General features: G+C 37.2%; 6 protein-coding genes and 2 pseudogenes across 7 annotated transcripts; 5 read left to right on the plus strand and 3 right to left on the minus strand.

The window, feature by feature from the left end:
• The first annotated feature begins 3606 nt into the window (after positions 1 to 3606).
• LOC148293211 (uncharacterized) lies at positions 3607 to 6589 on the plus strand. Its single transcript, XM_088244623.1, has 3 exons — positions 3607 to 3624; positions 5125 to 5946; positions 6047 to 6589. The coding sequence occupies exons 1-3, from the start codon at positions 3607 to 3609 to the stop codon at positions 6587 to 6589; spliced, it is 1383 nt and encodes a 460-aa protein (XP_088100749.1).
• A 10245-nt stretch (positions 6590 to 16834) lies between these two features.
• LOC110756171 (uncharacterized) lies at positions 16835 to 18865 on the plus strand. The gene is made up of 5 exons (XM_021957563.2): positions 16835 to 16971; positions 17747 to 17844; positions 17931 to 18344; positions 18431 to 18489; positions 18573 to 18865. The coding sequence occupies exons 2-5, from the start codon at positions 17787 to 17789 to the stop codon at positions 18732 to 18734; spliced, it is 693 nt and encodes a 230-aa protein (XP_021813255.1). The 5' UTR covers positions 16835 to 16971; positions 17747 to 17786; the 3' UTR covers positions 18735 to 18865.
• Positions 18866 to 19064: 199 nt separating this feature from the next.
• On the plus strand, positions 19065 to 20268 carry LOC110756173 (uncharacterized). The gene is made up of 3 exons (XM_021957569.2): positions 19065 to 19719; positions 19800 to 19855; positions 19948 to 20268. The coding sequence occupies exons 1-3, from the start codon at positions 19371 to 19373 to the stop codon at positions 20113 to 20115; spliced, it is 573 nt and encodes a 190-aa protein (XP_021813261.2). The 5' UTR covers positions 19065 to 19370; the 3' UTR covers positions 20116 to 20268.
• Positions 20269 to 22843: 2575 nt separating this feature from the next.
• LOC110747320 (Integrase-type DNA-binding superfamily protein) lies at positions 22844 to 26878 on the minus strand. Its single transcript, XM_088244783.1, has 9 exons — positions 26530 to 26878; positions 26270 to 26352; positions 26098 to 26106; positions 25896 to 25984; positions 25501 to 25574; positions 25373 to 25423; positions 24615 to 24676; positions 23801 to 24432; positions 22844 to 23183 (listed from the first exon to the last, which is right to left on the minus strand). The coding sequence occupies exons 1-9, from the start codon at positions 26751 to 26753 to the stop codon at positions 23130 to 23132; spliced, it is 1278 nt and encodes a 425-aa protein (XP_088100909.1). The 5' UTR covers positions 26754 to 26878; the 3' UTR covers positions 22844 to 23129.
• A 1382-nt stretch (positions 26879 to 28260) lies between these two features.
• EMB2654 (Tetratricopeptide repeat (TPR)-like superfamily protein) lies at positions 28261 to 34201 on the minus strand. 2 transcript variants are annotated; one of them, XM_021957558.2, is made up of 10 exons: positions 33800 to 34199; positions 33533 to 33705; positions 33237 to 33342; positions 31733 to 32842; positions 31538 to 31643; positions 31241 to 31445; positions 30174 to 30306; positions 29837 to 29941; positions 29121 to 29241; positions 28261 to 28630 (listed from the first exon to the last, which is right to left on the minus strand). In XM_021957558.2, the coding sequence occupies exons 1-10, from the start codon at positions 34148 to 34150 to the stop codon at positions 28479 to 28481; spliced, it is 2562 nt and encodes an 853-aa protein (XP_021813250.1). In that variant the 5' UTR covers positions 34151 to 34199; the 3' UTR covers positions 28261 to 28478. The 2 variants fall into 2 exon arrangements, 1 of the variants encoding a protein (XP_021813250.1); XR_002526625.2 differs by lacking the exons at positions 28261 to 28630; positions 29121 to 29241 and having other exon boundaries at positions 31258 to 31445; positions 33800 to 34201.
• A 6376-nt stretch (positions 34202 to 40577) lies between these two features.
• On the plus strand, positions 40578 to 46117 carry LOC110756164 (argininosuccinate synthase, chloroplastic-like). The gene is made up of 12 exons (XM_021957555.2): positions 40578 to 40619; positions 41244 to 41341; positions 41440 to 41558; positions 41813 to 41871; positions 42021 to 42108; positions 43269 to 43410; positions 44149 to 44197; positions 44318 to 44500; positions 44779 to 44853; positions 44962 to 45147; positions 45289 to 45377; positions 45472 to 46117. Exons 1-12 carry the CDS (start codon positions 40578 to 40580, stop codon positions 46016 to 46018), a joined length of 1677 nt encoding a protein of 558 aa, XP_021813247.2. The 3' UTR covers positions 46019 to 46117.
• Positions 46118 to 47514: 1397 nt separating this feature from the next.
• On the minus strand, positions 47515 to 48201 carry LOC148293212 (uncharacterized; annotated as a pseudogene).
• Positions 48202 to 52328: 4127 nt separating this feature from the next.
• LOC148293213 (tryptophan N-monooxygenase CYP79A68 pseudogene) lies at positions 52329 to 52893 on the plus strand (annotated as a pseudogene).
• Positions 52894 to 57057: the final 4164 nt, after the last annotated feature.

Genomic DNA, 57057 nt, shown 5'->3' on the forward strand with positions numbered 1-57057 from the left:
CTACATAATCAACTTAAATCACTCAAACCCACCATGTCATGCATTTTATTCCAATTTTTTGTGATAAAATAATAGATAATTGACTAAATGAACATCCTCTAAAGTTTCAATAAAAATTCCAATGAAGTTTCTTTCTATTTCCCATTAATAATAAAGAGGAAGAATTCAAAGTCGAAACATCTTTCAACATTTGAAAAGAAAAATACAAATTACTTTGTCTGAAGTTTCGATGTCAAACTAAATGCTTGCATAAACTAGAGCTACAAGTTTTCACTAAGTGCCCATTTGGCATTGCTTATTTGGGGTGATAAGTGATTTAAAAAAAAAATTGGGAAGCCTAACTTGTTTGGTAAACTATGAGAAAATCACTTATTGTTAAAAATTGATGTGAGAGAAAGTTATAAGGGAAAACACTAATAAGGTGCTTTCATTTTCAGATTATGAGGGAACATATTGAATTTAACTTAAAACATTAATTTAGAGCATTTGGATACAAATATTTAATTTTCAATATACTACTTTATTTATTTTATAATTAAAATAATTTTTAGGGTGTGATGGAAATATATTTAATACCACCACAAAAAAAAGTGAAAATGAAAGTGCTTTCCCTTTTATCAAACACTTTAACAAAAATGTTATTTCAACATAATGCTATTTTTAGTCATTATACATAGCTTACAGTACTTTCACAAAAAAAATTACGTAACACTTATAAACTAATTATTGTACTAACAACACTTTTAACAAAAAATTTACCAAACACCAAATTGTTTTATCTCACATCAAATCTGACAGCAATTATTTTCACAACAGCGCAATATCAAACTGGCCCTATAAGTAAAGGTGCAATACGAGGCATTTCTCTTTTACCAAAAAGCACGTCTCCCTCCCATTTGTACCAAAAAGAAATTGTCTGAATTTATCGTGAGAATTTATGGATGAGCTGAATGAAGAGATTTCGGTGACAAATCTTAAACCAATGGATAATATACCCCTAAATCAATAGCTAATATATAATTAGCATCGCCTTTTTAAGATGAACCACTGACCACTGACCACCGCCAAAGTAATAATTAATCTCCCAGCAAAAATAAAATAAAAGTAATGACCTAGGAAATTATGATGACGTTGGTTTTTTGTAGAGAGCAGATAACGTTGCAGACAAAACGTTAGGTGTTTTCACAAAAATAAAAAAAACGCTAGGTCTAGCAGACTGGGTCGATGTACACGTGTGCTGGAATGGAACTTGTATCCCATGAAAAAAAAAAACAGGTGGGGAAGCTTCCTGGTGGGGCCCAGAGTGTCCAACCTCGCCCCCAATTGTTCTTGGATTGCTGCGAGCCGTAGGATGCAAGTAGGACCCAGAATTGCAGGATGTGGCTCGTGGTGGTGCCCAATTTGTGGGTCCATTTGTGACTGGGAGATGCTTTTGTGACTGAGAGATGCTTTTGGATTTGGAAGCAAACAAAGCACATTGGAATTATTCCAAGAGCCATGGCATATGCTCATTTACAAAATGCATGTACAAATAAACATTGGCTGATCCAGAAATTTTTTAGCGGAAGTGCAATATTGACTAAGTATTAAAAATGGTTTTTCGGAATAATTATTTTCTCAAGATAATTTTTGGCGGCTTTTGTTCCTTACACATCAAATAAGAAAACTTGATTTTATGGGATTTTAGTATGAAGTATATATTGACTTAATGAGCCATCATTTTTAGCCTAAATCGTATTTTGCACTAAAACTGAATTTTCATATTCTGATTTGGTGGGAATTTGATTTTCTAGTATTTTTATTTGAATCCAAATGGGGAGTACTTCCTTATTTACATTGTAAACTTAAGTAAATGGAGTAATATAAAAATAAATAAAAATAAAAGGACAAAGACATTTACTTAAATGTTGAAAATGAAAATAAAGTAATCTATACACCAGTTGAGCATAGGGGCAATTTCAAGCATTTACAATGGTTTTTCCGGCTAGGATAGGTCCGCCTCTGCAAACAAATGTGTTTATGATTATTTGTTTATTTCTAAAATATTACTATTATTTTCTTTTTAATTTTCCTTCTCCACTTGTAAGTAATCATAGTGTGGAACTGAAGTGTCGTCACATGGAATAACTCGTCTACGTGTTACAATGTAAGTAGATATCTATTGATATTATATCCTAAAGTGAAAATATTTTAAATGCATCGATCATATTTTAATATCATACAATAATTTCACATTTTTGAGAAACATCAAATCAACATTTTAATGACCCTCATTAACTTAGCTAATGGAAAATTATCTTTCAAAGAAAAATGATTACGATAATAACAGATACCAAACAAAAAGATGTCAAAACCTGCCATTCAACCAGATGGATTTTAAAGGTGAATAATAGCAGCAGATGATCCCTTACGCTTTCTCCATCCAGGACTGGAAAATAACAATCAATTGGACTTTCTTTTGCTTTTATAGTTCGTCCAATCTGGTTGTTGTAGCATTGATTTATCTTTAGTTCATAAAAATAATATATTATAATTTTATAGCTCAAATGGTTGAAAATTGTCTGCACTCACAAAACAAGTAAGTGGCTAAAAAATGAGTGTTAAAATAACTTCTCATAAGAAAGGGGATTGTAGCTCAGGTGATTAAGAGCAATTATCTTTAGTTGCCATCATATTTTGAGCTTGAATTCCCACCTCCCTCCTCTCCATTGGCGGACTCAAGAATTTTTTAACAAAGGTGCAATTTTAAAAGGCTAAAAGCTTTATTAAAAATAAAATAAAATAAAAACATATTATGAATCAGTTTGAATTACATTCGAACTTACATTGGAAGCTTGATCGATACAATATTTTCTTTTTTTGCACAAGACTTAATCGATGAATCAGTTTTTATAATAGAAATTTAGTTATATACCCAATCTTAGACTTAGTTTGATAAAGAAACCCTATACCATTTAAAAACTATAAACACAAAAAAAAAAAAAACCAAAAATCGACAGCTGTTAATTTTTTCAATTTAATAGCTGTTTTTTAGTTTATTTGTGTTTGTTAAATACCTATATTGCCCTTGAACTATGGATTTGAGAGAGAAAAATCAAATTTGCCCAGATCTGTCAAAAAACAAAAAAACCAAATTTGCCAAAAAACCAAATCAGATTTATTTTCTCCTTTGCTTTCTCTGGTGTTGGAGCAAGAGGAGCTTCCATTGAAGCTCAATCTCATGTCCAACTATATTCTTCATCTTTAATCTATAATTTTCAATATTTTACCTTCAATTTCTTGTTCTAAAATTGTGCTTCTATTGATATATATTTTTTTCGGGATTGTTCAAGACCTCGAATGAACCTATATCATATGCTCTCAGCTCTACTCCTCATCTTCGAGCTCTACTCCTCTTTCGCCACGTCGTCGTCGTCGTCGTTGTCTCGTCATCATCATTGTCGTCGTCGTCGTCGTCGTTTGGTTTGGACTTGAGATTTTTGATCTTTTGCTTCAATTATGTGTTTTTCTTCGGATTTTAGTTGATTTTCGAAATGTATTTTAAGCTTTGATGATCAATTTATCTTTTGTTACTATTTCAGTTATGGATCTCATTTTTGTTTAACAATGTACTTCTATGACAGAGTATTAATAATGTACTTCTATGACATAATAGTATTAAAAATCTGGGTTCGGCTTGTTTTGAGTTGGTCTGGTTTGTTCTTTCTTCATCTTTTCTTTGGTTGACATGTATTAGAAATAGCAACATGACAAGCATTAATCAACATGACAGTAAACTAGCAGTGTTATTACCCTATACTGGAACATCACAACCATTAATCAACATGACAGTAAACTAGCAATGTTATTACCCTAGACTGGAACATTACATGGGTAGACATGCATTAGAAATAGGCTGTCATAGGAAACTAGCAATGTTATTACCCTATACTGGAACATTACAGGGGTAGACATGCATTAGAAATAGGATGTCATAAGAAACGGGCAGTGTTATTACCCTATACTGGAACATTACATCCATTAATCAACATGACAGTAAACTAGCAGTGTTATTACCATAGATTGGAACATTACAACCATTAATAATGTGTGGAACATTATAGTCATTAATCAACATGACACGTAAATGAAGCTATGGTTTTCAAGACGTTTTGTTTGTATTGAATTGTTTGGGTTTGTTTATAAAATTGGGATGTGCTTGTTTTGGGTGCTATTTTAGTTTTTTGTGTTGGGCTTCTTTTTTAAGTTGATCAATGGCAGTCATGTAATTTATAAGAACTTAAGCACCAATTTCTTATGTAGTAAATGAGTTTTGGGTGTGTTTCTAAAGTGCATTCCATGTGCGGGTGTTTAATAATTTCAACCCCTATTTTGGGTATATTAGTGAAGCTCCCTTTTTATAAAAGACTGGAGTTCTCTAAAAAAATCAAGAAAATAAACAGATTTGGTTGTGGAGTCGTAATTTTTTTATTTATGAATTTGATGATCTTATATACTTGGATTGGTGGGGACTGGAAGAATCTCTCAAAAAAGGACTTTTTATATATATATATATAAAAAAGCAAAATCTCTTTAATACTAGAGGAGTTTCCTCTAGCTGGGTCTCTAGTTTTTCTCATGTATTCACTTTCACTTTCAGCAAAGAGGTTTCAAGCAATCCTTGGCAGCTCAGCTCGCTTCTCACCCTAGTTACACAGTCCTCTTTTTTAGGAAGAATAAGATAAATCTAACCTTCATTTTCAAGTTTCAGTCTTTCCAGTGGACAAGTGAGTTTCCCTCTTACTTAAGTAAGCTCCCATTGACTGTAATTTATTATTCTTAGGCGAAGGGGAAGAACAAGCATCGAAACTGTAATAGGAAATAGGAACTTTTGTTTTTCCCCGGTCCAAAACGACGTCGTTTTGGCCAAGGATTTTAATATATATATATATATATATATATATGGGGAATGCTAGCAACCTTCTCTCTAACCTTCTCCTTTGGACCTTCTCCCTTTGTTACTTGACACATGTCACTCTCCTTACACATAAAACAATGCTATTAATTACCAAAAAACCAATAATTATATTTCCATGTTTGCCCTTGGTTGAAGCTAAATGGTCTTCTATTTGCTTTATCTTTTAGAAGGGGCCTACCTTTTCAACTCTCAACCACAAAAGCTACAGCATCTTCTTCAGCTTCTCTCGCTCCAAGTCTTGGTCAAAGGTATGGGTTTTTTCATTTCAATGTATTATTGTGCTGAAAATTTATATCTTTTGGAAGTATTTTCTTAGAGAAGAAGCAGCAACCCATGCAGATTTTAAGACATTACACAAAGAGCCTACTTTAAAATCTCCATCACCTTTTGAGAAGCAAATGTCAGTTATTTACACACATGAAATTTTTAGGAAGTTTCAACTACAAGTTTTAAGAGTATCGGCATGTTATCCTATAAAAGAAAAGGAGGAAAGTATGAAAAATACTTTTAAAGTTCAAGATTTTGAAAAGAAGCATGATTTTGTGGTTGTCTTTGATGGAAGAAAATGTGAAGTCTATTGTGTATGTCGGTTGTTTGAATATAGTGGGTTTCTTTGTAGGCATGCAATGGTTGTGCTGCAATCTTCTGGTGTTTTTAGAATTCCAAGTCATTACATATTAAAACGATGGACAAAAGATGCAAGGAATGGATACACCAGTAGACATATGTCAAAACAAGTTGACCCCAAAAAACAGCATTTCAATGACTTGTTTCGAAAAGCCAATAAATTGATTGAAGAGGGGTCATTATCTCAAGAGAGTTATGATATTGTAAATCATGCATTGGAGGAAGCCTTGAAACAATGTGCAAGCATAAATCATTCTCTTAATGGCACATCATATGATTTCAACAGCGTTGATAAAGAGAATGTTAATAATAATGTGTTGTGTGATATCAATGTGCTTGATCCAAGAGTCTCAAATACAAATGCAAATTATATGATGAGAGAGAGTGAAGGGAGACACCGGGGTGGGGAGGAGCGTGAGACACACCCCTAGTTTCTTCAGGATTTAGGCTAAAATCTTCCAGGTACAGATCGACGATTTATCATATGGGGGCGCTATATTGATCAGAGAGAGCTTCAAAGACAGAGTCTCCAACTTATCTGTCGAATTGGGATGTGCACGGTGGATAGTAAAACAGCTACGCGATTTTGGGGGTTCGAAGGAACAGCGATCCTTCCGAATGTTCAGAGGTGATTCCTACCAGCTGTGGATGGAGAAGGACAGCAATAAGAATGGGCGTTTTCTGCGGCTATCCAAATGCTTGCATGGGGGTCTCTCAATGGTTATAATCCCACAAGGTCCAGGTGGGCTGGGGTGGAGAAAGTTGGAGGAAAGTCTAGCGGTAATTCTATTCGGAGAAAAGAAAATCGATGATCAGATTCAGAGGGGGGAGGAACAGACTAAGCAGCATGTCAGGGTTACTTCCACAGACAAGACTTACAAGGAGGCAGTACAAGAGACAGAGGTTTTTAGAGTGGAAAAAGAAAAGGCCGGAGCTCGTGTAGATCTTTTTAGATCGACTATACCGTGCATGGAGGTGACGAACAAATGTGGAAGTGGGTGGTAGTCTGTGAGAGAGAAGTAGTGCATCAAACATGGAAGGACATTGAAAATGCTTTGAGCAAATGGCTCCTGTCCAAAGTAGATTTAATTCCTTTCCAAAATAACAGAGCTTTCTTTGCATGTAAAAACAAAGAGGAGGCAACAAGGGTTGGGAAAATAAGTAGACTGAAGATGGAGGGGCAATCAGAGGTGTTACTACGGGGCTGGGAGCAAAGTCTGAGAAACAACACAACAAAGGTGGTAAGCTATGGGGGCTGGATTGCAGTAAAAGGGCTTCCGATACATTGGTGGTCCAAAAAATACTTTGAACGAATTGGTGAGGTGTGTGGGGGCCTGTTGAAGGTAAGCTGGAACACAGAGAGGCTCAAATATCTTTTTGAAGCCAAATTGAAAGTCAGGAGAAATTCGTCCGGATTCCTGCCGGAAATAATCAAGTTATCAGAAGGAAATGAGGTTTACTACGTTCAGATCAGATCAATTTTGCCTGCAATAAGACCAACCCAGTCAGATCGTAGATTCCAAGAGGATTATAATCCGGCAGACTTTACTCCGACGATGACTGGGGCCGTAACAAGTTGCCCGGAGGAACAGCAGACAAAGGAAGATGGGCCAGGGCTAATGGGCGCCAGGTTAGGTGGCAGACAGGTTGGAAAAAGGAACGTTCGTGGGAATGTTGATTCCCATATCATGCGGATACCGTCGGGTCTGTGTGACAGAGGCATGGGTGTCTTCACACTTGACGAGCAGCCGCGTGCAATTTTAAATGAGATTGTGAACGTGGGAGTTAAGGAAGTAGGACCGAGCAAAGGCGATAAAATGAGCTCAAGTGGTTCTGTACTTGGGCCCAGAGAAAATTTCACTAAAACCCAAAGACGGGGAAGGCCTGCGGACCTGAACCACCGTTCGAAAAAGGGGGAAAAGGCTATGGGAACCCAAGATTACTTGATGCTGCCAACAAATAGGCCCACCCGCCAAAGTGATTTTGGAGTGGGCGTGACAAGCAAGTGGACAGATTTAAAGTCTCCCATATCTGAACCAAATTTCTTTACTAGATTTGGGCAGAATATTAAAAAAGGAAGGGGAATTTTACGTGTCTCTCCCTCAAATTTTGGGAACCAACGTGGAGAGGATAAGGATGGGGGGACAAAAAAGCAAAAGAAAGGAAAAGTAAGTCTTGGGCAGGGCCTCTCTGACATGGAGTCCGCAGAAGAGTCTTTGCAGGAAGAGGAGTCCGATGAAGAGAAGTTAGGCTTCATCGCTGGAAACCAGCAACGAAAATGTGAATTACAGGAGACTGAACCTCTGATCCTGGAGGCTCATTCAAGTACCCAGGAGTTAGAGGCCATGTTGGATATTGGATCAGACCCAGAGATGGATTACGGAACTGGAAAGGAGAGCACGGAAGACACGTCAAGCTCGAAGTTGGAATCTGAAGATGAAGAGACGGAGGTTCAGGAGGAATTGGGAGAAGGATTATTAGGGGAGTACTACTTGGAAGGGCTATTTGGTCAGCAGGATGGCCAAATTGAGGGGTTCCATGGGGCAGCTCAGATTTCTATCTCTCCTTCTGAAGATGTTAGGGAAGAGAACGAAGATGAGCCCGGACCGGGGATAAACATTATGGAGAACGAAAAGGAAAGGGCCAAAGCTCAAGACGAGAACACAAACAAGCAGGATCGTAAAGGTAATCTGGGAATCTGGGAGAGTTCTTTAGACAACTTGGATTTAAGCTTAGTGCTTGAGGACAGCCGTGCAGAGGACATCCAAAGTGGGAAAAAAGGCACCCAAAAAAAAAGGGAGTAGAGAACTGGAAAATCTGAAGTTCGGGGTGAGCTACGAGAGAAAACGGGGCGACGAAAAAGAGGGCAGTAATCCAGTGATCCAATGAAGATTGTAAGTTGGAACGTCAGGGGCTTGGGGGATAGGAAAAAAAGAGCAGTGATTAAGAAGGTGTTAAAGAAGTGTGGTGCAGATATTGTAATGCTACAGGAAAAAAAGAAGATGTTAATCGACCGAAAATTAATCGGAAATATTTGGGGATCGAAATTTAGGGAGTGGATTTGTCTTCCCTCGATTGGCTCCTCTGGAGGAATTTTAATCATGTGGAACTCAAAAGCTATCAAGGTGAAAGAGTCATTACTGGGCTCCTACATAGTTTCTATTAATTGTGCGGACACAGAAGGAAAAGAGTGGTGGCTAACAGGGGTGTATGGCCCAAACGGCTCAAGAGAAAGGTCTTTGTTGTGGGAAGAATTAGCTGATTTATACGGATTATGTGATCCGAACTGGTGTATTGGGGGGGACTTTAATATCACCAGATTTCCTTCTGAAAAATCTAACGGGGGTAGATTCACAAGAAGCATGAGAGTGTTCAATGATTTCATAAGGGAGACACATCTGTGTGATCCAGATTTGCATAATGCTGGGTTTACTTGGTCAAATATGAGGGAGAATGCGATCTTAAGAAGACTAGACAGATTCTTGTTCACTCATGACTGGGAGGTTTTGTTTCCTCATGTCAGACAAGAGGCTCTTCCAAAGGTAACCTCTGATCATTGTCCTATTCTTCTGGACTTGAAGGCAAAAAAATGGGGGCCGGTGCCTTTTAAATTTGAGAATTTATGGCTGAAGCAGCAAGCTTTCAGGGGGAAGTTCAAAAATTGGTGGGAGGAAGAACGTCAAGAAGGATGGGAAGGTTTCAAGTTTATGAAGAAATTAAAGGCTGTGAAAGGCAAAGTGAAGGATTGGAGTAAAGAAACTAGTAGAGATATCGTTGTGGAAATTAAAGAAGTAGAGGATCGGATTAAGGAGTTAGACTCTTGGGAAGAGAGAGGTCAGCTATCTCATGACAGAAGACAGGAAAGAGCTCAACTGAGACTTCGTATTGAGGAATTAGCTTTCAAAGAAGAAATAATGTGGAGACAAAGAGCAAAGGTAGCGTGGGCAAAAGATGGGGATACAAACACAAAATTCTTTCACAGAATTGTAAACTGGAGAAGAAAGCGTAATCTGATTGAAAAACTGGAGTTGGCGGATGGGTCCATTACGGGAGACGAAGGCCGAATTGAACAAGAAATGGTTGAGTACTTTAAACTTTTATACTCAAGTGAGAGCCGGGAGAGGCCTAGCTTAGAGGGATTGGACTGGGGTGCTCTGGAGGAGAGGAGAGCTTCTCAGTTGGAAAGACCTTTCGAAGAAGAGGAAATTAGAAGAGCCGTTTTTTATTGTGGACAAGATAAGTCCCCAGGCCCTGATGGTTTTACCTTAGCCTGTTTTCAACACTGTTGGTCGACACTAAAAGGCGATCTTGTGAAGGTTTTCGCGGAGTTTTATGAATCTGGTATTGTGAATAGGAATACAAACGAAACCTACATTTGCCTGATACCTAAAAAAGTTGATGCAATTAAAGTGGGAGACTTTAGACCTGTTAGTCTGGTTTCAAGCCTGTACAAAGTAATTGCAAAGGTGTTGGCAGCGCGGTTGAGAGAGGTGCTGGGGGACACTATATCTCAATCGCAAGGGGCGTTTGTAAAAAAGAGGCAGATCTTAGATGCAGTCCTGATCGCTAATGAGGTGGTAGAAGAAACTAGGAAGAAGAAGAAAAAGGGTTTTGTATTCAAGATCGATTTCGAGAAAGCATACGACTACGTCGATTGGGATTTTCTAGATTATGTGCTAGAAAGAAAGGGCTTCGGTCTGATATGGCGAAAATGGATAAAAGGTTGCTTACAATCTGCAAACTTTTCAGTGTTGATAAATGGAAGACCAAGGGGAAAGTTTGGAGCCTCTAGGGGAATTCGTCAAGGTGATCCTCTATCTCCTTTCCTTTTTACTTTGGTTGCAGACACTCTGAGCAGGTTGTGTATGAAGGCCAGAGAAAGGGGTTTGGTGGAGGGATTGGCCGTCGGAAGAGAGAGGGTGATGGTTTCTCACCTTCAATTTGCTGATGACACGATTTTCTTCCTATCTGACAAGGATGGAAATCTTCGTAACCTTTTAAACATTCTGGAGTTTTTCAATTCTTGTTCTGGCCTGAAAATAAATTTAAGGAAATGCTCAATTGTCGGAATCAATGCTGAGGATAACGATCTTAACAACCTGGCCGAGGTGGTGGGCTGTGGCACGGGAAGCTGGCCCCTGAATTATCTAGGGTTGCCTCTTGGGAGAAAACCTAGGACCCTTCCTTTCTGGACCCCAGTTATTGAGAGGGTGACTCGTAGATTGGAAGGTTGGAGCAAGGCATTACTTTCCCGGGGTGGAAGACTGATAAGCTCATAATTTCATACATATACATGCCCTATTTACTTACTTCTTTTGCTTAGTTTCTTAGATTTCTAAGTTATTTGCCTCCCTTTGTGTGTTTTGTAGGCAAATAGAGCAAGAGAGCATAATCCATGCAATTCAAGCATGTTAAGGCCTAATTTGGATGAATGGATGAAGAGCTTAAAGACAAACTCATTTTGGCTATAGCCCCCTCCCAGTCCAGTTCCGTAGGTCACATTGTAATATTTGTTTCAGCAACCTACACAGCTCGGATGAGGCCGCATTCTTCATGAAAGTTGTTCCAATGGGTGTGTACTATAACATATCCAAAATTCAGCCCCATTGGATAAATCTGGAGTCCGTTACCTAGCAAACACAGAACCATGCTCAGGATGGATCTTATCAGCGCGGAAAATGAGTTAGCAATTTGTTTCGACCTTAACTTCCTCCTCCGACCTTGGATTGGCCCAAATGATATATGGCTGGAAAGAAGACATTCTGAACTTCAAGTTTGAGTGCTTAAAGTCTTAATTTGCTTAAGGGAAGCCCAAGTTGTAAGCCCTTGAAGTTGCTGGTCATGCTGACCTCAGCATGTGCTGGTTGGATGCTTGGTCATGGTGAGCTAGGTATGAGCTATCATTTCTGGTTGGAAGCTTGGTCATGGTGACATGAAGATGAGCTAGGGCTGCTGGTGGGATCTATTGGTGAAGTGCATCAACCAATTCAAGATTTTCTAATACAAGTGCATCACCCAATTTAGATTTTCTAATACAAGTGCATCAACCATTTCAGATTTTATAAAACAAGTGTTGTATGCATTAGCCATATTGAATTCAGATTTTCACTTCCCCTAGGCCTATAAATAGGGAGGTTCTCTAAGCTTGTAAACACACCCCAAGGGGGGGAGCTCTCAAACACTTCTCTAGAGCTCCCTTCCCTTCTCTTCCTCAAATTCTCTTAGTTTCATTTTCTAGTTTTCAATTGTAGTAATGAAATATTTGTGCTGAAATTCTCCTTAAGTTTTTCTTAGTTCCACTTTACTTTTCATTATGTAAATTCTTTTCTTTAGTTTCAAGTTTGATTAGTTTCCAAGTTTCAATTATGGTTTTTGTTCTTATTCATTATGCTTATAAGTTAATATGCTAGTTTGAATGATTGATCACCATTTAGGCTTGCATGTTAGCTATCTTGGTTTGAATTAAGAGTATACACCATGCTTTAATTCGAATTGAACTATGAATAGGAAGAGTATGTATGGACATTCGACAACAGGGATTAGATACATGCTTGGTTGTTTAAAATGTTCTTCTATGCTTAATGGGTTCCTAATGCTTAATTTTAGGTTAGACAACAAATGATCAAATTAGGGAATTAGGAACACAAGGTTATGATCAAACACCATGGCTTAATCATACTTTAGCTAGAATCAATCCGTTAATCTAATTGAACTTGGGAACTTATTTGCTTGAGTTATTTCTTCCTTGTTTTATTTATTTCCTTTCTTTTTCATTTCTGTTTTGTGTAGGGAAAATGAATTGGATCATTCAATCACCAATCCCTGTGGAATCGACCTCGCACTTACATACGCTAAACTACCAACGGTTCGTGCACTTGCGAGTATCACAAGTTGAGGATGCAGCTGAATCCATTTTGGTGCAGCTGAAATCCACACAACAAAGACTGACATTAATCCAAGCAGTGTTGAGTAGTTTACCAACTTACTACCTGTCACTCTTCCGAATGCCTGCTACGGTGGCAAAGTGTCTGGAGAAATTAATGAGGAACTTCCTTTGGGAGGGTGTGGAGGAAGGCAGGAAAGATCATTTGATAAAGTGGGAGGTTGTGTCCTTACCAAAAGAATACGGTGGCCTTGGGATAGGAAACCTGAGGAAACGCAATCAGGCCCTTCTTGGGAAGTGGCTATGGCAGTTCCAAAAGGAAAACAATACTCTGTGGTACAAAGTGATAAAGAGTAAGTACGGGTTGCAGATGAATGGATGGGATTCTAAAGCTATTTCAAAAGGGTCTAGTCGTTGTCCTTGGACAGATATTAGTAAAGGACTGGGGTCTTTTGTGCCTTGCTGTCGTATCACGGTGGGTAATGGTGAGAGAGTAAGATTTTGGGAAGATGTGTGGCTGGGAGATACAACCTTGGGGGACAGCTTCCCTCGCCTTCTCAGTATCTCTCGTAAGCAGAAGGTCAAAATTGCAGCTTTTTGCATCGACATGAACACTCAACCGATCAGTTGGGATTTTGGGTTTCGCAGGAACCTAGGGGATGAGGAAATTGAAGACTTGGCTGCGTTGCTTGTAAGATTGGAAAATGCTAGGCTGAGTCAAAACGGAATTGACACCAGAGTTTGGGATCTTGAGCCTTCAGGTCATTTCTCTTGTAAATCTTACTCTAGACACCTGATGGTTATTCTCCAACCACCTCGTGTAGATTCTTTTCCTATAATCTGGAAAGCTAAAGCTCCCCCTAAGGTTAGGCTCTTAGCTTGGCTCATTACTCATGGCAGAATCAATACTTGCGACTTGCTTCAAAGAAAAAGACCGGGGTGGTGCTTATTCCCTAATCGGTGTGTAATGTGCAAAAAAGATAATGAGACCGTGGACCACCTGTTTTTGTTGTGCCCTATTGCCTCGGCTATTTGGGCTAAATTTTTTAAGGAGGCAGGGCTATCGTGGGGAAGCTTCACTTCTTGCAGGGACATTCTTGTTCTAGACTGAATTTTTTTGGTCACAATAGAAAGGGTTTAGTGCTGGGTAATTGTGTCATAATGGCAATTGTCTGGGTAATCTGGGGGGAGAGGAATAGGAGAATTTTTGAGGATGCGGCTGGTGATGAGGTGGAGCAGCTTTGGGACCGCATCCGTGCCTGGACCTCACTCTGGGGTTCTGTCACAACGGAGTTTAGGGAGGTTGGGTTTCAGCTTCTCCACCTTGACTGGAAAGCAGCTGTGTTGTAGGGTAGAGGTTTTTAGTTTTTCCTTTTTGGTGGCCACCTTGGCCATTTTGTTCTGTGTTCGTTCTTTCCTTTTTGAATGTTAAAGTCTCTTCTCAAAAAAAAGAGTCTCAAATACAAAAGGAGCCCTAAAAAGGGTGAAGAATCAGAACTCCAATGGTAAAAAATATAACAAGAAGCCAAAGAAGGTATGCTCTAAATTTTTTTCCTGTACATAAGGCATATATTGATCTACTTCCTCATATTGTCATTGCCTATCTATTAAATATACTTTTCATCTTTTTTCGTAGGCACAAGCAAACTTGGACTATCTAATGATGGGATGGAAAGCTCCTTGCCAAGAGATGTACAATATTTCAGTTTTCTTTTGGAATTACCTTTAGGTGCATATATAACATATACATGTCAAGGTGTTTTTTTTTATGTTATAGGAACAAACACACACAAGGAATGATGCTTCTGATAACTACAAGGATACTCATGAATGCTTGCAACAAATAGTAAGTATACCATAGGTGATACACAAATTCTTCTTTTCAACACTTAATAATCATAACCTTTTATTGAATTTTATCACTTATGAATCAATCTTGTTTTTCTTTGATATGTCCCCTGATATGTTATAGGATGAATATGAGACTCTTGAAGGGCATAATGGAATGAAGTAATTAAATATGGACTGGATGGTAGTTAATATTGTCATATATGATTTATTTGTGTTTATTACTAATATATTTGTATTAATTAAGGTGCATATCTACTATATGTAACAGGGAAATTATAATTTGTGGACCTCAGACATGCATGAATATTTTGTTGGTCAAGCTACACAAGATGGTATTGTTATAAGAACTTTTTCTTTTTATTTATTTATAGAATTTTTTATATATTTATAAGAACTTTGTTTATGCTTGTTTGACCAATTGAATTTTGTGGTAATAGGAACAGTTGATACATATTAGAGAAGATTTGCATATGAAGTTTGGGAAGATGAGTGGTGAAGTGAAGTCGTATACCTTTGAACAAGAGAAGTGAAGTGAAGTCTAGAGAGATTAATCATCTTTTGTTTCTACTACTACTCTGGAAATTTTTTGGGAAGACGTTAATATTGGACAAAGATTTCACTATTTGGTGTTTTGTAACCATTGCTAATATTAAAATGTGTTGTTTTGTTTCTATTCAGATTTTGGGGATATTTTGGTTTATTTAGTAGTATAAACCAAGCAATTTCCTTTGAAAAAAAAAAATTAGTCTGTAAACTCTGTACCATTGGGGTGCTTACAGATTTGAAGGATTTTTTTTATTTTTTATTTTTAATATCTAAACTCTGTGTTTAAAAAAAAACTGACTTTAAAAGAAAAATTAATAAGATGGTAAGAAAGTTGTGAATTTTTTTGGGATAAATTGAATACATTTAATAAGGGCAAACTTGGAAAGCAAAAGTTAGCTTCTATAATATATTAATGACATTGTTATAAGTGTAAGGGGAATGACACATGTCAAGCAACAAAGGGAGAAGATCCAAAGGAGAAGGTTAGAGAGAAGGTTGCTAGCATTCCCCTATATATATATAAGCGCACACAGCACAACGTAGCTGCTCAACAAAGAAAAGCAAGCCTATGAGGTCTTTTGTCGACTATGTGGAGTGCACAACCAGACTGAGCGAAGGTGCAACTTTCCCACACCTGCAACACTTTCTCATTCGAGGGGAGGTGTAGTTGTACCTCCTTACACCTCTGTAGGTCCGCCACTGCTCCTCTCTCTCCCAAGTTCTCAACCTCCTTGCGTTTTCTACTTGTTTTGGGCTTGGCCCGACCTTGACAATATTAAATAAAAATATATGTACTTCAAGTTTAGCAAGTTATACAGTTTCTTATATGCTGAGTTTCAAACCCACCCCTCTTATCGATTGAGCCAATTTTGATTTGTTCTAATTAGGGGTGGGCATTCAAAGTGGAAAACCGAAAAACATAGCTGAATTGGGCTGAGAAAAAATCAAACCGGACCAGTTTGGTTAAGTTATGATTCTTGTATTGAAAACATCAAATCGACTGTGTATTTTTTAATAAAATATTTAAGCCCAATAAATTTCTAAGCCCATAACTAATCTTTCTCCAAGTCCAACTCCAAATCACCTCTCTTTTCTAGGAAAATTGGCCCATTTATGAATTTTTAAGCCTTAAAAAATTACATTTTAGTTGGGTTTGTAAAAAAAATTGAAAAAAAAAGTTCCGGTTCAAACTAGACCAAATTGGTTTTATAATTTTTTTTCATCAAAACAAGAACAAACGAATAGTGTCAGTTCCGGTTCCGATTTGGGGTGAGAATCGGACCTGTGACCACCCCTAGTTCTAATGTTTCTTGGGGATAGTAATAGCTTTCATTCCAAGGTTTCATAATGCCTACATTGAGCCATCATCATTTGGTCCACTAGCTTGAGGCCCGATGTAAGCCCATCCAGTGCGGTGGGCTAAAACTCAACCGGTCATAATATATTGGGTGGCCCGACCTGATATTACATAAAGTTGGCCTTGGGTTAAGGTTTATGAGCTCGAGCTTGGCCAGAGATCTGGACCAATAGAGGGCAAAGAGGTCTGACCGTTTGGACTTGCTCAAACCCGCTCCAATATGTGTTATGTGGTTTTATGCGGTATGTGTACTATATGTAATTATATTAGGGGGAATCAAATCTAGGACTCAGACTGCATGCATAAATGTTCTTAACCACTTGTTACAAGCCGTTTATAAAACTCATGTTAGTTTAAATGTGTGTAATAATTAACATAATATTATACTCATTATATAATCGTATGTTTAATGAATAAATTTGATTTAAAGTTAAGAGGCAATAAACAGAAAAAAACTGGGGTACTAAACAGAAAAAACAATTGCGGTGGGGATTCAAAGTGTCTAAATCGGACGGATGAACATGAAAATGTCATTTTGGTAATTAGGTGTTGAAAATAGGGGTATTAACGTAAAAACAACATGAAGTTACCGTTGGAATCCCATCCGTCTATATGGCCGACCTCTCTGTTCTCAAATTTAAAAAACGCATTTCTCTGTTGTGATATTACTCTGCGCTTATTCTGCGAACGAAACTACTTGTAATCTGCCTTCTTCATTTTCACTTCAGCCCTCTGCCTCTGTTCTGACAGGTATAATTTCGCCATCTTTTCATTTCTGATTTGTTTGTTAACTTGGGTTTTATTTTTGGGTTCTTTTTTAATCAACGATTTAGGATTTAAATTTAGGGTTTAATTTAGGGTTCGAGTTATGTCTGAGATGATATAGAATATACTTCGTTTACTTAATCTTGTAAAATTTTTAGTTTCGGTTACGAAATGGAAGAAGAATCTTTCTGTAGGGGTAAACAATTTGCAATTTGCAGAAAGATAGGGAAGGAGGACTTCGGATGTGAAGTTTAATTTCTGATTAATTTCATTTTAACAATTTTTTTAAAGAATATATTGTAACTAATTAATTATGATTACAGTGGAATGTTTCTTTGTCGGTCTTTCTTTCTTTAATATTTAAAGACACCCAATTTGTGGGGGGCAGGCAAGGCTTAACCCTAAGTAAGGGAGGATTTTAGGGATTTGATGATGATTCGGTGACTGGGGAAGATAGATATGAAATTCTTGTGGGATTGGAAGTTGAATATTAGGATCAAGATGACCCAGAAGTGTATTTCTTGTCATGGGGGTCTGGTGTGTATGATGTCCTAGTTCTTGGGGTATCCAATCTAATTTCTTGAGTGTTCTTGACAAAAAAATTGTTGCTCAATCGTGATTAATGTTTATTTTTCTAGCCAAGAATGTCAAATTCTGATCTTAGGCATATTATAATCAGTGATTGATTGCATCTTGCACCCTCAATTGAATATGAAGAGATATGCTAAATTCCTGCATTCTTTTTCTGCTGTTTCTACAGTTTTCAGAAGATTAATTTGAATTGACTACAAGAAAGCACAATGGCATCAACAATTGGTCATTTGTTTCAAGATCAGAATCTCATTGTTCACTCTCATGGTACTCAAATCTAGCGCTGCTTTTCTTTAAAGTCTAAAATTGTTGTTCTGCTAGTTTGGTCTAACCCTTATAATATCTTATGACAGGAGCTTCTCTTGGGGGGAAAGGTGATACCTTCAGAAAACAAAGGAAAGGGGAGCTTGGTGCAAGGAAACCACTTGGTGATCTATCAAATTCGGGGAAGCCTGCTCTCACCCAGGCGTCAAAAAAGCAGGTTTCCAAGGAAATGGTTCATGATGCAAGCAATAAGAAAGCCTTTTCTAAGGCCTCGGATAAGGTTCAGACCCGTAGCAGGAAGGCTCTATCAGACATTTCAAACTCACAGGCACCACTTGTGCAGAAGAAGCACAACATGAAGCTGAGTGTTGTGGCGGAGGAGGCTATTTGTCCAGGTGCTATTGCAGAGGAACGATTTCTGCACAATCATGAAGAATGCATTAAAGCACAAACCCAGTCTATGGACATGGATCATTTTCTGATGACACTTGGATTACATAAGGGTATGTTACTTTTAAAATAGTTGAATTTCTTGATATCAGTGATTTCTCGACATTTTAATTCATTAGTTAATTCATTTTTTGTTCAGATTCTTGCAAGAATCTTGCATCTCCCTGGGCAGCACCTGCATCGTCAAGTCAATTTGAGGTAACTTTTGATTCCCCTTTTTCTTTTTCTGCAATCACTTTGTCAGTTTAGATCTTTCGTGATGATACCATTTTGTTTGCCAGCCGGAGTCTCCCCCGAGGTATTTGGAGTTGGAAGAGATGAATGAGCTTGAACCATCCTGGCTGTCTGAAAAGCTTGACTCACCACCTTTCTCTCCAAAATCACCGAGTTTCCACACTGTTTCCTCTTTGTTTTCGGAGGATTGTGACTTCCAGTTGATTTAAACACCATAGTTTTCAAGGGATTGATTCCCCTCCAATCTCCAAAAGGCGTATAGTGTGACGGAGCATCAATTTGAACTTGAAATTGATAGTCCCCCTTGCTTCCAGAAGGGTTTTCTTAGCTGTTTTGTTAATTGAGCATTTGGATGTTATTGCTTGTTCCAAGACTACGTAGTTAACGGTGATGAATGTTTGATTCTTTTATTCAACCCACATTGATGATCTGATATATTTTGACGTATCTGAGTGAAAATTTTGAAGCTCTCTGTCTGTTTGGAGTTTGAAGAAAATGTGAAGAAAATTAACACAAAAACCAGACTAGCTAAATATAATAACAAAAAAAAAACTAAACTAAACTAACACAAAAACTAAACTAATTAACCAAAACATTCTTTATTACTTAATTAAAGCTTACAAAAGCTAATCACATACAACAATCATTATTAATTAATTAAAGCAAAAAAAAAAGGATAGGAATGCACGCGAGCCCTTGCCTTTTGTTGTTTTAATTTCATATAACTATTAACTAACGTATGCATGTAACGGGTATGTAGTTCGTAGGAGGGAAAAAAATTTAAAACTCTTCACGCATGAAAAAATTTCTCGAAAAGCTGATGTGATTCAAAGTCTGACAATATTATGTATTTTTTCTTTTCCTTCTTCCCACTCCCTCTCTTCCTCTCTCCTTCTATTTTTTTCCTTGATCATCTTCCTCTCTCCCTCTGTTTCTTTGGCCAACCATGCAGCCATTGCAGGGGTCACATTTCTTCTCCCCAAGCCATGGTTTCTGGTTTGCAGGAGTCAATTGACACCCCTTGCCCCAGTGTGGATCCGCCACCACACGTGCAGAAGAAGCACAACATGAAGCTGAGTGTTGTGGCGGAGGAGGCTATTTGTCCTGGTGCTATTGCAGAGGAACGATTTCTGCACAATCATGAAGAATGCTTTAAAGCACAAACCCGGCCAATTCTGATGACACTTAATCTCGGTAAGGGTATTTTACTTTAAAAATAGTTGAATTTCTTGATATCAATGATTTCTGGACATTTTAATTCATTTTTTGTTCAGTTGGTTGCATGAGTCTTGCTCCCTGGGCAGAACCTGCATCGTCAAGTTCATTTGAGGTAACTTTTGAATTTCCCTTTTACTTTTTCTGCAATCACTTTGTCAGTTTAGATCTTTCGTGACGATACTGTTTGTTTGTCTTTGTTTTCAGCCGGAGTCTCCCCCGAGGTATTCGGATTTGGAAGAGATGTATGAGGATGAACTATCAGTCTACCCTGGCTGTTTGACAACCTTGACTCTTCACCTCCTTTCTCTCCAGAATCACCAAGTTTCCACACTGTTTCCTCTTTGTTTTCGGAGGACTGTGACTTCCAGTTGATGTCAACACCATAGCTTTCAAGAGATTGATTCCCCTCCAATCTCCAAAATACGTATAGTGTGAGGGAGCATAAATTTGAACTTGATTACGCATTTGGATGTTATTGCTTGTTACAAGATTATGCAGTTAACGGTGATGAATGTTTGATTCTTTTGTTCAACCCTCATTGATGATCTGATATATTTTGACGTATCTGAGCGAAAATTTTGAAGCTCTCAAAGCCTGTCTGTCTGTTTGGAGTTTGAAATTTCTGAATTTTAGTCTCATTCTTACTCGTTTGGCTAGAAAATGTTAGCCTTGAAGTTCATGATTCATGAGAACAAAAAGAATATGCAACTTCTAGGTGAAACCTTAATTCATGAATCTCGGTTGTGTGGGTTTCTTTTCTTCCTTCTTCAATGGTGCAGAGTTGTTCTATAAACTATCACCTTTTTTAATTCTCACCAAAAACGAAAAAGAAAAGAAAAAAGAACACCTGTAAAACAATTTTGACAGTGACACGAAGTAAAAGGTAACATTAGTAACATTAGTTGCCCTTTTAAACTAGAGAAAGCATTTCTCAGCACAAGCTACCTCTCTGTTAGGGAGGACCTTTATCAACATCCATGAATGATAAATCTCTTAGCACGGATCGAATTCGACAATCGAAAAAAATTTAAGTAAAAATATGATCACAGAGTTTTGTATTAACCAAATTCGTAAGTTGGAGATAAGTGGACAGCTGACATTATCACAATAGACCTCCTACTACAATTACCATTACCAAGAACCAGAACCCAAAACCATGGAGAGATATAACGCCGGCCAATTTGGACGTGCATTGCATCATTCACACGTGGAACACAACACTTCATGATTTGTTGGCGAGTCCTTACTTAGTTAGGATTTTGGTTCCTTACTATGTTAGGATTTTAGTTACTTACCTATTTGTCTAGTCCAATTATAATTAAGATTTATTTCCTATTGTAATTTAGATATATTTTCTATTGTAATTTAGATTTATTTCCTATTTTATTTAGGATTGTACTTATATAAATACCTCCATATTGGAGAAGAATAAAAATATGAGCGAATATGAGCGTATCTTAGCATAACTGAATATTTGCCCTACTTTGTTTGACATGGTATCAGAGCCTAGTTTTCTTGTGACCTGTGTTTGCGTTCTCCTTACAATTTAAGTGCTTTCCTCCCCTCCTCTTTAAGGGGGGGAGGGGGAGTGAAAAGGATATGTTTATTGACGTATCCCCATTAGCTTGACATATTCCCATGAAGATGTTGCTTATTTTTTGACTCCGACGACCTCTTCTCTTCAGGGGGAGAGGAGGAGTGAAGAGAAGTTGTCTGTGTGAATTAGCTAAAGTTGATATGGAAGAACTGTTGTTGCTGCTGTTGTCGTTGCCGTTACCTCTACTACTGTCGTTGATGTTACCGTTGCCGCTATTGTTGTCGTTGATGTTGCCGCTATTATGGTCATTGCCGATGATGTTACTGTGTTTTGATCTGTCTCTACCCTAACCCTAGAGACTATCTATTTCCGTTGCACTATACATCTAGCTTATAATCCTAGTCTGCCTTCGCTGCCGCCGTCTACCTTGCTACTGTCATCGCTGCCTACCTTGCTATTGTCACCGTTGCTCATCTATTCCGCTGCAATTTAACCACCTATCTACCATGGCTGATTCTGCTACATGTCAGAGTTAGTCAGTGCATGTTTCTCAAGTACCATTGATCATATGGCTCCATCGACCCCTTCTCTTCAGGGGGAGAGGGGGAGTGAAGAGAAGTTGTCTCTACTGTTGCCAATGCCAATGCCTTGTATTGCTGTTGATGATGCCTGTTATGTCTCTGTCTTGTTGCTCCTGCCTGTTATGGTGCCAGTATTGTTGCTCATGCCTTTGCTAGTGTGTTTGCCTTGCCTTACCCTATTTTTTAGGGTTTGGTTTCTGCCTTATCTTCTGCCGTGCTCACAGGGCTTCTGTGTTCTGCCTTATCTTCTGCCGTGCTCACAGGGCTTCTGTGTTCTGCCTTATCTGCTGCCGTGCTCACAGGGTTTCTGTGTTCTGCTATGTGCCCTATTTTTTAGGGTTTGCTCTTGTGTTTCCGCTGCGAACTTTGCTTTAGTTTGTCACTTGTTTCACTCGTAGTTGACAAAAAGACCTACAATTGGTGCTTCTCAAGTATGGTGTTCTATGACTCGCTTGTCAAGTTGGGCATGCGAAATATCTTTGCCCAACTTGAGGGGGAGTGTTGGCGAGTCCTTACTTAGTTAGGATTTTGGTTCCTTACTATGTTAGGATTTTAGTTACTTACCTATTTGTCTAGTCCAATTATAGTTAAGATTTATTTCCTATTGTAATTTAGATATATTTTCTATTGTAATTTAGATTTATTTCCTATTTTATTTAGGATTGTACTTATATAAATACCTCCATATTGGAGAAGAATAAAAATATGAGCGAATATGAGCGTATCTTAGCATAACTGAATATTTGCCCTACTTTGTTTGACATGATTATGGTAATATTTTAGCTAATTCAATTACAGTGGTTCTGGTAACAAGATATAAACAAAAACATGTGAGCATTTGATGAAGGCATTAACAGCAACAAGCAATGATTCCAATTTGAGCATGTTTATCAAATAACTATCTTTTCTGTACAATATATTCAAATCAAGAACTCGTGTCTTCAACTTATTCAGCAAAACTAAAGGATCAGCACTCAAACTCTTCGGAACAATAGTAACGTAAAGGCTCTATGAAATTAGTTGATCAACATACATTTAAAAATTTCTATATAAAAGATACACTATAAAGTTTTACCTCCCTTTCTATATTCTCTACACCTCACGTAATACAAACCTGGAAAGAAAAAAAGAAGTAAAAGCCTTGTCGAGACTACATTGACCCTTCATGCCCTTTTACTGTGTTTGTTGCATGGTAATATGCATAGGTACAATACAACTTCCTGAACACATGCACCTCACCAACTTGTAGAGCAAATGGAAATGCAGCATCATTCTTCTGGCCGAAATAAAGTGAAAGTTGAACTTGTCTCTGTCTTTGTAATCTGCATTACAATATTTGAAATCCTTATAAGGTGAAGTCGCATAGGAAATAAAATTAAGGATAGAGCTCTCCCTAAACCCTAAACCCTAAACCATGGGAGGAGTGCAAAGGCAAAATTTAATTGCTTTTTCCATTTTATTGAGAATTTTTTTCTATTCAATAATTGGCCCTTCATTCGATTATTTTCTACGTGCAGATTGTACATAAGATTAACTGATCAATGCCATCCCATGTCCTAAAGAAAAAAGATTCCATCCTGTGACGAGGAAGTATATGTGGTTATTGTCAGTCCTTATACTAGTGTCCATATCACTAATGCTAAAAAACCAATGTTATATGTTTTGAACTATGTCTCCACCCCTTGGCAAAAAAAAAAAAAAAAAAAATTCTCCACCCCTTCAACAAACCTTAGAAAGAAACTAGCTCTCACTTATGTTCTGTTAGAGGTCATTATATGAATCAAATTAAGAAAAAGATACAATTATATGAGTACTAGCAAACAACTGATCACATGCATGTTATTTATGAGGCAAGCTAAGTAATGGTTTATTATTTTATTTCTCTTGGGAAAAAAAAACAGAAAACAAAAAAAGGGATTCTCTAAGTGAAAATACCAACCTCAGCAGTACGAGAAATTCCAGAGGGAAGAACAGGAGCAAGAGATGTCCAAAGAATGGGATCTACTAAGGGATCGATGGTATTGTAGTTGGTCATAAGTGGCGCAGACAAGAAGGGAGTCAATGGGAATGCATTTCTTTGGACTTGGAGAGACAATCCACTACTCATTCCTAATGCGGCACTAAGTCTCTCATCATGACTTGTGGATTTCTCAACTGCCTTGCCGTAGTCCATCTTGTGGATGGTATTTTTGTTTTCATTCTCATCATTATCAGCATTGTTTTCTTGCTTTTTTGATGCGTTCTCTTGCAAGTTCTTATAGGCAGCTGACCGTGACAAGATGCTCATGGCAGAGACTCTGGCACCTTTATGCTTTTTACTTACACGGGAAATGCCCAAACGGGGAATCTGGTATGGTTCAGTAGGCTGGATTTCCCATTCCAATGTTTTAAGTTCAACTCCAATGTCTCCAACAAAACCATGTTTTGTTTCTTCTGATGATTTTGTGCTAGTGTCAGCTTGACGAGATTTGTTGGTTCCCCACCACTTGATGTAACTTGTTAAATCAAACTTTCTTTCAATGCAAAAAGCTCCCAAAAATTCACTTTCTGTGGCTGGATCATCGCCTGTACCTTTAAGTGGCATAAGACAGATGGAAAGTGGCACTGATTTAGGTAGTAATCCAGATGAAAAGAATATAAATAAATTCAAAAAGCCTGCATCTGCAATTTCTTTGCACAAGATTGAGTATGAAGAAACTGATTTTGCAGCCCACCCAAAAATGGCTTGAATTTAGCATCTCATGAGAACTTACCGTAATGTATGCTATTGAAGTACTCTGATCCACCCATACGACCCAATGATGGTTCCCAACGACTGTTATGTGTACAACAAAAAAACAAGTTAAGAACAGAAAGAAGAAGCACAATATGAATTACTGGCAGTGCATACGAGTTGTTCTATGGTGAGGGTGCCATATATGGATCTTCACTGTAGCATTTCACTTAAGTTTAATGAAATGATCTTGTGGCTAATATGAAGGTCCATATATGGCACCCTCACTATAGAATTTCGAGTGCACTTGCAGATATTTTATGCCTTTACAAGCTGAAATTAACTACACTAAAAAAAATTGGAACTGTAGTGTAGTGATGCAATCCACAGCATGCCTAAATTTTCCAGTCTGTTTGGTGGAAAAGGAGACTGGATAACATTAAAAAAAAAAAAAAAAAAAACCGAGAACACGCCAAAGAAGAAAATATAAAGAACATAATAATATGTAGAAATATGATAGAATTGAGATTTCCAATGTATAACTCCATGAGTATGAATGATAAATAATTTGTCATTACTGGTGATAAACTAGTTTTTTACTTCTTGTCCCGATTCCCGTTTGGGACGGTTGACACCTAAAAGAAGAAGAAAAATACTAACTAAATAACCAACAAAACTTCAATCTCAAAAACTTATAAATGAGCATCTTTAAGGAAGCACATAATGTGCCAAGAAATTCTATTGGAAATGAACTTACATATATTGTGCACACAAGCAACATTTAAATGTAAAACATACCTGGAAAGCCCACGATATTTAGAAATTCCTCTCGAGAAACCACTGCTCTTCCTGAAGGAAAAGAATTACTATAAGCAATGTGCACAGTTTTCAGATTCCAATATGTACTTAAACAACTATGAAGACACCTTCTAAGAGATGCAAGGTATTCCTCCCTTGACATATTCTGCATCTCTTCAAGATCCCTTGTGTAATCTGTAACCTGAAGTAATTGAAAGAAGAGTAAAAACTTGAACAAAGGGGTCCTTTAGTTGACAACAGAAGTGCTGGAAATTGACACGTTTTACATAGTGTACCTAATATATTTACATATGTGATGTATTTCCAATCCGTGACATGAAAAAACTGAGATGTTGATTTGGAAAACATAGCTGTATTTTCACTATTAGTATTTAACAGTAAAACAAATGATACCCAATTAACAAAAAGGGAATAAATTTTAAAAATGATAGGCCATGGATGCAGCTCCAAGTGCAACAAAAACAATTAAATGAAAACAGTGAATCAATGACACTAATCTCACAGGAAAATTAATGAGTGTGCCAGGGCCCCAGTATTTCAAGGCAGCAAGATCATAAGCTCTAGCTGCAGCTTCTTCATCGTCATACGCCCCTGTAAATTAAAGATGCTACTCAAGGATTACCAATTGATACGATAAATAATACATTACAGAATAATTAGCAGTTTCTTAAGGAATTCAAGATAAACTTGAGCCACCAACTTACCCAAGTAAACTGGCATATTGAATCCCGCGCCAATAGTTCCATGCACAGTCCAAAATCAAATCTTGTCAGCAATTACATATGCATACATATACAAAAATGGGAACAAAAAAAGAAGAAAGGCATGTATATAAGCATATTTTGGAGAGAGAGAGAGAGAGAGAGAAAGAGAGACCTTGCTTTCCCTTCTTATTCTGGTTCTGGTTCCATGTGCTTTTGTCCCAAAGATGAGCTTCATAACGACCTGTCCACCTATGCCTAAATTTCCAATACCAGCAATCAAAAATTCTTCCTTTATTTTTTATTATTTTTATAAATGCATCAAAAATATGAAATTGAAACATTTTCGGACTAACAAAGCAAGCAGCCTAAGCTTGGAAACCAAAAAAAAAATTGTGATTTGCACATTTTCTCAGTAACCAAACAGCTGCTTACCGAGTGACTCCACGGTAAATGGAGCTGCGTTTTCCAGCAGCACAAGGAGGCATTTTGCTGATGCGCTCTTTGGCTGTACAGCCTCTCTCTTTCTTCGCTTTCTTGAGCCCTCTGTACAGTAATAGCTGATCGCTCGCCGTCACCGCCTCCGACGCCTCTGCTCCGGCACCGCCGCCGCCGCCGCTTTCGGTCTTTGGACCGGGATCGGAGGACGACGACGCCATGATTGAACACTTCAATCGAACCCAAACCAAAACAAAAAAAAAACCTAGAGAGAGAAATTGATGAGTGAGAGAGGGAGGAAGTCTGAGTGTTGAGTTGTTTTGGAGTTTTTGGGTTTTGCTTATGTTTTTGTTTCAGACTGTAGAGAGGAAAAACTACAGTGAGAGAGGAGGAGGAGGTGCGCGGAAGTACCAATTTGCCCTTGATTTGTTTTTATTATGGGGTTCGTGATGATTGGGTCTTGTAGGTTGAAAAGGTTGTAACGGCTAGGATGAGAAGTGGGGGTATTTTCGTAATTTATGATGCTTTGAAAGTGTGTAGTGGCGTCGTCTGCGAAAGCCACATGTCTTGCAGTGCTCCATGTCTGCTGCCTCCCAAGGATCCAAAACCTGTTAAAGAAAAACATTTTACTTTTCGTTTTTAAAAAATTAATTACATAATACTCTAGAATTCTTTTTTATTTTTTATTTTTTATTTTTTATTGTTGAAAAAGATGTTTAATTAAAAATAATAAGCACTATAAGAGAGTACTCTCTACAATTCAATTTTAAAGTTGGAATAAAATGATCTACATCATATTAAATTTCTCAATAAAATAATTCGTTTACAAACGATATTGAGAGAAGGGAGAATTAAACCTAAGACCTCGTGCTCTAGCCCAGTGTAAAAGTGCCTTGACTTGCATATTGGAGGTCTCATGTTTGAACCCATGACATTTTGATTGTATGTGTGTGAGAAACTCTCTTCCCTGTAGTTTAGACTATTGCATGTACTGAAAAAAAGTTTTTGGAATAAAATGATCTGCATCATATTGAATTTCTCTATAAAATTATATTTTTTTTTAAAATACAAAATGATATTAAGAGAATGGAGAATCGAACCTAAGAACTAGAGTGTATAGATAAATATTTATAATTTAGCAGAAAACTAATCTTATTTTATTATTTGGAAAAAATACTCATCCATTTTGGACTTAAAAGTACTTTAAAAAAAAAACCCAAACTAAGATGAGTAGCCATCTTGTATTCCCATATGGACTCACTCACATCTCAGTCGAAGGTGGCATAATTTTAACATAATTTAATACATCATAAGTTTCTATTAGGCTTTTATATCAAAAATAAAAAATAAAAAATTCCTCTTGATTGTCCTATTCTGTTTGCTGGGACCAGATTGTCTGAAGGCCTGCTTGGCATCCTATGTTTGTGCAATAATTTGTACTGAAAATGAGGTTCCTTAATCCTAATCATCCATGACGGTTTGATGGCCAAATAACCCACAATGAAAATTATAATGTCAAAATGACTCTTTTATCTTCTTTTGTTCTTCCTATTTCATCCTTTTAGCCATTTACCCATTTTGTATTAAGAAACATGAAATTTTTTTTTTTTTTGCTGCGGTATTAAGAAACATCATTCTACCATCACTTTAAGCCATTTCAGTTTTTTATTATTTAAAAATAGGAAACTTGTTTGATAATATTTCAAATTTAAAACAAAAACAAAAGACTGTTAGAATTTGATTTGATTTTAACAAAAAGGGAACAGGAATGCACAACCAATTCATTTCCAACCTCAGGCAATTAGTGTAGACCCTATCCAATCAGCAGTTTTAACAATCAAATCTATCATGACTACCATTCTCATCTTGCATGAGCTGTACAAAATCCGCACATAATCTTCTATGTTACATTTGGAGCTATCAAATATATCACAGACAGTTCTCGTTTAGCAGTCAGAAACTGGATATGTAACAGCCATTGTTGACTCCAGCAGTTTGTAGTTCTCGACTTTTGTTCTACTCGTCAATGAAGAGGCGGAATGAGTATCACACAGCTTGCTTGTAGAATCTTGGTGCCCAGATTTTCTTTTCAAGAGTTCTGCAGAATTTCATGACCAGATTTTAATTGCCTATCAACTTAGTGACATGAGAATTTCATGAAGATACAAAGCAAAATGAAAATTGTAGGCCACTTAGATTCAAGGGCACAAGACGATATTGCAGCTGAATGTATAAATTAGTTATTTTGACAATAAGAAAGGAGCAGTTAATATAGCTTCTCAGAGCATGCTCACCACACTGAACAGCCACTCTGTATAACTTTTGTTTTCTGATTAAAGGATGAGAAAACTACTACTCTGAGCAATAGAAATGCTTTCTCCAACCTTCCAACCTCTTCTCCATTTTCTCCACAATTAGATCCTAGAAAATAAATTCACATGGATTTCTACCTAGTAAACCTAAATATATCATAGGCTTGCTACCCAACCCACAACCAAAACAAGACACCTCCAAGTATTTTGACGGTACAAGCAAAGCATAGATTTCGAATAAAGGAATTCTATTAAAGGAGATGTGCATCTGCATACCGATTCTTTCCTTTATTAAAGTAGCATATTCGGCTCCACCACTTTTTTGTGCAAAAGATGATATATCAAGATACATTTGGCTAGAAGGTCGAATTCCGGCGTCCACCATCCATTGCAATACCTGCGCAATAAGTAGTTGTTGCATTTTGTGATTTGAGAATCTATAAACATAAGCATGAGATATTGTAAGGCGAAAATTTGTATCACGCTGTTGTCGAATACCCACAAATGTCCTACCTACTCCCTATAGAAGCAAGAAAAGATCAAATAATGCATGCAATCACCATGCATTGGTGCTTTCAGTAATATAAAGCTCAGCCCCTTTGGTTCTAAGACAGTACTCCAGCCAAAATGTTCAATGCTTATAAATTCAATAGGTAATTGCCTATATTCATGGCTTGAGTACTGGTCTCCATAAAGAAAGTTTCAAATATTGAGCCGAAGCCAACATGAGCTCATTGAAATGTTAACTAATGTCTCTTTTTGTAAACATGCATAATAATTTAAAGAAAAAATGAGCCTCGATGTATAACATGCATAAATTATACTACAGCACCAGTAATTAAGAACATAGGTACAACCTCAGTATGATTTAAATGTACTTCGGACTTTTGGCCATCATGCCATTTGTGCAACCAAGAAATAGCATAATGCAAACTTTACTGCATTTGCTGACAAAAATAAATGCAGAAATGGACGTTTGACTTAAAGATTACCTCAATATATTTTCTCCAACTTCCAACAGACAAAAGATTCTTCAACAAAATCGCGTAAGTATCAAAATTGATATCACCACTGGATGCCACTATCTTGAAGAATAACTGTAAGATGAGAAAGAGAGAGAGAGAGTTACAAAATGACGGCAATGAAAGAAAAATGAACTATCAATATTCAAAACTCAGCTTAGTTGCATATGATTTAGGTAATAAGTTCCAATGACTTCGGTAAAAAAAAATGGAAGATACATGAAAGAGAACCACTGCATGCATGAGTTTGTAATGTAGTTTGCTTTGTAACATTGAGACATCAAATATTAGAGAACTTTCTAGGTACCTTCATCATAGTCTCAATCTTTCCACTTCTTCCCAGAATGCGCAGAAGCTGATTCACAAGTCCAACTGAAACTTTAGGTAGTGAGGGCTCTATCAACTTAACCAAGTCCATTGTTGTTCTCCAATCTTGTAATCTTCATTCAAAGGCCAATTATCAATTTCTTAATTAACAAAGAAACAAATGAAGAACTTATGGGAAAAGCATAGAAACTATAATGCCTCTTTGAAGCAGAGTTAATAATTGGAAACCAAAAAGAAGCAAAAATCTTGCAAGGATAGAACATGGACAAGTGATGCTAAGGAAGATCACTCAGCAAATCATAAATCTAGAAAAATAAGACATGAGTTTGTTATTATCACCTGAAAATCCTGTCAAATATGCAATGAATGGTGCAGCCTTAGCCAAAGAGCATTTCAACAATAAAGAAAATGTGCTCGGGGAAAATTGTAAAATTTTGTCTCCCCCAATATTTCTTTAATCAACTAAAAATAGTCATCTTCAAATATAATAGGGCTGCCTATCATATAAATAAGTAATTTATTTCCCAAGAAATATCACAGAAATGAATATGCATAAGTCTAGAAAATTTCTGAGGACCAATGCCAATCTTCATGTAAATGCAACTTATCATGGGGAACCTTTTTTGATCCAGAATTCCATTATATGTAAGGTAATGCCTAGCAGCATGATAAGTCAAGTCTTCAAATTAAGAATAGAAAAATCTATCATTAAGAAGAAAGAATAGGGAAAGAACAAGGAAACATGTTGATGACTGCTTCTTGCTGAGACAAAAATTAAATAGATTATTATAAATAAACCCAATCCTAGGCATGTATTTATAAAAAAAACCCACACACTATTTAAACATAGAAACACACCCAAAATCAACCCCAAAATCAACAATTGTATATTTTTTGGGTGTGTTTATAAATGAGTTTTGAGTGTGTGTAATGATGGGTTTTGGGTGTGTTTATAAAGTGTTTTGGGTGTTGGGTTTTTTTATAATTTCAGCCCCCATTTTGGGTGTTTTAGTGAAACCCCCAAAATTAAAAGAGAGTGCAACTCACAAGCTACAGGCCGATACCATTTCAAAGAAAGTGGCATCATTGAAAGGAATTTCCTTTTCTCTCATGAGTTCTGCGAGAATAAGAACCCTGGATGGATCGGCTCCTTTGTTAAAAGCTCTCATCAAAGCTGAACATGCAATTCCATCTGGTTGAATGCCAATTGTTTCCATTTCTTGAAATATTGCATAAGCCTTTTCCCAATTCTCTGTTATGGAAAGATCCGAAAAACATTTAGTTCAAAAGGTACTTCATCCTACCAGCGTCCAAGAATGTCAGTGGTTAAACATAAAATCTTACCCGCAGCACTATATGCATGCAACATTGCAGTATATGAGACTACATCAGGAGGACAACCAGCCATTTTCATCAAATTGAATATAGATTCTGCTTCCATAATTTGGCCCTGAGTAATAAAAAGACAGAAAACAGTTAATGATGTTTTGTACAAGTAACCAATAATTTAATAAGGAGCAACTCTTGGCAAAAACTTACCTTCTTGCTGTAGGCACATATCACAGATGAGTAGACCTCTTTGGACAAAGGAATTTTCAAATCCATCATTTCATCATAAAAAGTTATTGCCTCACTGTATTTTGACATCTTACAACAACCACTTATCAACACAGTGTAAGTGACAGAATCCGGTTTAACTTTCTTCTTTCTCATAGATTGATATAAGTTTATAGCTTTCTCTTGTTCTCCCAAATTCATATAGCTTCCAATAGCTGAGTTATATGCAATTGTATTCAATTCAATGCCTCGCAGCTTGGCAGCTGAAAGTACAGCGTCAATTTTCACCTTCTGACCGCATTGTCCACAAGCAGACAAAAGTGTGCATATTGAGACAACATTTGGATGAATTCCATCTCGCTCCATCTCACGCAAGACTTCTACAGCTTCAGCTAACAAACCATTAGATCCATAGGCATTAATTAGTGCATTATAGCTCACAAGATTTGGCTTCAAGTTGTTTTTCTTCATCATGTGAAATACTTCCCTGGCCTTTTCAGGATGGCGTGATCTTCCATAAGCATTGAGTAAGGATGTATAAGACACAACATCTGGCCGGAAACTACTTTTCTTAATCTCATTAAAAACTGACAATGCCTCTTCACTCATCCCATGTGAAGCATATGCACCTAATAGTGCATTATATGAAACAACGTTGGGTTTTAGGCCTTCTGCAAGCATTGTACTAAATACAGCTGCACAAGCTTCTATCTGCCCGCATACAGAATACAAATGAATGATGCTGGTGAATGTTACAATATCAGGGCGACATTCTGCTCTTTTATCTCTCATGGAATTGAAAAGATCAATGGCTTTCTCATGTTGTCGAAGCTTTACAAGGCAATATATAACAATATTAAGGGTGGTTGTGTCTGGACGGATATTTGTTCCCTTCATAAGCTCAAAATAAGATAAAGCCTTTGAATATTGAGCCCCTGTTTTGTATGCAGATAAAACAATATTGTGAGTCACAAGATCAGGTCCAACTCCGTTATCTGTCATTTTCTTGCAAACTTTCAAAGCTTCCCTCCAATTTCCACTTGATCCACAAGCATTGATCAAGTTGTTATATGTTGACCGACTGGGAGGGATCTGCACCCATAAGATAATGTCATGAAGATCTCTTGAGATGTGCATGTGGTATCAACTAACAAAGATCTCAATTACTTGACATCAGATCAAAGAGAAAAAATTAATCATGATTTATAAACCCTAAACTTTAAAGCAGTCAAAAACATGTGTAACCCAAAACAAGATGAACATAAATTCAATATAATGTCATCCGGACTGACACCAATAGGTATCATGCAAACTCTATATTACTTACTGAAGTAAAAACGAAAACAGTGAGTGTGATTAAGATATGCGAATTGCACACATTTTCTCCCCATGCATCATTTGAGAAATCAAAGAAAAAAGAAAGTTGCTCACATCAAATCACACCCACTAAGATTTGTTTAGGAAGAAGAAGACAGAAAATACACACAGCTGCACGCAGCATGTCGTCCATAAGATTCATGGCCCAACGCCATTGACCTGCTCGACCATGTGCATTGATAAGAGCATTGAAGGACTCAGCATCAGGCTTGCACCTACCAAAAGTTCATTGTTGAAATATTACTTGTTATTGTACAAGTTTCTATTTTCCATCTTATAACTCTGTTTATTTTTCAAAACACTCCTATCCCTTCTCCTCTGCCTCAACTTGTGCTTCTCTTCATCTAACCTTAACTCGTACTAAATTGGGAGGAAATTTCAAAAACAAAAACAACAAATAAGTACCTCCATTCTTGCATTTCGAAAAACAAGCCACGAGCTTTATCAACAAGATTATGCCTAGCGTGCAATCTGATCATCATATTATAAATGTCAGTACGAGCACAATAGTTCTTCTGGTTCTTCATCCACCCAAACACTCGAACACAGTGCTCCACTGAACCCCTCTCCGTCATTTCCTACAAAAACAAAAAACAAAGCGACCCCATTTTTACACACACAAATTCAAACCCTAAATCAACATGAAAAGCTCAGAAATTAATGAAATTTTACTTTGATGAGAACGGGGAAGTTCTTCCGAGCAAAGCGCCCAACCCATCGATTGAGCAAGCCCTCGATGTCGTCCCAGTGGCGGAGCTTGTAGACCCGGTCGACGACGTCGGAGACGGCCCAGTCCTTCTGAAAACGCTCCGTTTCGACTCGTAAACGGTGATGTTTTGGGATGTGTTGTTTGGTGAGGCCGGGGATTCGGGTGGAGATGTGGTGAGTGCCGCGGTCGTAGTCGACGGAGACCTGTTTCTTCTCTTGGAAGGCGGATGATGAGTTATTGGCGGGTTTTTTGCAGACAATTCGGGTCCTGGAACGGGTCGGGTTCAGGAATGGTGGCTGGTATACGGTGGCCATTTCGGTAGAGAGAGAGAGAGAGTGGATAAAATGATATTTTGGAGGGAGTGGAACGTTAAATTTGTATTTTTTTCATAATTGACCAGCAAAAAATGTTCTTACTTCTTAGAGCATCTCCAAGGGAGATGTCAAATACCAAACATCAAATTTAAATTTGATGGTTGATGTGGTAATTTGATATTTACATAGTTTTACACTCCACCCGATATGTCAAATAAATAATTATTGTAACAGTCAAATCATTCAAGATAAAGAAGAAAAAAAATAAAAAAGGAAAATAATAAATGAAAGTAGCAGCTAGCTGTCTTTAAAAATAATAAAATATTCATTTGACATCTTGCTTTTGGTATGTCAAAAATAACAGCTGAACCTCCAACCTTCATTCCACATCAGCTTTGGCAATTCGGTTGGAGTGATGTGAGATGTTATTTCTAGCCATTAAATATCTATGTGGCACTTTTGACATATCGGTTGGAGATGCTCTTAGGAGCCAAACAGCTTAAGAAGAAAAAAATTTAACTACCACTCTCCATTTGGACGAGAGAAAATAACTCAGAAATGAGCAAAAAGTTGGGAATTTGAGAGGAGAAATTGACAATTCTCTTATTTGGCAACTTAAGTAAAGAATTTATTAAATGACACGTGGTGGCAACTTAAGCATAAAATTTATTAAATGACACGTGGAAAAAATCATGAAAATTAAGGCATCAAATTCTCGAGTTTAATTTCGACCAAAATAGGAGTCATTTCACAATTTTCATAGTGCCATTTACAAAATTCCATTATTTACAAAATTCGACATACATAAATCCAAACATAGAAATCTTCAATTGCTAGAAATTGAAATGATGGAAATCTAAATTTCGTCATGTTAGAATTCTATGTCATTTTAAATTCCTTCACCCAAACGGAGGGTTAGGGAGCCTTCACATCTTCTTAGAGCATATCTGAGAGATTTGTCAAATGCAAAATGTTAAATTTGAATTTGATGGCTTATGTGTGGTAATTTAATACTTCGGAAAAAATTTAACTTCACCAAAAATGCCAAATATTATATTATTTTATTATATTTTTAAAAGCAAATGGTACCCATATAATGCATAAAGTTTTAAAAGAGAGTAAATGATAGTGGGGTCAATGACTAAAAAAACATTAAAATAATATTTCACATCAAGCTTTTTGATATGTTATTTTTTACATATCTCTTCCAACCTTCAAATCCATGCAGGATTTAACTACTCAATTAGAGCAACTTTAACCTTCAATTTTTGTCATTTCATGTCCATGTGGCAATTTAAAATATTGATTGAAGATACTCTTACAATTACAATTATTTTTTAGGGCTAACGACAAAAGACACCCTCAAGGTTTGGAGTCATTCTCGGTATGGACTATGAGATTTCAATTTCATCAATTTACACCCCAATATTTTCAAATCTGACCAATTTAAGTATTCCGTTAAGTTGACTGTTTGGTCAGACGTTAACTGATGACGTGTCCACTATGGGACCCATCAGCTAACTAATTCCTAAAAAATATATATAGAGAAAATGATAAAATAATATAAAATAAAATAAAACTTAAAAAAAACCGAGTCTCTTCCCTGCCAAACAACCCACCGCCCTTGTTACCCACCCCATCTCAAGAGTGGCATCCTCCTAGACGCCGACCCCGTCATCAGCTGATTCTTATGGCTCCGAAAATCCAAAGCGACACAGTCTTTGGTGACCGACCACTGCCTTACCCACCAATAATATCGCAGCAACCAACAGAGCATCAGCTCCACCGTCTACGACCCCACCTGGCGCCTTCTCCACCGCAACCTCACCTCTGAGATCCTCCACCCTTCCCACATCAAATCCTATGGTGAGGCCCTTGGGTTCTTGACATTCTCATCAACCTTCTCAGATCCGAGTTTCAAGCTCAATCCAAAGGCATCAGAGTTGAGCTTTGGGACAAATTAAACGAAGAGCAAATCAAAGAAATCGACGACTTTCAGTGCCGCTTGCTATTGAAAAATCCTTGGAACCGTAAGAAAGAAGAAGGCGTGCTCATCCCTCTTATTCGAGCACGATAGAAAGCAAAGAGTGAAAGGCTGAGCAGCATGGACGACGACCAAGATGATGACTTTGTGCACCTTCCTCACAGGAAGCAAAAGAGGGATTGGGATGAACGACGAAGAGAGGGGAGGGGGTTGGGCTTGGTTTCACTAGGTTTTCAATTTTTAAATTTTATTTAAATGTTTTTTTTATCATTTTATATTATTGATAAAAAAAAAAAATTAAAGGGAGTTGTTCAGTCAGTTCATTGGTGGGTCCTATAGTGGACACATCATCAGTTAACGTCTGACCAAACGATCAATTTAATGGAAGGCTTAAATTGGTTAGATTTGAAAATATTGTGGTGTAAATTGATGAAATGGAAACCTCAGGGTCCATATTGAGAATGACCCCGAACCTTAAGGGAGTCTTTTGTCGTTAGCCCTATTTTTTAGTAAAAACTATGCCCAAAAAAAATTATTTCTTCAAAGCCTTCGCATCTTTCAATTATTACAGTCAATAAGTAATTGTCTCGTCCCCCAGAAAAACTGGCATGAAACGGGGATAACATTGTTTTGCTATTCCCAACTAATTACAAGTTGCCACATGGAAAAGTTATCACACGTAGCATGTCGCGATTGATCGAGTATAGTAAAATAGTAATATCCTTATTTCACCCAAGTGTTTCTCCTTGTCCTCAAACTTGATCAATAATATATTTATTTTTAAGTAATAAATAATATAACACATATAATAAATAACTAAATAATATAATATATTTTTAATTTTGCCAAATTGAATTGAGATTATTATTAAGTTAGATTTTATAATTCAATTTAATGTAATTGAGTTGAATGATATTAAGGTGAAATTTAAGTGTTATAATGTAGGATAAATATTTATATAATAAAAAATCGGAGATTCCAGGCAAGTTTGGGAGGTAGCCCCTAACGGGGACGGGGATTCGCCAAAAGTTCTTACCGGCAAAGAGAGAGGAGGTGAGGAGTAGGGCCATCTCCAGTCATAGGGTTAAATGTAGTCCAGGGCTATAAATTTAGTCCTCCAAAATATTAATTTTTTAAAGAATAGTATAGGGTTAAATTTTTACATCTCCAGTCATGCATGGCTATATTTTAGGGCCCTTCATATTTTATTATTTTGAGAAAAACTATGGTATAACACTCATACATTCCACAATTATGTATTGTTTAATTTAATTAAACTACTATTTAGAGACAATATACCATATATGACACATGGCACGTTGATAAGCATTTAACAAGATTTCTGATAAGATTTTGTGTCCACGTGGCACGTCTTATCCTAAAGGAATCTTAATAATTTTTCGGATATGATTTTCGAGTGACACGTGTCAGTATGGGAGCAACTATCCAGATTTTCGATTAGATTTTTGTCGACGTGGCACCTCTTATCTTCATCTTTAAATGTCAATAAATGGAGTGTTTTCGATTCAATATCTCACAACTTCATCTCCTTCCTTTGTAAATGAAAGGATTGATTATGCCTCTGTGTATTTTTGTGAGATGCCCCAGTGCTTTTTTGGTTAGTACCCACAACGCTATCTTCGGAGACTTTAATGAAAGTCTTGCAAAGATGTTCATCTTCCACTCGTGACCAATTTCGCCCCTTCAAAGTCCGGGACATTTTTCAATCAATATGACTAACAAAATAAATAAAGAAAATAAATTTGTAGAAAATGTTTAGATGAAAAGAGTGTGGAAAATATTTGACAAAAATAAAGAGTGTGGAAAGTTGTGAATAAGTAGAGAATGCAATAGAATTTGTAAGAAATGTGGAATAAAAAAAAACCATGGTGGTTGGTGTGAGTGGTTCGGCGCTCTCATTCCTTAAGAGAGGTCAGGGGTTCGATCCCCGCTCTCGTATAAAGTCACCACTTTGGCCAACACTTTACCCCTTACGGGCAGACTCGGTGTGAGCGGGGATTAATCTGGGTTGTGGTTAAGGCTTAAAGGTGCCACCCATAGTTGGGGCCCATCCAGGACCACCTCGTGGTTCAAACCAAAAAAATATAAAAAAATATAATAAAAAATAGGTCGCATTTCAATGGTTCTGACCTCCAACGATCATAACCAATTTTTTAAACAAACGAATTTAATACATTTAAAAAGATTTTAAATTTTTTAAAAAAGTAACTTTTCAATCAATGGTTTTGACCTTCAATGGTTAGAAACCAATTTTATATATATAATGAATTTAAAAACATTTTAAAAGGTTATTAAAAAAAAAACTAACGGCTAGCTGACGTCAACATGCCTTAAATATTGATTGTTGGATTTGCAATTGTATGAGATGTTTCATGCTCTTGCCCACGCGTACTTTTTCTTCTTAGAAAGCACATGCGCTGGGCCCACAAAAAATTTGGCCTAGGCTAAAGCTGGGCTACAAGTGGCTTGGTTGGAGGGCTAAAGGGCCAAATGTGGCTCTCCAAATTTGGCTAAAAAAAAATTTTAGCCCATGGCTGGAGATGGATTTTGCATTATTTTAGGGCTATATTTGGCATGTGGCCCACGACTGGAGATGGCCTAGGAACGGAGATGACAACCATACCAAGCCCGAAACAGGCCATTCCCATCCTTAACAGCAATATGATTAATTAACATTATTTAGCAAGTAGCTTCAGTTCCAGGGAATATTAGATTGCTCATTCAAGATATTATAATGGAATATTCTATTTTGGTAGAATAAAACCACCTCCAATCCACCACAAATCTATGTCCAGTCCCACTTCCTAATCCTCCACATCATGTCTCATTTTATCAGCTCTATGACACATCTATGTGTTAGAAATATGCCCTAAAGTCAAACATGTGATGTTGCTTTCTTGATATTTCACCATCACTAATAGGCACGATAGTTGTTTTCAACCATGATATTTGGTATATTAACATAATAGTAAAACAACAAGTCTATGGAATATGAAATTGTATGAATGCTATGCAATGAGATTGGATATAAGGTGTAAAACCCCGAAAAATTCAAGGTGGATTTTCATATTTCACTGAAAAATAATATTATGGTGAAGGATGATTATGGGTCTTTTATCAAGTGATTTTGGATTGAGAATATTGGATTAAGTGTGTTTAATTTCAAGTTGGACAAAAATGCCCTTATGTAACATTTTGTGAATTTTTCAAAGGAAGTATAAGAAATTGAAGTGATACCATTATGATTCTCAGGAAGAGCGATAAAATTCGACTCAACGAACTCATAGGAGATCGTTTTTAAATTTTGGGCCAAAATGACCAAAATATCCCTACGTGTTAAAATTACCAAAATACCCTTATAAGCCCAAAAAAAAGAGAAAAAAGAAGAAGAATATTGTTGACACCATGTTGACCTCACATTCCCCCTTAAGCAAATCCCACAAATTAAGGGATAACCCTTGCTTGTCATACGTCACATCCCACCAAACAAGTAGCTAGCCACAAGTGTGACGTATGACAAGCAAGGGTTCTCCCTTAGTTGGTGGGCTTTGCTTGTTTGGTGGGATGTGACATGGACAGCAGTAGCCCATTCTCCTCCCATTCTTTCCCCCTTGTCTTAAGTTTTCAAATCCACAATCATTTTGGAGATGAGTTGGTATAGGTGAGTCATTAGCCTAAGGTGTGAGTTGGAAGGGCGAAGAAGTATGTTACGCTTATTAATTAGGGCGAAGAAGTCCGCAATCAAAGTGGATACTTGTTCATGATGGTTAGGTAACTATTAAATTTTTTGACAAAAAAAAGGTAACTATTAAATTTTGTTTTGAATATTTATTTTTAATAAAAATATATTTAAAGGCTTATTCTAAAATCCTTGTAGGTGATGGAGCATGTAGATCACTAACTAAACGACTTCTTCCAGAATGCGATGACGGAGTTGTTCACCTCTATGATTGATAAGAGAGTTGACATGAACTTCATGCATGCAGTTCAAATTTCTCTTGGTTGAGGTAAATATATGATGAACACTTTTCAATGTTGGTGTCTGATTTTGTTGATTCATTCCTTCTTCACTTACTGATTTTTTGATATCTTACTTTCATTTAGTCCTTTATGATTGTGCAAAAATCCTTCCTCTAATTGCTTTTCACTGACTCATTTTTTGATATCTTACTTTCAAGCTTGTCAGACAGCCAGAAAGGTTCATGCTCAGGCATCTCTTCCAAATCCAAATACCTTAGGGGAGACTCTGGCTGAAAATAAAGAGAAACAGACAATATTTGTTACAAAAGATCCAAACTGACAAAGTGACTGCAAAAAAAGAAAAAAGGAAATGCAAAGGTTACCTTTGGTGTAAGATTCTTGGAAGAATTTCAACGAATGAATTAACGGCCTGCCAAGCCTGTCTAGGCCCACCTCTAGACCATGGCCTTTGAAACCTTCATTTTGGAGGAGATTAATTGTCATGTAAAAGTGTTCATCATATATTAACCTCAACCGAAAGAATTGGAATCTCATTTAGGGTTTATTGAAATAATTTTATAAATTAGTTGAATGATAATTTAAGGTGAAATTAAAGTGTTATAATGTGGGATACATATATTTTTTTAATTTAAAAAAGGGAAATTGGGGCAGATTTGAGAGGTAAGCCCCCCTTTTGGGGGATGAGGATAGAGATTCTAAAAAAAAAAGTTACCATACCCATTCCCTAACCATCCTTAGACTCCAAACACAAAATCACTAGGGAAGTAGACCACTTGACTTCCAATTCTTAAGGGTCGGATGCATTTTGCCATCCCTAAATCCGAACACAAAATCACTAAGGAAGTCAGATCACTTTGACTTCCACTCCAGGGTTGGATTCATTATCCACTTAAATTTAGTCCTTTTTTCTTTGGGGACTGATTTTCCCAATCCCCTTTTATCCATCTACACTTGTGTTTTCAAAAAGGAGTGTAGGTGGATAAAAGGGGAGTGAGAAAATCATTTACCTTTTCTTTTTGGCTTAGGGTAACTAACTCCAAAAGAAATATATATATTTTTTTAAAAAAAGTAAAAATTCAGGGTTGAGGGTTTAGCCCAAAATAATAGCCCAGTGAAAAACACGCTCAGAGAAAACACGAGCACGCAGCGCGACGAGAAAAGACTGAGCAGTGCACACGAACGTCTTCTTCGTCTTCAACCAAATCGTCGTTGTCTTCTTCTTTTTCTGGTTCGAATTGTGTAGTTCAGAGTTCTCTTTGATAACTATCCAGTCGCTTATGTATTTGCTTGGTTTTTTTGGCAGAAGTGAAAACCTGAGGTACCCTTTTCACAGACAAACACTCGTCTCAGCCACTACGGCGCAATTGAAGTCCATTTCCGCATTCTCGTCCTCCAACCTCGCTTTTCACGGTCCCAAAAGAGGTACATTCTTTTTAGCAGAGAAATGGTACATATTCTCAACCGCAAATTCTGGGTGTAGTAATAGGCTTATAGAATTCGAGAAGAAAATAGGTTCCTTTTGTTCTTAGAGAAAGCGTAATTCATTCCAGATGCTTAAGGATTTTGTAAAATTTTAGGATAAATTAGCAGCACCCAGATACTTAAAAATAGTTGGGTTACTGGGTGATGGTATATTCTGATATAACATGTATCCCATTTTTTGTTTATATGAGCAGAGTCATATCCATATCATGGAAAAGTTTGTTGTCCAGGGAAATTATCTTCATTTCAAGAGGTAGCTATGCCTATATCCATAATGCCCTATACGTATCACATTTCCCTCTTCTTATGATTATTGTTGATTACTTGATTTTGGTTTGTTCCTGACTGGTTTGCCTCTTTTTTAATTAATTAATTATTTTTGCTTATAACTTGTTTCTGTAGTTGGCGGCTAGAAAGAGTGAGCTACAGGGGAATACATTTGCGGTTACTAGTAGCAATGGAATTGTAACTAGAGCTCTTAACAAGCAAGGTGGGGTTGCCTAGTCAGTGGCTCTTTCATATGTTGGCCTTGGTTCTGATTTTGGATGTTACCGCTTTTGTTCCGTTTTATTTAAGTTTAAACAACGTTTTTGTTATGGAATTTGATCTAAATCCATGCATGCTGTATTTGTTTGTCTTTTTTTTTCTTTTGTGTTGTTTTTACTGAACACCCACATATGTGCATAATATAAATGTATTCTGGCCCCTCAGTTATTAAAGTGTACTTAATGAGTTCATTGCAGTGATCAGATATGGTGAGATGACATTAGTGAACGTTTTGAACTGTGAAAAGTTTAGCAAATTAGTATTTCGTATACATGTTGTGCATATCTGTTGAGGTACACACATAGGCAGTAGAACTTCCAAATCAGTAGATGATACATAGGATACTTCTGTAAAGATGCATGGGTATGTTAGGTGGCATTCTAGTTTAAGGCTAGCATTCCAGCTCATGGGAGAGCAAACAAAAGAGCAGGTCCTTGCCTCTCCTGATGTTTATTTCTGAGCTGCTGAACTCACTTAAGCCTTCAATATAGAGAATTAGAGAATAAGGTAGAGAAGGCTCTTCCAAGCTTGTAGTTTTCTCTTCTTTTACTGTAAAACATTGGCTACAGGCATGCTTCCTACGATTGTTTATTTTAAGCACGCAATAACCTTATAAAACTGTCTTCAAAATTTATTTCGTGATGAGGTTTCGAAACCCCCTTTTAAGTCATAGCATATCTACAGATACTTCTTCCAAATTGACTTTCACTGGACAGTTAGGAATATGTTTAGCCACAGAAAAATCAGAACCGTTGGATCACATATTAACATCTCAAGAACTTCGGCGTATATATCTACTTAGTGAAGGGTGGTTGTGAATGGATTAAACATATGGATAAGTACTGTGAAGAGCATGTATACGTGTGTATGCACGTTGGAAAGTTAGAGAGATAAAGGAGTTAAAAGAGATGCCATGTTTCGTTGATCAGCTCCTGATAGTATTAGCTAAGAGGGAATCACTTTTTCTCAATCAAGAATTCCTCAACTGGATAGATTCACTTATTTCACACAATTCTTTCCATTTTCTAAGTTCACTCATCCATTGGTTCTGTAATATTTGAGGTATTAGATGCTAATGTAATATTTATCTTGAAATGAATGCAGTTATTAGAGCAGTGCTGCCCACTTATAGTGAGACAGAAGTATCTGGATCTACAAAGGAAAGAGGATTACGTGGCAAATTGAATAAGGTTGTTCTGGCCTACAGTGGTGGCTTAGACACATCAGTCATCGTTCCGTGGCTAAGGTATTCCCCCTGTTTTCTTTTATCATTTCATTGACCATTGTAGTGATCCCCCCCGCCAAAAAAAAAGAAGTAATTATGTCTTGTGGAGCATGAAACTCATCATGAATAGATTTTCTTTTTGATGTCAATGCAAATTCTGGAAGTTCTTGAATAATAATTTTTCGAGGAACAATAGCTTTCATGTATAGGGGCCATAAATTGCAGCCGTATCCATATTCCAATAATTATTCAATTTGTCTCATACTTTCTGGATAGTTTGATTGTAGAGGAAACATATAAGGAGGTTTTTAACAAACTTTTGGCTAATGCTTATGAAAGGAGTTTAAGGGAAAATGCAACAATGTTATGCAGTTAATAAAACATAACAATTTATCCTCTTTATGTCTGCACATATCTTACCTTCTCAAGATTTGCTTTATTGCCATACTCTTTCACAGAATAGTTGAGATACTTGCAAATTATGGTATTTTTTAACCGCAACTTATAAGGATAAAATAAAAGTACTGTCTGATTAAAGATTAGTGAAATTCCCTTATTGGATAGTTCTCTTCTGTTGCTCAATACAGCCTGTTTCATGTACCACTGCACCATTTCGTTTCGCCCAGTGTTAATGCTTATTGATGCATATTGCATATGTTGTTTCTTGTGTTTTCCAAGGGCACAGTTAACTTACTAGCTTGTACTTCTGATTATTTACTTCATCGTTATGGTTTTGTACAATTATTTTTTTATTTGCAGGGAGAATTACGGTTGTGATGTTGTTTGTTTCACAGCTGATGTTGGCCAAGTAAGTTGGAATTAGCAACATCTACTTCAAAGTCAAAACTTTCTTGTTTCTGCAATGCACTTTAGGATGGTAATAATTGCTTCTGACTTGTGTGCTTGCTACTTTATCTAAAATTATTAGGGTTTAAAAGAATTGGAAGGTCTAGAAAAGAAGGCCAAGGCCAGTGGGGCTTCTCAGTTAGTAGTAAAGGATCTAAAGGAGGAGTTTGTAAACGACTATATATTCCCTTGCTTGCGAGCTGGTGCCATCTATGAGAGGAAATACTTGCTGGGGACTTCCATGGCCCGCCCTGTTATTGCTAAGGTGATCTCTCAATATGATGTTTTGTTTTAATTATAAATACATCACCTTTATGGATTGATATGTGGACAGCCAAGTACTGACTTTTGGATTTCTTGAATATGCTCTTCCGAGGTCTGTTCTGTCTGGTTTGTTTCTGGTAGAGCTGAGTATAGCTCCTTAGTAGCTCAGTTTTAGAATTTCACACATTTTGTCTCGTCTGTGTCATGATATATCTGTACTCTTCTCGTTGAAAAAAATATTATAACTATTACTTCATACAACGACATTCCTGAAAACAGGCCATGGTAGATGTTGCCAAAGAAGTTGGAGCTGATGCCGTAGCTCATGGATGCACAGGGAAAGGAAATGATCAGGCATGCCTTGCAATGCAGCATTTAATATCACAACTCATGTATTTATTTTTTTCTGTGGTCATACCAACTCATGTATTTCTTCTGACACAACCTATCATGCCTGCTTAGGTTCGTTTTGAGCTGACATTTTTTGCTCTCAATCCCAAACTAAATGTTGTGGCTCCTTGGAGGGAGTGGGATATTAGAGGTAGAGAAGATGCTATTGAATATGCTAAGAAGCATAACGTGCCTGTTCCGGTGACAAAGAAATCCATATACAGCAGAGACGGCAATTTATGGCACCTTAGTCATGAGGTATAATCTTTACAACTCTTTTTTGTTTTGTCTGGATAACTACTATCTTTTCATATGAAATCTTTTGCTTCATCTTTGGCTTGTTGATTGAATTCTAAAATTCTCTCTAATTTGTGTATATATTTATGGAATTGATCAAAGGGTGATATTTTGGAAGACCCAGAAAATGAGCCTAAGAAGGATATGTTCATGTTAACAGTCGATCCAGAAGATGCACCAAATGAACCTGAGTAAGTTCCACTTTGAACCTATGTGTATTAGCTTTTACTTTGTGTTATGAGTGCATTTTCTTATGTATCTTGCCCGTGCTCTCATTTCCTAAAGGTGTGTAGATATCGGGATCGTTTCCGGAATTCCAGTTTCAGTCAATGGGAAGAAGTTGTCACCAGCATCTCTACTTGATCATCTAAATCAGATAGGTGGAAAACATGGAATTGGCCGTGTTGACATGGTTGAAAACCGGCTCGTTGGTATGAAGAGCCGTGGAGTGTATGAAACTCCTGGAGGCACCATCCTATTCGCTGCTGCACGTGAGCTGGAGTCTCTAACACTGGACCGAGAAACAATGCAGGTTAAAGATTCGTTAGCCCTGAAATACGCGGAGCTGGTGTATGCAGGCAGGTGGTTCGACCCGCTTCGCGAATCTCTGGATTCATTCATGGAGGAAATCTCGAAAACAACAACAGGATCAGTAACTCTCAAGTTGTACAAGGGTTCCATCACTGTGACCAGCCGGAAGAGCCCATACAGCCTGTACAGGCAAGACATCTCCTCATTTGAGAGTGGGGATGTATATGATCAAGCTGATGCAGCTGGGTTCATTAGGCTGTATGGCCTTCCCATTAGGGTGCGAGCGATGCTGGACTCTTGAGGGCCCAACTAGGCTATTGTCTTCTTTTCATTTGTAATGTATGTTACAACCAAGGAGTGAGCAGCTTTTATAAAATATTAGACAGTGGTTTGAACAAAATATTAATTTGTTTATAAATAAATTAGTATGAAGATTGAAGGATTTGCCAAAAAAAACTCATATAATTAATAGCAAGGATCTCACAGTACATTACAACTTAGAAATAATTGCACATATTTAATTATAAAAAAAGGTGTTTTCAATTCGAAAGTTTGAGTTACTTTACACTACAATCTGGATTCAGAGTGGTTGTTTGTCATGAAATAAATTTTGCAAAAGGGATAGAAAGAAACAACGGTAATCAATAACACATCAGCTCAGTGAAAAAAGGCATTGACTTGTAAACCAGTGGTTTCAAGTTCGAACCCCCATGATATCTTGGTCGGTAGTGTGTGTGAGAAACGGGGGTGGCCCTGAGGGTGTGCAAGTGGTGCCACCGCACAGGGCCCCTGATTTTTGAGGGCCCCCGAATTTTTGTGTGTATAATATATATACTGAGCTAGCAAATTTTTAACACAATGACATTTCTATTGTGTTGGTTTGCAGGGCCTCAACTTCCATTCAGGGCGCGACTTCAAAATCCGCTTGTGTAGATCATAGTTTTAGTTCTTTTTGGGTTTTTTTGGGTAACAACAATTAATAATCATAATAATTAAAGAGGCAAACACGTTATTTTCTGTAAGTAATAATCATCACCAATATCTCTCCTTGACTCTCTTTTTTAATCCTTTGACAATTTTTTTTTTCAATTTCAAGGATTTCAACACAAAAATTCGACCAAAAAAATTGATAAATGTCACTCAAAAGCAAATAGTCATATATAAATCTGAATTCAAATTCAAGTATGTATCTAAATTTCAATTTATATATACTAAATGACTTACTTACCACTAATTTTTTCAAGTAGTATGGATCCTTAATTTGTTGATGTTTTTATGTTTATTTTTTGTCACACCACCCAATTTTCAACAACAACAAATCAATGAGTTTAAACAGAACAACCAACAATCCGGGATGTGAAGCTCGGAACCTTCAGCAAAAGTACCTGGAATTTTTTTTTTCTTTCTTGATACAACACCACTGTTCCGAACCATAATGTCAATATTGACTCAACTCTTCTGAGTCAAATATTACATTACAAACTTACATAATAAGTTTGTTCGTTATCAAAATAATGCAAACTTCATCTCTGGGGACAACAACTTTTTTTTATTTTATTATTATTTTTATAAATTGACAGACAATATTGTCAATATGATTCTTTGAGAGGAACACCAGAAAAGATCATCTTTATTGAATTGTAATCATCATCCATCTCACCATGATTACCTTCCCGATCTTTCATAAGAAATTCCATGAAAAGCAATTAATTATCACAAACACACAAAATACACAAGAATTAAAATACAAGATGGTTTCAAAAATAAAATTACAAAAATCACAAAAACCGAACAAAATCATGGAGCACTTTCTAATTCCACAATAGGGGCCTTTAGTTTTGCCCTCTGGATCTCTTCTCTTGGGTTTGCACGCATCGCTTCTTGGGGCTCATCACTTGAACGTCCAAAGATCACACTCTTCCCTCTCGAACTCCTCTCGTGATCTTGCTTGCGCTTCCCTAGATTCTCCAAGATCTCCACCTGTTTTTGCATGTCTTTAGAATAAAAATTTACCATCTTTGATAGGTTTTTATTCTCTTCCCGCAATACTTCCAGCTGGTGTCGATTCACCTCCACCGTCCTTGACCTCTCCATTTTCAAGCTTTTTATAATACTCTAACATTCCTGTACCAAACTCCGCTCCGCCGCCAACTGAGTCTTCAGCACCTCCACCTCATTGGATTTCGCAATTAGGCGATGGCCCACACTTGCAACACATATCGTACTCTGCACGCTCAGTGCCATGGCATCGCTCACGACTCGGTTGTCATCCCTTGTCCCCAGCACACGTATATATCTAGGAGTCACTAAATTTTCCGCAACTCCAATGGCGACAATGTTGTATAGGAGTACTGAGTCGTTTACTGTCACGGGTCCTCGTGAGGATGCAAAGTAAGGCATCCATACTGGTGCCACTCCTTGACCCCATGTTTGAGTCGATGGAGCTAGGTTGAGATCCAACAAAAATGGGAAGGAAGATGCCATTTGATTTCTTTCTGTGTTTGATTTTTTTGAGTTTGCGAGGTTGCTCCATAACAATCTAATTTTTTCTTAAAAGTAATTTGCGGGGCCGTTCCGTAATTTCCGCTCCTTGTTTCCCGCTCCATGTTTTCCGCCTCGATTCCATGTCTCTGTGATTAGACAAACCCTATCATTTTTCGCGTTCCTCAAGCTCCACAACCTTCCGGCTTTCCATGACATCTGTCATTTCCGCTTAGGCAAACTCTGTGTCTTTCCACAACCACAACCCCAATATTATCTCTCCCTCTGCTTCTATGCCTTCTCTGCAATCTCTCCCTCAATTTCTTTCTCTCTCACCGATTCTCCAGATGTTTACTCGAACGCTTAATCCTTGTGGGGCTTGCAAGTTCTTGAAAAGAAAATGTAAGAAATGATGCATTTTTGCACCGTATTTCATGCATGACGAGGCTGTAGCGGATTTATCCTCCATCCACAATGTCTTTGGCTCGAGAAAAATGTCAAAGATTCTATCTGAGCTTCCAATAAGTGAGCGCACCGTTGCGACCTGGACGATGACAGTTGAAGCTCAAGCCAGGGTTACCAATCCCATATATGGCTGTATTTTCTATATTTTATATCTCGAACAATAGGTTAATTAATACCCTTTGACCTGGAACTTGTGGAAAACTAGATATATTCAATTAATCGATGAGTATATATATGATTTTTTTTTTTTTTTAACTTTGCAGGTGCTGAGCATACACGCACAGTTGGATGAAGCACACGCACAGTTGGCTTGTGCAGTTGCTTATGTTGCAAACCTTAATGAGCAAGCTTCAATCACAAACCTTAATCAAGTTCTGGAAAATAGTAACGAGCAAGCTGCAGTGGCAAACCGTACTAAGTTTGAAAGTTTACCACAATTCAGTTTTGAGGATGTTGTTGAATTACTCGTAGATCCGTGGTTTTCAACATATCTAGCCAACATCTAATTTGAGCTCGTATTTGGAAATATGATGAGGACAATACTCATTAGCGATGTTTTTACAAGTAACCAATCTACCACTAAGTTCTCAATCTTTGACAACCATGAGTGAACACTTAGCCGTGTAGTTGGACACACTAGATACAGTATGTGCGTGCATATAAATGCATCATGTTTCGTGAACTTGTATGTCAGAGCACTTATAATCTTCACTCCCATAAATCACGGCACTAGAGACCACACGAGTAAAGTGACACTGCACTCAAAACACCGTTACTTCTCGAATAGTTTACCACAACTTCAACAGAGGACCCATTCCTCTAACACCTAGACCCTTCTTAGAGCTAAACACCGTAAATGTCTCCTAAGCTTACCCAAAGTTCCAACAAAGCAAACCAATTGCGCATCTAACAAATTGTCAGAGCTGACCATAAGCTCTGATACCAAACTGTCACACCCTGAATTTTTAACAACAACAAATCAATGAGTTTAAACAGAACAACCAACAATCTGGGATGTGAAGCTCGGAACCACAATGTCAATATTGACTTAACTCTTCTGAGTCAAATATTACATTACAAACTTACATAATAAAATGAACAATCATCATATTACATAATCTGCTCCTCAGAGCTCATTTTACACAGCGGAAGTCTAACACTCACCAACACTCTCACACCACACTTTGCACTATGTAGAACCACCAACGAGCCTCAAGCTCCTCATCTTAATTCTCCTGCTCACGGTCTCTACCACTTGTAGGATTTGCCCCTACACCATTGAATAGTGCACCGGGTTCACCACATAATAACCCGGTAAGCTTTCTAAAGCTTGTATGGGTAAACCACGTCCAAAGTATAATATGTCAATTTACACATAAATATACAAACACGTGCACTTTCATTACCATGCCATAATCCTTGTATAACCAAGGTAATCATAATCATCAATATCATCACAATCACAATTTTTTTATTTTAATTAAAGAACTTCGATCACCACCTGTGACCACACCAAAACTCTTTTATTTCAAAGTAGTTTTCCCATATCAAATATTTGACAGACAGAAGAGAGAATACTATGAACCTCTAATCTATAACACTACAAACCACCAAAGTAGTGTTCACTCATGATTACACACCAGTCATGAGTACTAGATGGCGCCAGACTAGAGCTCTAACTGTTCTTGGGTCTTGCTCCCTAGGGTAATTTATCCCTCATTATTTGCCACGAGAATGCCCACCGGACAAACTCAGAAGGGATTCAAGGTATTCTCCCCTAAATCCACCAACACCAAAACAATATAAAATGTTGTTTCACATTAAACATTGTTTTATCGTCAAATACACCAGTCACAGCAATACATATTTATTATATATATTTATGTGGTTATTCACAAATGAATTTCCACTATACATCCACAACATATGTTATATGGTTCAACATCAAAATCTCCAATAAAAAGAATCAATTCAAAACAAAATAGGTTTCACTTACTTCATGAACCGTTGAAGAACAAGTTCATGTGCTTTAAATCAATTAAATCATTTTACAAAATCACAAACAACATGTTAATTATAGCCATTAACATTATCCAAGGTCAAATTATAATAAATGTAATAATTCGTGATTTTACTCACGATTATGATGGTTTTACTCACCTCTCGTCCAAGCTGCGTCTTCAACAACTCAGCAAATCCTCAATCTCAAACCTCAACGAGCACTCTGGCCCCACAATCCTCATTGAGCAACTCAAACTCCAACAGTACCTAAGCAACGTACATAACTTAACTTAGCACAAAACTCCAAAATCCAAGATTTCGCATCCAATGACGAAAACGCCCTTTGGACCAACCGGGGGTCCAAAGCATTCAAATCTCACCCAACCAACTTCAAAACTGTGACGTATATGCTGTCGACATCAAAACATGACCAATGACATCCGTTGTCCAAAAGGTCACTATTTGGGTTTCATGGGTCCCACATGTCTAACCGACCCCCCAAAAATCCGCCTTGGGCCCACAACTTCAGATTTCAAATCCGATTGCTCTAATGGACTCTAAATAATTCCTACATCAGCCTGCAATAATTTGGGCCCGATCCAACTGTCGGATCATTCTAGATCGCATGATTGAATGGCGATCGCTCGCCTTAACTTTGAAACATAACAACTTAAGATCGGAACGTCCGATCATCAATCCGTTTGCACCTACAGACTCCTAACAACACTAGCTACAACATAAGTAAAATTGGACATGATCCAATGGTCCGATTCGAAGCGCAAGTGGCTCAAACCGCCGGTTGAACTCGTTGACTTCACTAATGACGAACCAACTTCACAGCATCACCATGCCTTCATTTCATCTCTGATGGCCACGATTCTTCTTGGGTTATGCTTGCGAGGTAACAAGCTTTTGATCTGGGTTGGTGGTGTCAATCACCGCACTGTACGCCGTCTCCGGAGCCGCCGGAAATCGACTCTTCGATGAGCTCTCAAATCTTCGGGCCAAAATCAAATCTGTTTGCAATTAAGTCCCTGTAACTTCAAACGAGCATAACTTCTTCGTTTCAACTCGGATTCACGAACCGTTTGTGCTTAGCGTTCGTGAGATCAAGCTCAATTTTCCAATATTTTCACTTGAATTTCTTATACTTCCTTTGAAAAATCATAAACTTAATCGTAAAGGCATTTTAGTCCAAATGTGAGATTAAGTCACTTAATTCCAATATTTTCATATCAAACTTAATTCATAAAACACCCAATATAGCCACACAACTTAATAAGATTTTCCCTAAAAATAATAAAACCAAGTATTATTTTTTAGGTTATTACATTTTTATTCATGCGATATTAAAAGGAATGGAGATTCAAAACAGGACTTCCGTTGCATGATAAATGCTTTGAATCACTTGAGCTATGAGCCTCTTGCTAATTTGTCAATGCTTATTGAGCTAAAGTTGTGCTTATGAATACTAAACTCTAAACTCAAAACGCTGAACTTGAGCAACGAGGAGCGCTAAAAAGAAAAGCAGATGATCCTATTTCTGAATTTTTCATGTACAAAGTAAGAAACCAACTTACATACGTGTTCTTGTGCGTGATCAGAAACTGCAGCTTGCAACAGTGGATAATCTGTCCAATGCAGCAGAGTGGGTTCTATCAGAAATGCTCAACCAACCGGAGCTACTAAAAAAGGCAGAAGAAGAACTAGATAGGGTAGTTGGAAAGCAGAGGCTTGTTCAAGAGTCTGATGTCCCCAACCTCCCTTACGAAAGGGCTTGTGCAAGAGAAGCACTTGGGCTGCATCCAGTTGCACCATTCAACCTCTCCCACGTGTCTAACATAGATGTTATAGTAGCAGGCTACTTCATCCCAAAAGGGAGTAGTGTTCTGCTAAGTCGCTTAGGTCTCGGGTGCAACCTGGAAGTGTAGGAAAACCCGCTGAGATTCGACCCGAAACAACATCTAAAAGGAGATGCTGATCAACAAGTGGATCTGCAAGAGCGTGAGCTCAGGTTCATTTCTCTACTGGACGAAGAGGATGCATGAGGGGTGGGATTGGGACTACAATAACTATCATGCTCCTAGCAAGGCTTTTGTAAGGGTTTACTTGGAGCATGCCACCCAATGTGGACAAATTGACCTCACTGAGGCTCTCACCCTCTTCAAGGCCAACCCTTTGCTTGCACATGCTAAACCTCGCTTGCTTGCTTCTCTCTACATGGTTTAGTTTCACCCAAGTGTAGTCAGATCTACCAACTGGGAATGGATAAATAAAAATAAGGAAAACTTTGTGCTTTGAATAGTTTTCATCTTCAAGGAAGTGGCAGATTTCAACAAAGTATAAGAGAAATATACCAAGACTAATGCAATGTATAGGCTTACATCAAAAGCCTATCTTATGGGATGAGCTGAAAATGGTCGCCAATCAAATTGCAAATATGATAAATTAATTGACTAGACTCTGGATCATTCAATCCATTACAAAAATCTATTAATTAAAATTGGAGCCAAGCATATTGATTCCCAATTTGCCATTGCCAACAAATAGCAGAGAAACTCTAGTGTAACATGTTGCATGCTTCTTTTTCTCTGTCTTTCTCATCACATGATTAATCATGTGATGAGAAAGATAAGAGAAACGGGTAGAAAACAAGATCTCCCAAGGTATTTAAGATACAAAATTGTGTGTGATGATAACACTGTGTTCCATGCCGACACTTATCAACATATTGTAAACACATGAACATTATTCTTGTGATTCTTTGTTTATCTACATCTATTTAGAGCACCTTGTAAGACAATTTATTGTCTTAGTTCTAGAAATATATCTTCTAATCCTAAAAGGACTCAAGTGTTTTAATTGATAATGGAATAGAACTCAAGCTTTTGGAATAACCACTTGTACATAGCTTATTAAAGTAAAACACAAGTGTTAATTCATAATACAAATTGAAACAAACCTAGTCTAATGCAAACAGAACACTCGAAAGCTTCTTGATAGGCAAGGCATTCAAGTGATGCATGTATATATAGGGGTCCTTTCCCTTGCAGCAAAACGTACTCAAAAACATACTCTCACCCTATCTAAAGAAAAGAGAATTAAAGAGCTGCATAGGAGAAGAAGTTCCTCTATAGTTGTCATGGCTGAGCAAGGTTAGTATTTTGGAATAAAAGTAGCAAAACCACCATAATGACCTAGCTAGTAGCAAACCCACCATAATGACAATTAGCGTCAAATTAAAATTTTGGTTTGTTTTTTTTAAACTTATTGTTTTCGTTGAAAGATAAAAACTACTCTACTATCTATCAATCACATAATGTTGCAACCACTGTTTAAAGCAACTTGTCCAATGTCAACACCAACATTCAATATCCCAGCTACTGTTCGGTTCATTTTTACACATGATTTTTCATGTTATTCACCTATTATTTTGAGTTAGTTCTTGACATTTTATAGCTTTTTACTTCCTTTTTGTGTTTTCTTAGATTTTACCTTGGTTAGAATGAAAATGAGCTAAAAGTGCATTATTGGTTATAAATTCTGATTTTGTTCATTTTCGTAGGTCAACTTCTTGGCCTTGGATCAGCATGCTCCAATGCTCGGATGAGGTGAAGATCTTCATGAAACATGTTCCAATGGATGTTAACTACAACATATCCAAATTTGAGCTCCATTGGACAAGTTTAGCCTATCCAACTGATCCTATATGTTGCAGCAGCTCTGGAAATCCGAAGTAGGCCAGTTTTTTACCTCCATAATGTTATCTTGATTCTTCTTGTTACCATAACACTTGGTAACAAGAAATTACTTTGGTTGAGAGATATTATCTGAAACAAAGAGCATCTTGGTGAAGACAATAACAAAAGAGCCCATCATGGCAAGGAGACAAGGCTTAAGGCTTTAACAAAAGTAATTGTTTTATATTAAAAGATATTTTGGAAAAGCTGGAAAGGAGGAGAGAGGAGTGCAAAGAGCATCAGCCATTGAAGGCATTCGATCATTCCACAATTTGCAGAGATTTTGGAGCTGGAGATGAAGCTTGGAGCTAGGGAGCTCAAGGAGGAAGACAAGGGCAACAAAGCAAGAAGTGGAAGAGATTTCCACCATTGAAGACCTGGAGCTCCCATGTTCACAAAATCTGTAACTTCTTTCTAGTTTTGTTTGAGTTTGTATTTGAAATAAGTATGAGGAACTAAACTCCATAGCTAGGGCTTAGGTTGAAGCCCTAAACATGAATACCTTATTGTTTTGATGCTTTGAGTGTATGAATTTCTAGATGTTGTTGATGAACCCCATTCACTAATTGAATCTTATGATATGTGTTTGCTTCCTTTGCTTAATCACCTTAGGTTGTATGCATGTAGCTAAAGTTGAGAAGTTATGTAAGATAACCAAGAACATAATTTCTAATTAGCAACAAATGATTGAACTTGTTTAAGTGAGCATCATGTGAATTGGTTTCTTGACAACAATTGATGAATTCTGAATTCCAATTCACCAAATTAATCTATCCTTGATGTGTGTTTTCCTTGATTGATTACCTTTGAAAGCATGCTTCTTGAGGTTGTTGGGATTATGTGTATCTTCATGTTTTCCTAAGCAATAAATGGATGGAGTAAGAACCATCCATGTGAATTGGTTTCTTGAATACCTAATGTAAACACCATGCTATTAGGATTCTTGTGATGTTCATATTCTCTTTGAACTTAATGGGTTTTCCTTGTAATTGAATCAAAGTACTAAGCACACCTAGATTCGATTATAGGGAAGGCACAAGTATTGTAGCACTCGTACTGCACTTTACGTACATTAGAGATAATCAATGCGTCTTGAGCCACTCGTACTAGTCTTGATTGCGAACATCTTCAACAACACGTTTAGAGTTCATCACTTGAGTATTCATGAACTTGGGTAGAATTGTTTAGGGTGGATTCCGAAACCCTAGTGTTTGTTACATTTTAATTTCACATTGTGATAATTCATCTCTGCCATTCTCATTTAAATTCAAAGTCCATTTACTTTCATGCAATAGAAATAGGTCACTTGAACCAAACCAACCCCCCCCCCCCCCCCCCCCAATGTGTGTGTGAGTTGTGTGTTTGATACGTTGTGTGTCTTGTTTACTGAATTCTGTTTATTTTCGTAACTGTTTTGGACTTTTGGTCCGAGCTGTGTTCTTTGTTTTTGTGTGCTGAATCCAACCGTATAAAGAACGTGAATTTTGGATAAACGGTTGGAAAGTTATAGGCAAAACATTGGACAGAGGTCGAAACTGGAAAAACAGAGAAACGAATCTGCCCAAAAAAGACCGGTCGTCACTGTTCACGACCGGTCACACTGTTCACAGGTGATAAATATGTGATAAAAGGGTGATAGAAAGTGCTGTTTCTGTTTTTCTTTGGTTTCTTGTGTTGTTTCTTTTCTTTTACATTTCTTTACTCATTTCTAGTTTCCCTTTTTCATTTGTGCATTTGTGGTGTGTTAAATAAGTGTTCTTTACGTACTCAAACTAGAACTTATAGGAAGCCGACAAGTTCTTCGTGGGATCGACCCCGTACTTACATAATCTTTACTTCATTAGATTCGTGCAATTGCGGGTATTTTTAATTGGTTGTTTGCACATTAATTTGTGTCCTTTTAGGAATGCAACAGCTACTTTCACAGCCACGTACTGAAATAATAAATAACCGATCACAAGGAATTAGTTAAAATTTAGCTAAAAACACACAAAAGTTATTTTAGGAACTCTATAAAATTTGAACTCCAATCATACTCCCTAAGTTAGGAAGTCATAAATACTATAGTTATTTTTTAATTCAATATGATTGGTTATCATCTCTATAAAAAAAAATTGTATTAATTAAAAGTTTAAACTATGCATAAAACGAAATATCATTAAATTATAAGCAGCCACTAGGAGTTCGTTCTCTCTCCTCAAATTTAGGAGTTCCTAGAGGTCTCTCTATTTTAGGAGGTGAATAGGGAGCATGGTTGGAGTTGTATTTTTCCAATTCCTCCCTAAAATTTTTCTAAGGAGGTGGTTTAGGGACCCCATTGTGGATGCTTTAAGTGCGAGTAATTATAGTGTACGTAGTATGTGAGTATGTCACATGGTATAACTCGTTTGTTAGAATATATAAGTGGATATTTATTGATATTATATCATAAAAGTGGGAAATATTAACCATATCGCCCATCCATATTATAACACGTGGACGAGTTACAGCAACCTTGCTACGCAGTAAAGCGTACGTACATGTGGGTTTTTGGCAAGTCATGAGACAAACAAGTTTAAACACTTAAATCAATCTCAACCACATGATTTCATTGAAATAGATCCAACGACTAATCACCTCATTCCTCAAATGATGACACTGAATCTCTCAACTG

This window comes from Prunus avium, chromosome 7 (assembly GCF_965620075.1).
Source record: "Prunus avium chromosome 7, drPruAviu1.hap1.1, whole genome shotgun sequence".
NCBI lineage: Eukaryota > Viridiplantae > Streptophyta > Magnoliopsida > Rosales > Rosaceae > Prunus > Prunus avium.

Bases quoted from the DNA above. Each gene is read 5' to 3' on its own strand.
- LOC110756173 (XM_021957569.2), top strand. From the start codon at position 19,371: ATGTATTTTTTCTTTTCCTTCTTCCCACTCCCTCTCTTCCTCTCTCCT. The intron at 19,720-19,799 runs GTAAGGGTATTT...TTTTTTGTTCAG, and splicing joins TCTGATGACACTTAATCTCG to TTGGTTGCATGAGTCTTGCT. The intron at 19,856-19,947 runs GTAACTTTTGAA...CTTTGTTTTCAG, and splicing joins CATCGTCAAGTTCATTTGAG to CCGGAGTCTCCCCCGAGGTA.
- LOC110756164 (XM_021957555.2), top strand. From the start codon at position 40,578: ATGGCCTTTGAAACCTTCATTTTGGAGGAGATTAATTGTCAT. The intron at 44,501-44,778 runs GTGATCTCTCAA...TCCTGAAAACAG, and splicing joins CCCGCCCTGTTATTGCTAAG to GCCATGGTAGATGTTGCCAA. The intron at 45,148-45,288 runs GTATAATCTTTA...AATTGATCAAAG, and splicing joins TATGGCACCTTAGTCATGAG to GGTGATATTTTGGAAGACCC.
- LOC148293211 (XM_088244623.1), top strand. The intron at 5,947-6,046 runs GCAAATTATATG...AAAATCTTCCAG, and splicing joins CAAGAGTCTCAAATACAAAT to GTACAGATCGACGATTTATC.
- EMB2654 (XM_021957558.2), bottom strand. From the start codon at position 34,150: ATGGCCACCGTATACCAGCCACCATTCCTGAACCCGACCCGTTCCAGG. The intron at 31,446-31,537 runs GTAAGATTTTAT...TTTCCATAACAG, and splicing joins GCATGCATATAGTGCTGCGG to AGAATTGGGAAAAGGCTTAT. The intron at 29,242-29,836 runs GTAATCTTTAAG...CTTATTGCGCAG, and splicing joins GTTGGAGAAAATATATTGAG to GTATTGCAATGGATGGTGGA.
- LOC110747320 (XM_088244783.1), bottom strand. From the start codon at position 26,753: ATGGCGTCGTCGTCCTCCGATCCCGGTCCAAAGACCGAAAGCGGCGGC. The intron at 26,353-26,529 runs GTAAGCAGCTGT...TTGGAAATTTAG, and splicing joins ATTTACCGTGGAGTCACTCG to GCATAGGTGGACAGGTCGTT. The intron at 24,677-25,372 runs GTATGTTTTACA...TACACATAACAG, and splicing joins AAATATCGTGGGCTTTCCAG to TCGTTGGGAACCATCATTGG.
- LOC110756171 (XM_021957563.2), top strand. From the start codon at position 17,787: ATGGCATCAACAATTGGTCATTTGTTTCAAGATCAGAATCTCATTGTT. The intron at 17,845-17,930 runs GTACTCAAATCT...ATCTTATGACAG, and splicing joins TCTCATTGTTCACTCTCATG to GAGCTTCTCTTGGGGGGAAA. The intron at 18,345-18,430 runs GTATGTTACTTT...TTTTTTGTTCAG, and splicing joins GACACTTGGATTACATAAGG to ATTCTTGCAAGAATCTTGCA.